The 72,089-nt window shown below is 42.8% G+C and overlaps 2 protein-coding genes across 2 annotated transcripts; one reads left to right on the plus strand and one right to left on the minus strand.

The window, feature by feature from the left end:
- Positions 1-22,927: 22,927 nt before the first annotated feature.
- Positions 22,928-34,422, plus strand: PRSS54 (serine protease 54; the record flags this gene model as incomplete). Its single annotated transcript, XM_080828520.1, has 5 exons — positions 22,928-23,003; positions 26,082-26,257; positions 29,543-29,797; positions 30,391-30,522; positions 33,850-34,422. The coding sequence occupies 5 exons, from the start codon at positions 22,928-22,930 to the stop codon at positions 34,420-34,422; spliced, it is 1,212 nt and encodes a 403-aa protein (XP_080684646.1).
- Positions 33,779-60,640, minus strand: CFAP263 (cilia and flagella associated protein 263). The gene is made up of 9 exons (XM_080829230.1): positions 60,527-60,640; positions 59,258-59,384; positions 57,940-58,101; positions 54,550-54,705; positions 53,454-53,534; positions 50,942-51,097; positions 46,459-46,566; positions 35,860-36,015; positions 33,779-34,882 (listed from the first exon to the last, which is right to left on the minus strand). Exons 1-9 carry the CDS (start codon positions 60,625-60,627, stop codon positions 34,796-34,798), a joined length of 1,134 nt encoding a protein of 377 aa, XP_080685356.1. The 5' UTR covers positions 60,628-60,640; the 3' UTR covers positions 33,779-34,795.
- Between the last annotated feature and the right edge of the window lie 11,449 nt (positions 60,641-72,089).

Below are 72,089 nucleotides of genomic sequence, written 5' to 3' on the forward strand. Positions count from 1 at the left end.
GGAGTAGGGGAGGTTCAGGAAAATTCTCCCTGAGGAAGTGACATTTAAACAAAACCTGAACGATGGCCATCCAGATTTTCTGTAAAGATGATTCAGGACAGTATTCAGGTTAGAGAAAGTGCTAATTGCTGATGTCAGAGAAGGGTAGGTGATGGGAGAAGGCTTCTTCAAACATCCCTTTTTCACCAACACTGACGTGATAATTGACATAGTCAAAGGGAGCAGGTGCAAAGGTCCTGAGGTCAGTCTTCTAAGTGGGGGCATTCCCATTAAAGATATATAAACACAAATTATTATTTTAAACAAGTGGTTCTCAAACTTTTTGATCTCAGAAACTTTTTACTCTATGAAAATTACTCAGGACTCCAAAGAGCTTTTGTTTATACAGAGTATACCTACCAAAAATAAACTACCTATTAGAAATCAAAACAAAATACAAAAACTTTTAAATTTTAATTTTTAAAAAAATAATAAACCAATTACATATTGATATAGCACAGTATTTGAAAAAAATTTTTTTCCCCAGAACAAGAAATATCTGGGAAAAAGAGTGACATTGTTGTGCATTTTTTGGTAAATATCTTTAATATCTAGCTCAGTAGAAAACTGAATTCTTATATCTGCATCTGCATTCAGTCTGTTGCACTGTTATTTTAGTTGAAGTATATGAAGAACATTTGGCTCCCACATATAGGTAGTTGGGAAAAGGATATTTTAATGGTCTTTTTTGGTAATTGTAGTTATCCTTCTTTGATACTACACTCAAACTCAGTAACTGATAATTTTTCCTTAAAGGTTAATTGCAGGATGGAACCTGAAACTATACCAAAGATTTTTTTTTTTTACTCTTTTATATTAAAATCTTTTGGTCCAACTTGCTCTTTGAATGGATCTTTTACTCATGCATGATTTTGTAACATCATGTTCGGGTCATTTAGAAAATACCGGTTCATCAAGTTGTACGGATTTTACAGATGTTTTCATTGTACAAATTTTGAAAACCATGTTTGTTAACATCACTGCCGATGTCATTTAAGTATTGGAAGGCCGTCTACCTCACAGTAATCGATACAAGTTTTCCGAATGTTAAATTCACCTGGAAGCTCAAATTTTATCATTGTTCACAAACATTTCTGTTGTTTTCCTCGACTTGACAGCCTCCCTTCATTTGTTTTCAAGAAAATGTCTGTCAAATACTCAAGTCTGAATAATCACAGTTTGTAAATCATTCTTTCCAGTGAAACTGATGCTACATAGAAATTAAAGGGGGGGAAAAAAAGAAATTAAATTAAAGGGGCTAGTTGGCTGGCAGTTCAATCAGAGTCCTTTTCTTCTACGCCACCACTGTCCCTCGGTTTGCAGAAGAAAATGTTTTATGCTTACTTCATAGTTCAGCATGCAGTCTTTAAAAATCCATGTACTCCAAGGTCAAGATTTAATAAAGTAATTTAAATGGCTTCATCAAAGATATTATTAAGTGAAAATGGTGCCCCCCCCACCCCCGCCGCTGTGAGTGTGAGACAGTGGAGAATGAGGCCAAGTTTGTGTTTAGATCTCTTTTACTGTGTTGCCTTTGAAATATATCTCCAATACCACCATTTCTCTCTTGAACCCACATTTCCCTCCCCTTTCTGAGCCTTGGCCATCCCCCTCAGGTTGCCCCAGCAGCTCCCTCGTTACAATCACATTGCCACACTGGAGGAACACTGGTGGCTAGTGCAGCCCTAGCCCCGACACCCTCCCACAACAGCCTCCTTCCCTGACTGCTCCCTCCAGAACAGCACCGAACGTGTTGCCCTGTTGTACCTGCCTCGTGTTTTCTTCCTAGCACTTACTGATGACATTCTATTTTTTTGGTATGTGGTTTTATTTATTTATTTTTTACTACCAAAAGGGGAGCTCAACAGGTAGGGACTTTATTTGGTTCATGCTTCTACGGCTATGTCCAGCAGAGAGCAGCTGCTCAATGAACATGTGTGGGATGCATGAGGAAGTGAACACTCAGAGATGCCAGTGCCCAGTTCTGCCTAACACAGTCCCCTAAAGATGTGTTCCCTCTCCTCCTCTCTCCCTCCCTGCCTTGTGTTTTAGAATCAGGCACCGTGTTCCACCTTGGGAAGAGAAATGCAAACAAGACAGTCTCTCCCTTCTGGAATCTCCAGTTTCCATGCAGAGCGCACACACCTCCACACGGGTTTCTCACGTGGCTCAGTGGATAGGAGCCCAGGACTCGGAGGGGCAGAGACCTGAGTTCAGACCCTCGGTCTTCAGCCTTCTGAGCCTGTTTCTTCAACTCTAAAATAGCAATAACCACAGGACCTGCTGTTCGGACTGGTTGTGAGAATCAAATGAGCTAATAATATAATGTCATGTCTCACATATTATTAATGTAGATGTTTTAAGTGAAGGTGGCATTTGAGTCTTAGGGACTATATATTAGAAATAGATACAGAATTCACCAGTGTGGTAGCAGAATAGGGGGGGCCTTCCTGGAGGAGGGTGGGTGGGACATTGCCTGGGGGGCACTGCTGACATGTGGTGAGGTGGGTGCCGAGTGGGGAGTGATGAGGCTAGAGAGGTTGGCAGGAGCCTAACGGCAGAGGAGTCTGTGACCATGCTGGGGGCTTCTTATCTATGGGCAGAGAAGGGAGAGCGAGGCAAAGCAGTGAGTAAGATGATTGGCAGCATGGTGCAGGACGGACAGAGAAGGGAGGGAGACCAGTGAGGGGGCAGGGCCCATGGGAGAGAGTGGAGGGGCTGGGGGCAGACTAGGAGGCTGGGGGTAAGCTGCTCTGGGGTGGACCTTGAGGGGCAAGTGTAGGACTTAGGCCACGATTATGACACTCTTCTTGCTTTTGTCCCATCTCATGCAACTGTCAGTGGAGGTGTTGGTTGTCCCAAATTTCCTGTCCCTCCTGTTTCAGTAAGGTAATGTGGATGAATCCAGGATGTCAATTTTGGCAAAGAGGCAGAATATCTTAAGAGCCAGTCTGACAGTCTTTTAAGTTGTTTTACTTTATAGTGAGGGACATTTGGAGTCCTTCCTTAATTAGTTAATTGGCTGGTTGAGATACATCCCATTTTGTTCCAAAGAAAAAAGATCTTCTTGTTCTAACTCTTATGCAGTAAGTGCTTACTGGCCGATAAATGTTAAAGATATGATGTAGTATTTGAAGTACAACAGTCTTTGTTAATTATTTATAATAGAATGTTTTTAAAATTAACTCTGCTCCCTTGAGCTCCACAGAAGGACTGGATGGACTGCAGCCTGTGTTTGGTAAATGTCCCTTACTCTCTAAAGGGAACTCGTGCTTATTCAAGAGAAAGCACATAATTAAATGAGGCCCAAAGCAAAAGATTCTTTTTTTTTTAAAGATTTTATTTATTTATTTGATAGAGATCACAAGTAGGCAGAGAGGCAGGCAGAGAGAGAGGAGGAAGCAGGCTTCCCACGGAGCAGAGAGCCCGATGCGGGGCTCGATCCCAGGACCCTGGGATCATGACCCAAGCGGAAGGCAGAGGCTTAACCCACTGAGCCCCCAGGCGCCCCAAAGCAAAAGATTCTTACCTTCTTTCCACTACCCCCAGCTTCCTAATCTGCTCCTCAGGGGTACGGCTGTGGTCCTTCAGACATTTTCTCTAATGCACTTTAAAAAAAACACCAAAACCAGAAATGAGCTCATATACTACACCTTGGTTTTAACATGACTTTCTCCTTCAACAAGAGATGGCCAGGCCTTTTAGGGTCCTGGAATTGAGTCGTACCCTCTCCTATGTACTTGCTGAAGAGTCCTGTCCATGCAGAATTTGTTGTTAAAGGCACAAGTGGCCTTGAGCACAGCCGTCTGGGTTAGAAAAAGCAGACCTCAAAGACATTCATACAATTTGCAAGGGGATCTTTGGAAAAAGGGTTTTTGCCCTCTGTAAAGCGCCAGCCTCTGGTTGGATGCCATGCGTCTCAGACTCATGGAAGTTGCAAATAGTCCCCCAGCAGCAAGAGGGCCCTGGGCGGAACTGGACCCGCCTGAAAGCAGGAGAAGGCGGGGGCAAGATAGAGATGTGCTGCTGGATCTGAGTCTTGCTGTAGGGGATCCCAACAAAGCCTGTTTGGTCACATTTTCCACTTCCTCTGGGGCTTTGGTCATTGACCATAAGAAATATGATGAGTTGATTTATTGGATGTGGAGGAAAAGTTCCTCCTAGGAAAACAAATTGTAGCATTCACTCAGCACAGTCAAGCAACCATGTTTCTTTAGTGTAATGGCTTAGTTCTATGAAACATGTAAAGGATTTTCTAATCCTTTATGCTTGCATATGGAGGCCTATATGAAAGCAGTGTCTGCTGGGTTATTTGTTAGTATTTTAAAAATTGGGCACAATTCGGGGCACCTGGGTGGCTCAGTGGGTTAAAGCCTCTGCCTTCGGCTCAGGTCATGATCCCAGGGTGCTGGGATCGAGCCCCACATCAGGCTCTCTGCTCAGCAGGAAGCCTGCTTCCCCCTCTGTCTCTCTGCCTGCCTCTCTGCCTACTTGTGATCTCTGTCTGTCAAATAAACAAATAAAATCTTTAAAAAAAAAAAATTGGGCACAATTCAAACATCCATCAGCAAGTGAATGAATAAATAAATTGAGGCATATTCATAGGCTAGAACACTTGACAGCAATTAAAATGAATGGATTATATCTTGAAATCACGTTGAGTGAAAGGCAAGCAGCAGACTGTCAGGTATGGTGTAAGACCGTTTTAAAAACACAGAATATGGCATATTGTTTACGGATGTGTGATTTGTAGTAAAAATGTAAAAAAAACACCAGAGGTCATAGTGTTCACCTTGGGGAGGAAGATACAAAAGGGATTGCCTGCCTGGACCGGATCTCATACTTTGCCTACACCTATGATATTAATTTTTTTTATTATTATAAGAAACACATAACAAAATTTACCATCTTAACCATTTCTCTGTCTCTTTTTAAATATTTTATTTATTTATTTGAAAGAGCCAGTGGGTGGGAGAGGGAGAGAGAATCTGAAGCAGACTCCACATTGAGCGCAGAGCCCGACATGGGACTTGATCCTGCTACTGTGAGAACATGACCTGAGCCAAAACCAAGGGCCAGATGCTTAACCGACTGAGCCACCCGGATGCCCCCCTTCTTAACAGTTTCTAAGCATATAGTTCAGTAGTGATAAGTATATTCACATGGTCGTGAAACAACAGATCCCCAGAACTTTTTCATTTTACAAATTTACAATTTCCCCATTGGCCAATAACTCCCCACCCCTCCCTACCCCACCCCACCCCACCCCACCTGTCACTGCCATTCTATTCACTTCCATGGATTTGACTACTCCAGGCACCTCATATACATGAACTCATGCTATAATTACCTTTTTGTGACTGGCTTATTTCGTTTAACATCTGTACCCAGGATCCATACATGTGGTAGCATGTGTCAGAATTTCTTGGCTTTTTAAGGCTGAATAATATTCCCTTGTTAATATATAGACCCCATATCCTTTATGCCTTTATCTCTTGATGGATCTGGGGCTGCTTCTACCTCTTGGCTATTACGAACAGTGCTGCTAGGAACCTGGGTGCGCAAATACGTCTTCAAGACCTTGCTTTCAATCCTTCTGGGATTACTGGGATTACTGGATCACATGGCAGTTCCATTTTTAGTTTTTTGAGGAGCACGCATACTGTTTTCCATGGCAGCTGCTCCATTTCACATTCTCAACAGTGCACAAGGCACCGTTGCTCCACAACCTCGCCCACACTTGATAGTTTCTGTTGATCATCGTTGCTATTGTTCACAGCAGCCCTCCTAAATGGGCGCGAGGTGCTAACTCAGGGTGGTTTTGATGTGCTTTTCCCTAATGCCTCCTTTAAACAGGGTCTTGGCTCCCCACCTTCCCCAGATCCTGCTGCTGTGGATCCATGTGCCCTGCCCCGCTGACAAGCGTTAGTGGCATTTTGTCGTCACACCTGTCTTGCTGTTGTCTCGGGGCAGTACGAGGAGCATGGAGTCGTTTTTGTCCCCAAGTTTCTATCAAAAATTAGGGAATGGAAGATCAGTGGACAAGGTTGTGTATTTCATAAGAAATACGAGGGCACATTTCTTTCTGGGAGTGAAGAATATTCCTTTATCTTTAATAAATAAATAAAGTGTCTCTGTACTTTAAGACTTCATTATCAAAGAGATCACAATAAGAACTATGATGAGCATCTATAAAAGATGAGTGCTGGAGAATTAATGAAAATAAAGAGGATTAAAATTTTAGGGACGCCTGGGTGGCTCAGTCAGTTAAGCCTCTGCCTTAGGCTCAGGTCGTGATCCCGGGGTCCTGGGATTGAGTCCCGCATGGGGCTCCCTTCTCAGCAGGGAGCCTGTTTCTCCCTCTCCCCCTGCCTGTACCCTCCCTCCCACTCATGCTTTTTTCTCTCTCTCTCTCTCTCTCTCAAATAAATAAATAAAATCTAAAAAAAAAAAAAGGAATAAAATTTCAGAAAGGTTTGTCTTTGAAAGTCTGTAAGTGATATTGCCACAGAACTGTGATCTAGCACCTGCCACCCCACGGATTTCTGTGGGGACAGATCACTGCTTTTCAGTGAGTACACAGTTGCTCTTATTGTTGAAGAGACCTTACTAGACAATAGTCACTCATCAGACCTGTGATGACAATTCTTGGGCATAAAAGATAAGTCTGAGACCTTGGCCAATGGAATGGTCAAGTTTTCCTGGGTCAGAAGCAACAGAAACTGCGCCTGACTCTTAGGCAGTAGAGAGCCTTGCAGGAGGCACATGAGCTAGTGGACGGAAGAGCCCAATCTCAGGGAGGACAGCACAGGAAGGAAGGGCCAGCATGATCTGCTGTTGGCCTCGCTTGGCCGCTCCAGCTGTTTTGGTTTCTCAGTCCCTTGGCTCAAGACTCAGATTCCAGGGGTGGGAGGGTCTACAGGGCCTGGCTGAGGTCACAGATCCACCCCTGGGCCCAAAGGAATAGCAGGCCTGTGCAGTGTTAATAGCTCCAATTCACAAAATGAGGGGAGAGTGAGGAGGTTCCGTGCAGTATAAAGATACTGGTTAAAAATAGGAGCATAAATGCTGTAACTCAGACAGAGAGAGGCTAGGACTCAAATATGATTGACTCGTTCTGGGATAAATGATTCTGAGTGTATGATGAGTTCAAGTAAGTAACCAAACAACAGCAACAAAACAATCCAAAGGTGAAAAAGGAAGTACAACAAATGACTACCTGGAAATTATATTTTCCTCTACTGGGAATCTATTGGTCCAATCTCTAATGTGTGGTTTGTTGTAAAGCTCGGTCCCTTTTGGCTTTGAGCTGCAGACTAGGTGGTCTGAAGAGCCTTCTTGCTGAGAGACAGGGCAGAGGACACACCCTTAGAGTTATCTTTGCTCTTAATAAACTACAGGAGAAGATTCCGAGAAGAGTGGGCTGAGGCCAGAGCGCTAAGGGCTGGGAGAGGAAGGGTGGCCTTAGGGCAGGGGCTTCAGTAGCACAGCTGTCCAAATTCTGAACTAGTGGAGAGGTTGAGAGACCTCTGGAACAACATCAAGTGTACCAGCATTCGTGTTATAGGAATCCCAGAAAGAGAAAAGAGAGAGAGAGAAAGGAACATAGGAGAACTACGCAAACGAGCGGAGAACAATTAACAAAATGGCAATAAGTACACACCTATCGGTAATTATTTTAAATGTGAATAGACTAAACACTCCAATCAAAAGACACAGGGTGACCGAATGGATTAAAAAACCAAGATCCATCTGTATGCTGCCTACAAGAAACTCACTTCACCTAAAAAGACACATATAGACGGAAAGTGAAGGGATGAAAAAACATATCCCATGCAAATGGAAGCAGAAAGAAAGCTGGAGTAACAATACTTACATCAGACAAAATAGACTTTAAAGCAAAGATTAACAGAGGAATCAATTCAATAAGAGGAATCAGTTCAATAAGAGGCTATAACAATTACAAATATATATGTGACCCAACATAGGGGCATCTAAATATATAAAGTAAATACAAATGACATAAAGGGAGAAATTGACAGTAATACGTCAACAGGAGACTTTAACGCACAACTTAACATCAATAGATAGATCATCCAGAGAGAAAATCAGCGAGAAAATGGTGGCTTGGAATGGTACATTAGACCAGATAACCCTGACGTACACAGAACATTTCATCCAAAACCAGCAAGATATATATTCTTTTCAAGTGCACATGGAACATCATCCGGGAGAAGTCACATGTTAGACCACAAAACAAGTCTCAGTAAATCTGAGAAGACTGAAATCATATCAAGCATCTTTTCTGACACCAACAGTGTGAAACTAGAAATCAATTACAAGAAAGAAAAAAAAAAAAACAGAAAAAAACAGACACATGGAGACGAAACCACATGCTCCTCAACAATGAATGGGTCAATGAAGAAATCAAAGAAGAAATAGAAAAATACCTGGGAGGGGCTGTTATAGGCAACTAGTGAATCGTTGAACACTACCTCAAAAACTAATGATGTACTATATGTTGCCTAATTGAACATAATAAAAAAAATACTTGGGACAAGTGAAATTGGAAACACAATGGTTCAAAATCTTTGGGATGCAGAAAAAATTGTTCTAAGAAGAAAGATTATAGCAATACAGGCCTACCTCAAGAAATAAGAAAAACCTCAAACAAGCAATTAACCTTATACCTAAAGAAACTAGAAAAAGAACAAACAAAACCCAAGATTAATAGAAGGAAGGAAATAATGAAGATTAGAGTGGAAATAGATGAAATAAAAACTAAAAAAGCAAAAGAAAAGATCAATGAAACTAAGAGTTGGTTCTTTGAAAAGATAAAAAAAATTGATAAATCTTTAGCCAAACTCATCAAGAAAAAAAGAAAGAAGACTCAAATAAACAAAATCAGATATGAAACAGATGTTACAACTGACATCACAGAAATACAAAAAATTATAAAAGACTACTATGAAAAATTATACACCAACAGACTGGACAGCCTGGAAGAAATGGATACATTCCTAGAAACATAAAATCTTCTAAGACTGAATCAGAAAGAAATAGAAAATGTGAACATATCAAATACAATAAAATTGACACAGTAATCAAAAACTCCCAACAAACAAGTCAAGGACCAGATGCCTTCACTGGTGAATTCTGCCAAACTTTTAAAGAAGAGTTAATACCTGGCAGGGCGCCTGGGTGGCTCAGTGGGTTAAAGCCTCTGCCTTCAGCTCAGATCATGATCCCGGGGTCCTGGGATCGAGCCCCGCATCGGGCTCTCTGCTCAGCGGGGAGCCTGCTTCCCTCCTCTCTCTCTGCCTGCCTCTCTGCCTACTTGTAGTCTCTGTCTGTCAAATAAATAAATAAATAAATCTTAAAAAAAAAAAAAAAGAGTTAATACCTGGAATGCCTGGCTGGCTCAGTTGGTTAGGCATCTAACTCTTGGTTTCAGATCAGGTCACAATCTCAGGGTCCTGAAATTAGGCCCCACATTAGACTCTGTACTGGGCATGAAGACTGCTTGAGATTCTCTCTCCCTCTCCCTCTGTCTCTCCTCCTACTTGTGCTCTCTGTCTCTCAAACAAATAAATAAAATTAAAAATAAACCAAAATAAAGAAGAGTTAATACCTATCCTTCTCAAACTATTCCAAAAAATTGAAGAGACAGGAATATTTCCAAATTCATTCTATGAGGCCAGCATTACTTTGATACCAAAAACAAACAAAAATACTACAAAAAAATTACAGGCAAATATCCCTAATGAACACAGATGCAAAAATCCTCAACAAAATATTATCAAACTGAATCCAACAATACATTGAAAGGATCACTAACCATGATGAACTGGGATTTATTCCAGGCATGCAAGAGTTCAAGATCAGCACATCAATCAATGGGTTATACCACAATAACAAAATGAAGGATAAAAATCGTATGATTATCTCAATAGACGCTGAAAAGCATTTGACAAAGTTCAAAATCCATTCATGACAAAAACTCTCAACAAAGTGAGTATAGAGGTAACATGCCTCAACACAATAAAGGTCATATATGACAAACCCACAACAAACATCATACTCAACGGTGAAAAGCTGAGAACTTTCACTCTAAAATCAGGAACAAGACAAGGATGTCCAGTCTTGCCACTTTTATTCAACATCGAACTGAAATTCCTGGCCACAGCAATCAGACAAGAAAAAATAAATAAATAAATAAAGACATCCAAATCAGTAAGGAAGAAGTAAAACCATCACTATTTGCTTATGACATGACACTACATATAGAAAACCCTAAAGACTCCAGGGTCCCCTGTGTGGCTCAGTCAGTAAAGCATCTGACTCTTGGTTTCAACTCAGGCCATGATCTCAGGGTCATGAGATTGAGCCCAGCGTCAGGCTCCATGCTCAGCGCAGAATCTGCTTAAGATTTTCTTTCTCCCTCTATCCCCCACTGTTCCTCCCCTTGCTCATGCTCTCTCTCTCATTCTAAAACAAACAAACAAACAAACAAAATCTTAAAAAAAAAAAAAAGAAAGAAAGAAAGAAAGAAAGAAAGCCCTGGGATGCCTGGGTGGTTCAGTTGGTTAAGCATGTGCCTTCAGCTCAGGTCATGATCCCAGGGTTCTGGGATCAAGTCCCATATTGGACTCCCTGCTCAGTAGGGAGCCTGCTTCTCTCTCTGCCTGCCACTCCCCATGCTTGTGCTCTCTCTCACTGACAAGTAAATAAATAAAATCTTAAAAAAAGAAAACCCTAAAGACTCCACCAAAAAACTATTAGAACTAATAAATGAACTAAGTAAAGTTGCAGGATACAAAATTAATACACAGAAATCAGTTGCATTTCTATACATGAATAACAAGCTACCATAAAGAAATGAACAAAATAACCCCATTTAAAATTACATCTAAAAGAACAAAATACCTATGAATAAGCTTAACCAAGGAGGTGAAGGATTTGTACTTTAAAAACTATAAGACATTGATGAAGGAAATTGAAGATTATATAGATAAATGGAAAGATATAATCATGGATTGGAAGAGTTAATTTTGTAAAAAGTGTCCATACTATCCAAAGTAAGCTACAGATTAAATGCAATCCCCACCAAAATACCCATAGTATTTTTCACAGAACAAGAACAAATAATCCTAAAATTTGCATGGAACTACAAAAGACTCCAAAAAACCAAAGCAATCCTGAGAAATAAGAACAAAGGTGAAGGTATTACAATCCCAGATTTCAAACTATGCTACAAAGCTATAGTAATCAAAACAGTATGGTATTTGCACAAAAATGGACACATAGATCAATGGAAGAGAATATAGAATCCAGAAACAAACCCACTTATATGGTCAATTAATCTACAACAAAGGAGGCAAAAGTATACAATGAGAAAAAGATAGTCTCTTCAATAAATGGTGGTAGGAAAACTGGAAAGCTACATGCAAAAGCATGAAACTGGACTACATTCTTTTTTTAAAAATATTTTATTTATTTATTTGACAGACAGAGATCACAAGTAGGCAGAGAGGAAGGCAGAGAGAGAAGGAAGCAGCCTCCCTGCGGAGCAGAGAGCCTGATGCGGGGCTCGATCCCAGGACCCTAGGATCATGACCTGAGCCGAAGGCAGAGGCTTTAACCCACTGAGCCACTCAGGCGCCCCTGACTACATTCTTATACCATATACAAAACTAAACTCAGAATGAACTAAAGACCTAAAATGTAAGACCTGAAATAATAAAACTCCTAGAAGAAAAGATAGGCATCAAAATCTTGGGCATTGGTCTCAGCAATATTTTTTTGGCTCTGTCTCATCTGGCAAGTGCAACAGAAGGAAAAATGTACAACTGGGACTACTTCAAACTTTTCAAGCTTTTGCAAAACAAAGGAGATCATCGGGGTACTTGGGTGGTTCAGTGGGTTGAGCCTCTGCCTTCAGTTCAGGTCATGGTCTCAGGGTCCTGGGATCGAGCCCCACATCGGGTTCTTTGCTTGGTGGGGAGCCTGCTTCCCCCTCTCTCTCTGCCTGCCTCTCAGCCTACTTGTGATCTCTCTCACTCTGTCAAATAAATAAAATCTTCAAAAAAAAAAAAAAAAGGAGATCATCAACCAAATGAAAAGACAAATGAATGGGAGATGTTTGCAAATTATATATCTGATACATGAAGAACTGATGCAATTCAACACCAAAAAACCTTGAACAATCCAATTTAAAAATGGGCAGTGGACTTGGGCATCTTTTCAAAGAAAACATACAGGTGGCCAAAAGACACATGAAAACATGCTCAACATCACTAATAATCAGGGAAATGCAAATCAAAACCACTGAGATATCACCCCACACCAGTCAGAAGGGCGAGAATCAAAAAGACAGGTGTTGGTGAGGATGTGGAGAAAAGGGAACATTCAGGCATTGTCGGTACATGGTAAAGTGGTGCAGCCACTGTGGAAAACAGTACAGAGTCTCCTCAACCAACTAAAAATAGAAATACCATACAATCCAGTAATTCCACTGGTGAGTATTTCCCTGAAGAAATTGAAAAACATTAATTTAAAAAGGTATATGCACTCCTATGTTCATTGTAGCATCATTTACAATAGTCAATATACGGAAGCAACCTAAGCCACTGGTAGATGAGTGGATAAAGAAGATATGGTATATATATAGGAATTAATTAATTAATTAATTAATTAATAATGGAATATTACTCAGCCATAAAAAAGAATGAAATCTTGCCATTTGTGACAAATGAGTGGACTTAAAGGGTTTTATGCTAAGTGAAATAAGTCAGATAAGACAAATACTATATGGTTTCACTTATATGTAGAATCTAAAAAAAAACAAAACATATGAACAACAATAACAAAAAAACCCCAAACAGACTTAAGTGAAATAGGTAAAGGGGATTAAGAGTACACTTACAATGATGAGCACTAGGTAATGCACAGAATTGTTGAATCACTATGTTGTACACTGAAACTAATATAATATTGTATGTCAACTGTAATTTAATTTATTTAAATAAATAAAGTCTATGTTCAAGTAATGAAAAAATGGAAGTGATAAAAAAATGGAAGTGATAATAAGATATGAAAGATAGAATGAGAAAGTCTAACACATCTGTTTGGAATCTCAGAGATAAAGAATAAAGAGCCCAAAGAAGCAGCAATATTTGAAAAGATAATGTCTGAGAGAGTTCCGGAATCTTTAAGAAGCTATAAATACACAAAGCCAGGGATCAACCTATCTTAAACAGAATAAATAAAAATAAATTCATACTTCAGTTCACGTTCATGAAACCATAGTACACCAGAAACAAGACGGTCTTAAAAAGGGCGAGAGAGAAAGAATCTCTTTTATAAAAAAATACAATTAGACTGAGGGTAGAGTTTTTCAAAACAACGGAATCCAGAAGACAGGGAAAGAACATCTTCAGAGAACTGAGAGGAAATGATTCCCAACCTAGAACTGTGTACCATCAAAACAACTTTTCAAGAAAAATGGTACCAAAAAAAGACATTTACAGGCTAGCGAAGACTGAGAACATTCACCATCAAGGAATCTCTACCAAAGACACTTCTAAAGGGTGTTCTTTAGGGAAGAGATATAACCATAGATACAAGCTCTAAAATACAACTGGAATAGAAAGCAAATGGCAGAGTAAATACTATTTAAAACCAAACATTGAATAAAATAATAGTAGGGAGCCTGCTTCCCTTCCTCTCTCTCTGCCTGCCTCTCTCCTTACTTGTGATCTCTGTCTGTCAAATAAATAAATTTAAAAAAATAGTATAATGTATGGGGTTTAAAAAAAAGAGCTAAAATATGGAATGAGAATAGCATGTAATAGCATGACAGGGAGAGGAGTTAAAGCATACCAAGGTTGTAGTTTTATCAAGGGGGAGTTAAGACAGTAATTGATGTTAGGGGTGATTAAATTATGTGTACGGGGTAAAATTTCAATGGTATCCTCTACAAGAATAGGAATAGAGTGTATGAATTCCAAACGTGTAGCAAGAACATTTGGAATAAGCAAAACAAAACAAAAACAAGAAAGGCAAGAAAGATGGGGGGGTACAGAAAAAGCAGAACAAATAATTTTTTAAAGGAAGATGATAAAGCAATTCCAAATATATCAATAATCTCCCTAAAATATAATCGTATATTTGCCAGTTAAAAAGGCATATTGTCAATTTAGCTTCTTTTTTAAAAATCTGTGTATTGTTTATAAGAGATTTATCTGAAGCATAAGGATACAGAAAGTTTGAAAGTAAAAAGGTAAAAGCATGGAAAAAGAAATAGCAACAAATAAAAAGCAGGCATAGTTATTTTCATATCAGATAAACTTTAAGAAAAAAGGTATTATTAAGGATAGAAATCAGGGATGCCTGTGGCTCAGTTGGACCAGCACCTGCCTTCAGTTCAGGTCATGATCCGGGGGTCCTGAGATCAAGCCCCGCATCAGGCTCCTTGCTCAGTGGGGAGCCTGCTTCTCCCTCTGCCTGCTGTTTCCCCTACTTGTGCACTTTCTCTCTCTCTGACAAATAAATAAATAAAATCTTTAAAAATAAATAAAGTAAATAAGTCTTAAAAAAGGATAGAAATCATAAATATAGTTGGTCCATATTATTCATGGATTCCATAATGCAAATTTGCGTACTCATTAAAATTTATTTTAACTCCAAAATCAATACTTGCAGAGCTTTGCAGTTATCTGTAGACAGGCACAGAGTGGCAAAAAATTTGAGTCACTCAATGCACACATTCACAGTTGAGGTTGAACAAGGTGACATTTTGCATTCTTGTGGCAGCACATCCTGCAAACAAGTGTCCTTTTTGCATCTATATGATGCCACATTTTGGGCATTTTTGTGTTTTTCATTGGTGATTTTGCAGTTCACAATGTCCCTCACGCATATTGCTGAAGAGGGGTCTAGTGATCCCATGCACAAGAAGGCTGTGAGGTGCTTTATGGAGAAAATACCTACATGCATTATATAAGCTTCATTCAGGCATGAGTTACCGTGCTGTTGGCCATGGGTTCAATGTTCATGAATCAACAACACACATTAAATGAGATGCCTTTAGGGGTGCCTGGGTGGCTCAGTTGGTTAAGCGGCTGCCTTCAGCTTGGGTCATGATCCCAGGGTCCAGGGATGGAGCCCCACGTAGGGCTCACTGCTGACAGGGAGCCTGCTTCTTCCCTGTTTGCCGTTCCCCCTGCTTGTGCATGTTCTCTGTCTCTCTACCTTGTTCTCTTTGTGTCAAATAAATAAATAAAATCTTAAAACAACAACAACAACAAATGAGATGCCTTTAGACAGAAGCATACATAAAACAAGGTTATGTATTGACTGACTGACGAAAATGTTATGACCACAGACTCATAGAAACCTAACTCTATATTTTCCCTAAAAGCAATGGTTCAGTATTTGTTAACTTTGTTTTTGTCACACTCTACAGAGTATAGTTACAGAGAATAATGAGAATCAACTGTAGTTCAATTCACAAAGATACGGCAATTCTAAATTTGTATATATAAAAAAATAACCTCAAAACATATAAAGCAAAAATTGCTATAACTATAGAAAGACATTGCTAAATTCACCATCATAACAGGAGACACCTTTCTTTTGCTATTTCTAGGTTAAGCAGACAAAAAAAAATCAAGAAAGATACAGAGGATTTGAAAAGAACATTAACAAACCTAAGGCTAATTGATGAATATGGACGTTACACATTTTCCAGAAGCAAACGTGGAACAGTTAGAAAATTTCTTATCACATCCTAGGCCACAAAGCAATTATCAGAGAATTTGAAAAATCAGTATTACACAGATATTCTCCAACTAGTTGGGTTAGAAGGGGATAGTAAAAGTTAAATAAAGCTAGCCACACATTTAGAAATTTGAAAACATACATCTAAATAGTTCAAGAGTAACACATATAATGAGATGCAAAAATACTTAGAACTAAATGATAAGGAAGGAGCAATGTATCAACACTTAAGAGATGCCAAGAAAGTGGGACTTAATAGGAATTAGATAACTTTAAAGGTTTATTTCAGAAAAGGGGAAAAATTAACGAGCTAAATGTCCAGCTTGAATTTTAGAAAAAGAACACAAGACAGACTCAAAGAAAGCTAGAAGAAACAGATAATAAATACAAAGGCAGAGAATAACAAACTGGAAAACAATGACCAAAGTAATAAAGCAGTACTGGTACTGGCAATAAAAAAGATACTACTAATACGCTACAAGATAAAGATACGGGATACAAAAAACAAGCAAAAAAACAAAACAAAGAAATGATCAACAAAGACAAAAATTTATCCTGAAAATACAAACTGGAACTCTGGAGAAAATGATAAAGAATAGATTAGAGGCATGAATGAATAATATTAGGAATGAAAAAAAGAATATTAAATTTAAAAATGGAGATTTTCAAAGATAGTACTATAATCTTGGTGCCAATACATTAGAAAACAAAATGGAAAAGTTCCTAGAAAAACAACTTACCAAATCTGTCTCAAGATAAACAGCGGATAGTCTTAGAAACACTAAAAATAAAAATCAATTAAGCAGCTGCTAGAAATTGCCCCACAAAGTAAACACCAGGCCCTGATAGTTTTCAGATGAGTTCTGCAAACATTCAGATAACAGACCATTTCCATCTCCCCAACTAATTCCACAAGGCCAGAAAACCAATAAGGAACATACAAAAAAGAAAAATGACAAGACAATCTAATTCACAAACACTGATGCCAAAAACCCTATATAAAACATTGGTGACTAGCAGTATATAAGATGATAAAACATTAATCCTTGAAATTCAAGAAGCTTAACTTGAGAAAATCTTTAAATTCATTAATCATATTAATAAAGAAGAAAAACCATATGATTATCTTAATTAATGCCAAAAAATTACTTGACAAAATTCAACCCCAGATTTTGATTAAAAAAAAAAAAAAAACCCTAGAAATAAAAGAGTAGTTCCTTAACCTAACTAAGGAGATCTATTTAGCAATCTATACCATATATTATTTTAAATGACAAAGTGTTAGAAGCCTTCCCTCTGACCAAGACAAGGATGCCCACTTTTACTGATCTTATTCAACTTTATACTGGAGGTCTTAGCCAGGGCTATAAGACAAGAAAAAGAAATGAAATGCATAACAATTGTAAATGAAGAAACAAACTGTCATTATTGGCAGGTGATATGATTCTTTACATGGAAAACCCCAAAGAATCTAACAATAAATTACTACAAATAACAACAGTTTAGTAAGAAATGGTTAAAAAGCATAGTAAAAGAAGATATCATTGAACTGCAACCAAAAAGTATAAATACCTAGGAATAAATCCTATCAAAAGATGTACAAAACCATTATGGGTCAAGTCATAAATTTTACTAAAAATCTTTATTTCAGCTAATTAGTGATCTAAATTGAGTTAATTAATGACCTAATTAAGTTGAGAGATACAGTGTGCTTATGGATAAAATGATTCAATATTATAAAGATGTTAATGTAGACACAAATTGAACTGTTGATGCAATGCAATTCTAATCCAAATCTTAGAGGGTTTTGTTGGTTGATTGGTTGGTTGGTTGGTGGCAATTGCCAAGTTGATTCTAAAACACATGAAAGTACAAATCAAAAATAGTTAAGACATTCCTCAAGAAAAAGAATTACATGGGAGCACTTGCCTTGCTGAATAGTAAGACGTTGCAAAGCTGTAATTCTTACAATCATGTAGTGAATGATCGTGCCATCACTGGGTAATCCATGTGGAAAAAGTGGGTCTACACCATGCAGAAAAAATATCCAGACAGATTGAGGACTCACGTGTGAAGAACGAAACTTTAAATATTTGAGAAGATGATACAGTAGAATAGATTGCTAATGTGGATCTAGGGAAAGATTTCTTAAACAAGACACAAAGAGACTTAACCTATAATACTAACACATTTCACTTCATTAAAACTAAAATTAAGACTTCTCTTTATTTGAAAACATAAAGAAATTAAAACAGAAATCACAGTCCAGAAATTGGTAGAAGATATAATACATATAGTGAACAATATTCAGAATGTATTAAGAATTACTACACTTCAATTAAAAAAAAAAAAGGCAAGCAACCCAATAGGAAAGAAGGACCAAAGACATAAGCATTAACTCGTACAGGCAATAAACACATGGGAAAATATCCTCAACCTTTCTAGTACTGGGGAAATGCAACTTAGCAATGAGATATCATTTTATACCCATTGGATTGACCAAAAATTAAGGCTGACAGTAGTTAAGTATTGGAGAGGACATACATGGGTCAGTAGGATCACCTTACATTGCTGTATGAATGTAAACTGGTTCAACTATCTTGGAAAACAATTTAGTATTATCTTCTAGAACGAGGCATATCCTAACACATTCTCTGACCTAGCAATCCTATTCCTAAGTATATACACCCTAGAAAACCTCTAGCAGATAGTTTAGGCATACATACCTACGGATAAACTTGTTAAAGAGCAAGAAAATGAGAGAGAGTGTGGAACACGTCAGTAGGTACAAGATAATGGTAATGGTCTAGCTCTAGTGTTGTAAGTTAGATGACATAAAGAAATACATTTCCTAAATGTTCCTTTTAAATTGAATAACTTAAAAAGGAAATTTGGGGGGGGGATTTACATTAATAGATATATTAGTACATGTGGTAGGAATGTTCTTTGTCAGCCAATCTCAAAGATTACTAATTGGGTAATTTGACTTGCAGGGGCCAGTGGCTAATGAAATGCATTTCATTTAGATAAAATCTGAAAAACTGGGGCACCCGGGTGGCTCAGTGGATTAAAGCCTCTGCCTTCGGCTCAGGTCATGATCCCAGGTTCCTGGGATCGAGCCCCGCATCGGGCTCTCTGCTTAGCAGGGAGCCTGCTTCCTCCTCTCTCTGCCTGCCTCTCTGCCTACTTGTGATCTCTGTCTGTCAAATAAATAAATAAATAAAATCTTTAAAAAAATAAAAATAAAAATAAAAACTGAAAAACTCTTGCACACAAGCTCTTTCTTTACCGGTTAAGAATATGATAAACATGACATTCCTTTTCAAAAACTTTGGGGAAAATAAAAACGTTCTATGAATGATCTATTTAACAAAAAACCTGCAAATCCAACACAGATTATCTGAAAATAAAAGTGCCAAATAACGGCAGGAAACTATTAAAGACTTTTTATCATTTTCATTCATGCACAATGACCTCTTTGGTGTATAAATTATAGACATATTTCTCCAGAATGAGGGCATTATAATGCTTTCCAAGAAACTCTTGTACTTTTTTGCTCAACGTTGAAGATATTCAAATGACAAAAACCCAATTCACACTTATACTCTTCAGCATAGACGTCATAACGCTGCTAGGAGGCTTTCAGTGAGCATTGATAGTAATGAAAAATAATTCAAAGAAAATGCAGCATGAACTATTGACAAAATTCCTGTTCAGAAGACTTTGTGGGATGTTGCATTTGTATGAAGTCATACTATGCAGTACGCAATAACTAAGACATATTTGGGCTGGCAGACAGCTTGCTTAACAGTCCAACAAACAAGGATCGGTAGCAGGCCACACTTGGAAAATGTATGATATGTAAATGAACTAGTACTTGATTTTTTTTGTTGTTGTTCTGTTAATTTCACAAGAGAAGAGGTTATGAAATGCAGTCAAGCTTATTGGCATGTTTCTCCCAAAACTGCAACAGAACAGCAAGACATATTTTCCAGACGGAAAAGCAACCAAGTGATTTAGAAATCCAACCATCGTTGTCTCCTAGGATGAAACTTGCAAACTACTCAGAAGACGTTTTCAACACCCCAGGTTTTGCGCATCATGGGCAGACCCATGAATAATTGAGGGCAATCATCAGCAGAGTGAAAAAACCTCTCTCCACGATTTTGGAGTCCCCAGTCAACCTGAATATCCAGAACTATCTGTCAGAGTTTCCAGAACTTGCTGCAACCTCAGATGTCCTTTAATTGAGAGTTAGGATTTTCTTTTCTTTTCTTTTTTTTTTTTTTTAGGATTTTCTTTTCTTTTCTTTTTTCTTTGAGAGTTAGGATTTTCTAACTTCATAAAAATAAAGAGTAAAAATAGAAAGTGACCTGTTGAGAAACTACACGTTTCATGCTGTCACGATCCTGGATATGCAGCCCATAGCATAAGATTGCAAATGAATTTCCTCTCCAAGATATAAAACTATTATTACCATGATGATTATTAATCTCAAAGAATTAAATAGTTATTTACAAAATGGTGATGGGTCCTTTAAAAGTTCACCTAAAGTTGATGTGTCTGCATTAAGTGACCCTTGGAGGCTGAAGATTTGAGGTCCTCTGTTCATACAGTCCGCTGGGCCCCTGCAAGATTCTGAGCCTTTATCATTATCAAGTTATGCTAGATAGCTCCTGTTAAGAGTGAATGTTTTTGGTGGCCTTCACATGGCTTTCTTTCATGCAGGAATTAAAGAGGAATTGGAGGGAGCCAGGGTCTTGTACACTGCTCTCAGCATCCCCACTCAAAGAGCAGCCCCTGGAGTCCATAGTCTCTCATGGTTCGTCTCCCACTCTGATTTATCCCCCTTCATTTTTCCTTTCCTTCTCTTAATGTCTTCCGTGTTATTCCTTATGTTCCACAAATAAGTGAAACTGAGGGTTTTTAGAAGGGAGGGGGTTAGGGAATGGGTGAGCCTGGTGATGGTTATTAAGGAGGGCACGGATTGCATGGAGCACTGGGTGTTCTATGCAAACAATGAATCATGGGACACTACATCAAAAACTAAAGACGTACTACATGGTGACTAACATAACATAATTTTAAAATGAGAGAGAGAGGGAGCAGCCCCTGGCTGTGCCCTAATCACCACTTCTGCCTCAGTCCCCTATCAGGCAGCACAAGATCCAGGCTGAGAAATGCAGACTCGGACACAGCTCACCATCCTGGAGTTGGAGGGATCTGGCTTGGAGTCCTGCCCCAGCCACTCTCCGGATGTGTGGTTGTAGGGAAGTGACTTTTCTGCTCTGAGCCACCATGTTCCCATGGGGAAAGCTCCTGTAATTCCTTCATCTTGGCGGGGTGATCGTTAATCGTGAACGAGAAAATACATGTGAAAGCGTTTTGACACCGTGATGAGGAACAGACTTGAAGGGTCAACTCCCGTATCTTCCACTGCCCCAAATCTTTCCCATTCTGCTCTTCTCCAGCAGAAGCCAACCACTGCTCAGTGTTAAAGGTGACAGATTATCATGAGGCACGAAGAACATCAGGGGAATCTTGAGGGGAAGGAGATAGTGACTACCTTCTGAGTCAGACTTCACTTCTGTCCAGCTGTCTTTCCTTCTATGAGCCATTCATCTACCTGTCTAACAAACATCTTTCATGCAACTGAGCTGGCAGCCCGGGATTCCGCAGAGTTACTTGTTAGCACAATGCTGTCAACACTTCTCTCAGGTTCTGGAATTTGTGCTGAAACCAAAGCTGCTCGTGAGGGCTGGAGTGCAGATCCCATTTGGCCCCGTGGTTTGGCACAGCCAGTCTGGTGGCTTAACTCAGACCTGCAAGCTGAAACACTAAGGGAAACTGAGCGCCAGAAAACCACACTGAGAGTGTCAGAATGCTCATGGGGGTCGGAAAAACCCAACCCAGCCTAGTCATGGGCTTCTTCCATCCAGTCTGACAAAGTCGTGTAGACACAGGGCGGGTGCTGAGGACGTAGACAGACCACGGCCACATGGGCAGGGCTTTGTGATCTAGCAAAAGGGATGTCTTCTTCTTCTCCAGAAGAGCCCTGCCAAGTTTAGGAAACAGGCAGGCTTTTCATCCTGGCTCCTCCTAGGTCTCCATGTCTAGACGTTTGCTTGGTGACACCATAGTAACGATGATACCACAATGGAACATTCTTCCCAAGGTGGCAGAAGGAATCCCTCTGTTGAGCTCTGCTGTGTAAGGTCAGAGTGAGTTCATTTCTCCTTTGGCAGTAGCAGTTCACAGAAGACTCTGAGAGCCATCCAGACAACAAGAAACATCAGTGTCATGAGTGGAACATGGTGACTGAGAACGGCCACTGTGCATTGTTTGAGGCAAGGGTGGGCCTGGTGGTATGGTGGATGGTGAGACACATGTGGGCTTTGAACTCAGACCCTAGTTCAAATTCCAGCTCCACCACTTGGCAGTTGTGTGACCTTGGGCCAGGCTTCTCAGTGTCCAAATGTCGGTTTCCGGATCTGTAAAATGGGGACAGTGATACTGTCTACCTCACAGCATTATTATACACATTAGCTGAGGTAAATGTTGGGCAGTTGCTATGTAAAATTACAAGCTGTCAGTGGTTAGAAGAAATCCCAGCATTATTGGAGCCCTCCGAGTGTAGGAGGATGGGCAAAACCAGGGGTGGGCTTGCCCTAAACCCTGCTTTTTCTTTCAGCAGCATTTTATGGCTACAGAGTTAAGAAAAGGGTCGAGTTCCATGAGTCAAGAAACAACTCTTTTCTGAGCCCCAACTCTCTGGGAAGCCCGGGGACCCTGGCTGGATCGAGGAGAAAACTGACAAACAAGGGCTGCCTCCTCTCCGTGGGCCACCTTTCCAATCCTAAGACTATCAGCGCTGGGCAGCTGGGCCCGGAGCTCTTCACTGCACGGAACCAAGAAATTGGGACGTGACAGGTCTGGTTTCCCACATCTTGGAAGCTTTGTCAGTGGAAAGGAAAGAGGCAGGGCATCTAACGCCGGGGGTCGGGGGTGGCAGGGAAATCGCCGCTTTGGGGAGGAGAGGAAAAGCCTGTGCCTTTGGATGTTGTGTTTTCACAGCTGCCCATGGTGTCTGCTGCAGTTTGCTTTGGGGATGGCAGAGATGCGAGGGATGCTCCTAGTTCTGCTGTACGTCTCACACTCTTCTGCCAGTGAGTACGCTCCTCACAGTGAGTACACTCCTCGCTGTGAGGACTTGAGCTGCTCATGTCACACGGCAGGGGGAATTGGCCAGGGAAAGGCCCAGGATGTCCAGAGAGGGACCCAGGGGGAAGCTGACTCACAGGGCTCTGCTTGGATATCAGGCGTGGGTGGTGGGAATTAGGCAAAGAAGGGATAGGCAACTGGCTTCCACAGTCTGATGTCAGAGCTGATCCTCTGGGGAGACTGCCGTTAGGAAAGTAAGCCTCAGGCTACCGAAAGTCCTGTTCAGAAAGCCCACCCTACTCTTCCTGGGGCTCATCCCCCAGGCACCACGAGGTAGGGATGTCCTTCCCCCTGTCTGGGTGGGGGCCTGTGGTGCAGCTGGTACCCTTGGGAACCACGCCCTCCCTGTGTTTCTACTTCAGTATCGTTGTCCCAATGAAACCTTTTCTCTTTAATCCAAAAGAGTGTATTGCCGAATGGACCCTCAATTGCAGGGCTGGACCCAGGAGCAAGGACGTACCTGGGAGCCTGCTGGGACCTCAGTCTCTCCTTGACCCCCTGGTTGTCCAGGACTAAGATTCCAGCTAGAAAGGGGCAGGTGGAGAGAGGGGGCACCTGACTCAAGCAAGCTCTGTGGCTCTGGCTGCCACCAGCTGGCTTTGTCCTAACTTCCCGGAGTTCTATGGGAGACATGACAGAGCATCCACTCTCCTCCACCCTACCCCCCACACACCCCAACATCAAGGGTGAACCCCCTACCTTCCTAGCCTACTCCACTTCCTTGCAGCCCCCAAAAGACCAAAGGATGCCCACAAAACAGAAAAGGCCTCTCCTCCCTCTTAAAAAGCCTCAGGCAAGTGACCCAGGGCAAACATTTCATTTCTGGGTCAGATTTCCTCATTATATCCAAGGGTTTTATAATGTCAAATAAACTAGCCAACTAGAGCTTTCAGAGATCAATAGTCATCACCCATCTGTACATTCTTGTTGGGCTGGGTGAGAGTCATAACCTTGTTCACTAGACACTACCAGTGTCCCGTGAATTGAATAACTGGCCGAAAACATAGCCACCAATGATCTGACCCATAGCTGGCTAGTGGTGCCCACCAGGTCACACCTGTTACCCAGGGCCACCAATTTAGAAACAAGTACTGAGTACTTGTGGTCTTGGATTCATAAATAGCAACCAGAGTAGTGGTTTACATTTAAAAAAAAAAAAAAGGAATCATCTTTTTTTGGATGCCTTGGGTTTGGCATTATCAGTCATGAGGATAGAATTTGCAAAGCACCTTCCCATATTGTCTCCTCATGTGATCTTTACAACTCCAAGAGGTGTGTCACCACACATTTCAAAAGAGGAAACTGAGGCCCAGAGAGGTGAAGTGGCTTGTCCCAGGTCTCACGGCATAGGGGCCAACTGTACCTGGGACCCTGCATCCGGGGCCCTCCCAAAACACTCCTGGCTCTCAAGCCTGAATACACATTAGAAACTACCTGGGGAGGCTGTTTGAAATGCCAGTGCACCAACCCATCCCCAGGGGCCTGGGAAGTGTTGGGCAGCGCAGGACTGCGACGTGCAGCTGAGCTGAGAATCCCTGCACTCCACCCTGCGTACCGAGGATGAGACAGACACCTCTAGGTCCAGTAAGGAGGCTGGGCTTGGGGACGCTTGGGACAGGAAGAGTGGCATGGGAGGTAGGACACAGGGCAGGGAGGGAGTCAGCAGTCCACGAGAGCAAAACACCCAACGTGTACGCCATCCCATAATGGTGCCTGGAAAGTAGGAGGCTTGGCTCACCCAGTCTGGGGCTTTGGGCTTCAAGGGTCCTTCCTGCTTTGTCACAGTTAGAATCTCCATGATTCTATGTATATGGACTTCTTTTTAAATACAGAGCAATACAGCATCGTGGGTGAAACCAGACCTGGCAGGGGGAGACTATTACTTAAACAGAAACAGAATCCAGACTCCCCAAGAGACTGCCCAGTGGGAGGCAACTCATTTGAGGGCTTGAGAAGGCAAAGGCCAAGCTTGCCTGAATGGGCCAGGTGCAGTCTCCATTGGGTGGGACCTTTTAGCCCCTTGATGACAAGACTTCAGGAAGTGCTTGATACGGCAAAATGCTCTTATTCATTCACCAGGTGATTTACTGAGCACTTACTGTGGGCCAGGTGTATCCCTCTAGGGACACACCGGCGAGCAAAACAGACATGGGGGAGCCACGCATGAGGCAGGGAACACTGAGGACAGATCTGAGGATGTGAAATGTTGGCTGGAACAGGGTGAGGGGTTGAAGGTGTTTGGAGTTGGAATTCTGGCCCTGTAGCCTACCAGCTGTGTAACTTGGACAGTGCTTACCAGCTCTAGAATCTGATGCTCTCCCCCACAATGGAGAACGACAGCACCCACCTCCATTCTGTTGGAGGAATTATATGAAGTAGTATATATCAGCAGTGTTCAAACATTTTGGTCTTGGGACCCCTTTATATTCTTAAAAATTGTTGAGGACCTCCCCCCCCCAAATTTTTGTCATGAGGCTGTATATTCCTATCTTTACCATATTAGAAATTAAAAACTGGGAAAATTGTAAAACAGGAGAACACACAGGTTCACATGTGCTATTAGCCATCACAGTGATGACATCATGTAGCCTCTGGAAAATCCCCCTGTGCACTAGTGAGAAAATGAGGGTGAGAAAAACAAATACTGTCTTAGTGTTCTTATGAAAACATTTAAATCTTAAAGACCCTGGAAAGGGTCTTGAGTCCCAGAGGTCCCAGACCATGTTGAGAATCACTGATGTATGTAAATCTTTCAGATACTATCTCGAGTGTGCTGCTAAGTGCCCAATGGATGAGAGTGATCATTGGTAGCCTATGGTCATTTCTAGATTCAAAGATGCCATCAAGCATCTTTTATGGAGAAGACGACCCACTAGGAAAAGAAACGAGGGGGCAGTGGCAGAGTTAGTGGTGACCAAGATGGAGAGCCAGGAGTGGGGAACAAGCAGGAGAGGGCGTCCTGAGGTCAGATGCAGTGATGGTGGCCACAGGCCACCGACTCCTTGCCCCAGCATTGAGGTCCCCACACACCTTCCCCACAGGTTGTGGCATCCAGAAAGCCAGCGTTATAGAAACTTCCGAGGAGGGTTTGGTCAACGACAAGGAATTCCCGTGGGTGGTGTCGCTGCAGGATTCCCAGTACACCCACCTGACTTTTGGCAGCATCCTTAGTGAGTTCTGGATCATCAGCATCGCATCCGTCTTGCAGAACAGGCCAGTACCCCTGCCTTTGGGACTTACACAGCCCCCTGGGGGTGGGGGTGGAGGGATCTTTTTCTGTTCAGCTTAGGGAGGCCTGGAGGTGGATTCCTGGTAACAGGACAACAGGGCTTCTTACTGGCTCGGCACTTGCTCGCCAGGACTCTCGGGTTCCTAAAATCACCAGCTGTCAAAGTCATGCTGTCCAATGTGTTGGCTGCCATGGGGACTGCAAGGTGAAATGAAATCCTTCCAGCCTCCAAAGGAAGGATATCCATCCCCATACTACTGCAACCCCAGGCACTGACTCCTGATACCAGAGGTCCTGACTCTAGTCTTGTTAAATGAATTGATAGGAGCCCGCACCTAAAACACTTAACCTCAAGCCTTAACAACATGTCTGCCTCAGATATATGTACACAGAGAAAAGACTTGAAGGAAATGCGCAAATGTTTTAGGAGCACTTATCTCCTAAACGTTGAGAATGCACATGATTTCCATTTTCATCTTTGAACTTCTCTATTCCTCAAATTCTGTACAGTAAATATGCATTCTTGTAAACCAGGAAAAAGAAACCTCAAATAGTATTAAAGGAATAATGTTTTTGGTAAAACATCTTACTTTTTGACCCCATGATTTCACTTTTGGGAATCAACATTAAGGAAGTAACTTCAGCCACTGGAAAAGTTTTATGCACAAAGTTCATAGGATGGTTTGTTACACATAAAACACTGGAAATGTAATGTCCAATTATGGTGGATAAATAAATTAGAGTTACTCTTTCATAGGTATAGCATATAACAAACAGTATATAAATAATATATAATTACATATCTATCTCTCTTTATACTATTTATATGCCTTATAGGTGTATATAAATGTATATACACATACAAAGTATGGGAAGAGAGATTATAATTACTATAATTGGCTAAATAAGTAATAGTGTAAACTCTTAATGGAATATTGTACAGCTGCTGAATTTTTCATATCTATAATTTATATTATTTGAAAACACATGCATTTTTTAAAAATACATGCATTCAAATGAAAATACATATACATAGTATAATGTTCAGGATGAACCAAAGGGTATACAAGGAAAAGCAGCTCCTTCTTTCCCCTGGCCTTCAGAGACTAACTCCCTCCCTTAAGCCATAGCCTTTTTCTTGAATAGCCAGTTTCTTGAATATTCTTCCTTAATTAATGTATTAATGGTTATCTATATATCTATAGGTCTATCTGTATTGATTCTTACATCTGTTGACAGAGAAAGAATTTTCCTTCCCCCTGTATTAATCTGCTGGGACTGCCATAAGAAAATGCCACACACAGGGTAGCTTAGACAAGAGAAATTTATCTCTCACCATTTTGGAGGCTGAAGTCCAAGATCAAGTCCAAGATCAGCAGGACTGGTTTCTCTTGAAGATTCTCCTAGGCTTGCATACCACTGCCTTCTCGCTGTGTCCTCACATGGCCTTTCCTCAATGCGAGTACTCCTGGTGTCTCTGTTCCCTCCTATAAGGACACTAGTCCTATCAGATTAGGGCCCCATACTTAGGAGCCCACTTGATCTTAAATACCCTCTGTCCAAATACGGTCACCTTTGGGGCCAGGACTTCACCTACAAACTTGGCAGGACAGAGTCCAGTCTATAACAACCTCCATACAGTTGGTAGCACACCAACACAGTGTTACACTCGTAGTCTTTTTCACTCTACTGGGAATGTGGAGCCAACTTTTCTTACCATTACATGGAGAGCGCAAACATTTATCAGCTGCACAATATCCCAAGACAGATCTACTATAATTGCACAGTCCTCTATGAATGGAAATTGGGGCTGCCTCCGATCTTTTACTGGTACAAAAATGGTGCAGTAGATATACTTGTACCTATGTTATTCCAAACACATGCAATGTCCTGTAGCATAAATAACCCAGGAGTGGAAAGACTCAGCCAAATAGTAGTAGCCATTGCCAACTAGCCTTCCAGAAAGGTTCTGCTTTCCATGTTGTGTTTTCATTATTGCTATTTTCTATCTGGTCTGTTTCAGTTTTGACTTTCTCTTTGCCTTAGAATTTTATTAAAGACAGAGTTTTTAAATACCCAGGTAGTGGGGTGTTTTGTCTATTTTGTTTTCTGACATTATTGAATTTTGAGGTATACTTCATGGTGAACTGATCTATTTGGGAATTTGTTGGAGTTGTCCTTGTGGTCTACTATATGTGATCCATGTGAATATTTTCCACAGTTAAAATTCAAATTTCATTCTGTCTTTGGTGTAAAATTTAATATATAAAACTGGGGGAGGTAATCTCCTTGATCTGTCCTAGGCTGCCAAAGGTAAATGAAAATCTATCACAAATAAGCTTCAGGCTTTTTCTGTTTCCTGAGTGTTCCCTTTGTGAACATTATGTCATGGGCTGCAGATGTTTATGACTATGACATCTTCACTGTAGACTGTAGACTGAATTCTTTCTCATCATTAAGAGCCTCTCTTTGTCTTAGTTCATGCTTTTCTGCTCTGAATTGACAGTCAGAATGAAACTCCTGCTTCTTGCTTTATTTTAGGTTATGTTTTCTGCTTTTGTTGCTTCTTTTCTTTTCACACTATTGCCTCTGTTTTGTTTTGTATGTCTCTTCTGACAAATTTGGGAAGTTTGAGTTTTTGTTTTGGTGTTCATTTTTAGAGTTATAATTTCATGGAAGATGACTACATCCTCAGTTTCTTTCTGGACTGTCCTCTTAGACTCTGCTATATTTCCTTGGGTGATTCCCAAGAGGAGAAAGGGAAAACACCCAGAATGAATTCCATCATTACTAAAATCGGAATTTCTCTGAAGAGTATTTACAGAGTATATAATATGAAAAGATAAGATGTTTATGTTAAAATGTTAAGTGCTAAAATCGAGTCAAGATTACATCTTGGCCGTAACAATGGCCATGTAGAAAAACAAAAAATAAAACCATGGAAAAAGCATGAAAAAAAGATAATCAGCCACAACTTAACAATTATTTTTGGGTGGTAGGACAAATGATGTTCAGGTGGAGGATTCCCAAGATGCTCTGGGCTCACAAAGGAGGACACAAGCCTAGGGGTTCAGAAAAGATTTCCTAGGGACTGGGTCCAAAGGGGTCAGTAAAAATTAGCCCAGGAAAAATGAGTTGAATGAGTATTCCAAGCAAAGCAAAAACAAAAACAAAAACAAAAACAAAAAAACCCAGTAAATATGAAAACAGGGAAGGGTGACTCTTTCATCATGCCTTGGCTTCTCAAGTTTCCCTTGCTCTCTCTCTAGGAAGGACGTCATCGTTATAGTTGGTATAGCTAAGATGGATGCCAAAGTGATTTCTCATGAAGAGTATCCAGTCAACACCATCATCATCCATGAGGATTTTGATAATGAAACCATGACGAATAACATAGCCCTCCTGAAGACAGACACGGCAATAGAGTTCAGCAGCCTGGTCCAGCCCATCTGCTTCCTCAGCAGAAAGCTGCATGTGTCCCCAGTCTTGCGGAATTGCTGGGTGGCAGGATGGAATCCCACGTCCGCAGTTAATGCCTTCCTTCTCCTAGAGGAGGCTGTGTGTGTGCTAGCGGTGGGGGTGACTTGGATGAACCATTCTGGGGCTTATCTTAATAATTCAGGCTGCTCAAGATTCTGGAGTTGGGCTGGAACCCTCATGTAATCAGTCAAGATTTGCAATGCTTGCCTTATCTGTGACCGTTCTTACATTTGGTCCTACACCAAAATTAGAAGTACGTAGGCAGGGAACGACCTGAAGTGAGTGCAAAGTTAGGGAGGAGTCAGGGAATCTTATTCTGATTATAATCTTATAATCATATAATAGAATCTTATAACTGATTATCCTCTTAGGTAAGCCATCTTTGTTTCCTTGGGACATGAACAAGGAAATGTATTCTCTGTAGATGTGGAAGAAGGGTGGAATATGTTCATTTTCAGATTCAGGTTCAAAGCAAAGGTAGTTTTCAGAAAAACTCAGACACATGTTCTGATTTCTATAAGGAAAAGGGGTTTATCAGAACATTTTCTACTCATTCCCATCTGGATATGTGAGTTGTTGTTGAATTGACATAGGCAATGTCTTCTTGTTAATAATTCCTGGCTCTCTGTTGCATGGTCCAGACAGGAAATCACATGACGATGAGTATCCTGAGGAAAATCTCCGTGAAAGACATCGACCTGTGTCCTTTACACAGAATCAAGAAAACAGGATGTGGCAATCACGTAGAGCAGGAAACCGATGCTGTCTGCTTGGTAAGAACATGATGGAGTAAAAGCTAAAGTCTGAGATTAAGCAGTGGTCATTTCAAGGGAGCCTGGGGACTCTCCCTCGTTGCATGGTGAACTCCATGGGTACTGGCAGGGACTGGCACCTGGGATTCCTAGCTGTCTCCCAGCACTTGGCAGACAGCAAATGCTCAATAAAAATCTACTGAATGGCCTAAACAGGCACCATTTTCACTGTGACATGATTAAGCATGTCTAAGTCATAGATGTTTTCTCACTGGCTAGAAGTTTGGAAGTGTGAGTTCAAACCATGTATGCAGATATACTTCGAGCATGTCCACAGGGTGGGGTCCTCGTCTTCGGCTTCTATGGACCCTAGCCTCTGATGCTTGGTGCTCATCAGTTACCAAATTTTTTTCTGTAAGAAGCCCTGCCCTCCATCAGGATGCGGGCTGTATAGATGTGCTTCTATGCCTCAGCAAAATGGGCGAAATTCACAAGCCCTTGGCCCAGGCTCCCTCATGTCCACACCCAGAGAAGGTGTGGTTTACAGAGGTCACACAGTTAATAAACGTTAGGGTAAGGATGAAAACATAGGTCCACCAGATTTCCGGGTACTTTTTCTCCTCTGTAAGTGCTGATCATCCACTTAGGATTCCCTGGTGGGGAAATTTTTTTTCCAGATGATCCAGGGAAAGTATTTTAGAGAAAGAGGGGAAAATACCTATATGCAGACAATTCTTTCTAAAAGTAATTTTATTGCAAATGTTTGAAGGACTGTCTTTCATTAGGCAGTAAGTTTGACCTTCCAAAGTTGGTTCAACATTTATTGAGGGCCTACTTCTTTTAAAGATTTTATTTACTTATTTATTTGAGGGAGAGAGAGTGAGCAAGAGAAAGAGAATACAAGCCAGGGGTGGCGGAGGGGCAGAGGGAGAAGCAAACTCCCCACTGAGCAAGGAGCCTGACTCAGGGATCAATCCCAAGACTCTGTCTGGGATCTTAACACTTAACCCACCGAGCCACCGTGGTGCCCCTGAGTGCCTACTATGTACTGGACTCTCTACCAGGTGGAAGACTAACAACTTTTTAAAGTAGATAATGTGTTAAAATACAGTAGAAAATATAGCTATTTATCAAAATCCTGCTATCAGCCATTCCATCAATCTAGCACCTTATTTCATCAAATGTAAGATTCTAAGTTGTAGAATACACCATTTTTTTCTATGGAATGTCAAGTGAGAAAATGCTGCCAGTTGAACTCTGACATCAACCAATTAAGAGACACATTTCATTCCAAAGATGCTAATTTTTCAAGAGCATCTTAGATTCAATGGAATATGGTAAGTTGCTCATACTCTAAATGATTACCTCTTTAAATCTATCTGCAAAGTTCAAATTGGTTTTTACCTATTGGTTTTTAACTGGAGCACACCTGCAGTCAGTCCTTTGTTTTTGAACTGTGCTCGCAAATTGGCTCAGACAGTGACTTGTCTACCTAGAATACTTTCCTCTCAGAAACGTGTTCTAGCATCCAGAGATCCTCAAAGTCATTCAAATATGTAGATGATGGTACAATAAACCACCTAAATCCAGTATCTGCCTAATGGGTGCCCAGAAACCCAACCCAAAGTGGAATCACTCAGAATTCACCCCCCCCCCATTTCCCCACAACCATTAGGGTTTTTGTTCACTGTCAAGGTTGAGGATCACGCAATGAAAGAGCCCCTCTGGGGCGCCTGGGTGGCTCAGTGGGTTAAAGCCTCTGCCTTCAGCTCAGGTCATGATCCCAGGGTCCTGGGATCGAGCCCCGCATCGGGCTCTCTGCTCAGCGGGGAGCCTGCTTCACCTTCTCTCTCTCTGCCTGCCTCTCTGCCTGCTTGTGATCTGTCTGTCAAATTAATAAATAAAAATCTTAAAAAAAAAAAGCAAGAGCCCCTCTAAGCTGGGGCGGCTCCCCTGGGAGATGAGGTGGGACTGCTCCAGAGGAGCCCCTGTCCTACTTCTCTCAGCTGCTCGGGCTTCAGAAGTCCGGTTCCACAGATTATGAGGAAGAGAAAAAGCGGTGTATTCTACCCCCACAAGAAACGGCAACTTGCAAAACCATGCCACAGCCAGGAAGGTCTACCCCACACTCATTCATCAAACCATTTGTCCTAAATTGCATTGTTTTTCTTCCTCAAGCTATGAAACCACAGTTTAGGTAAACTGGGGGTGGGACTGGTGACAGGAGGGGAGACCACGCTATGCTTGGCCCGAGAGCCTCTGTGCCCCAGGTAGACACGAGCAGGTGCAGACAGGAGCCAACTCGACAGTATTACCACTGCCAGCCAGAACTTGGGATGAAATCTCTGCCCTCTGCTCCCTGGCAGCACGGGTCAGCAAGAACAACGTGTGCTCGCCCTGTCCTTCTACAGAGGCAGCCACGCAGATCAAAGGGGTGGGTTGGCCTTTGAATGACAACCCCTCTGGGGCCAAGATGGACCACAGAGCTGGAATGGGGGTCAGGTGTTCCCTGAAGGGGAACCTCGGGGTGGGGCAGGTAAGGTAAATAATACCTAGAAGTTGTCCTGTTGCTGTTCCCATATTTCTCAGCTTTTCACAGAAAAGTGATGGCCTTTTCTAGACACCAGAATAATGGCAGCTGATTCTTTACTGAGTGCGGACTGTACGCCAGGCATGGCGTTAGGAGTTCTGCCTATGGTACAAACACTTTAACTCAGAAACCAGTAGGTGACTCACTGGGGTCAAGTACGTAGGGAAGCATGCTGAGCTCCACATGCTCCCTTGAAGGGAGACAAGGTCTGTGTGGCGGAGCACTTCTTGTGGGAACATGGGCAGAGCTGAAGAGCAGGGGCGCGGGCAGACAGCTGCCCTGGGTGGACAGGCTGTGAACCTCCCTGGCTAGTGCTCCTGGGGATGTGTGACTCTGACCTCAGCAGGAGTGTGGGATGGAGGGAGCAGCTTCAATGAAGGACAGAAACAAAGCAGAGAGGAGAAGAAAAAATGTAAGCATTCTAGCCAGAAAGGGGGAGGGGGGGAGTCAACATTTGAGGAATGAGAAACTAAAAGACAGTGAGGATTTAGTCAAAGGGGCATGAAAACGAAATGGGAACCAGAAAGCTAGAGCCAAACTGCAGAAACCTACAAATAATTTGCATAATAAAAGAAAAGTAATCGCGTTGGAATTTGTGGTAGTGGCCGCCTAGTTTGGAATTGGTAGCCTATAATTTACCCCATCTCCAGTGAGAACTAGCATAAAGCATTTCTAGAACAAATAGTAAATTGCAGAAGGATATATATTTTTTAAAAAATAAGTTTTTCTTCTTAGAAGCCTTCTGTCTTTTGTCACAGGGGGACCCAGGAAACCCAATGATGTGCCAGCTCCAGAAACTGAACATGTGGGTGCTGACAGGAATCTTGTCCCACGGTGGTGAGAAATGCCCCGGCCTATTTCTGTACATCAAGGTGGAAGACTATAGCGACTGGATTATGTCCAAGACTAAGAAAACCAGCCGTCCCCTCTCTTCCTTCCACCACTGGGAGGAATCGTTTCCTTTCTCCAGCTACTCATCACATATCATCATGACGCCGAAAAAACATTCCGGGCTGGGCCAGGGTGAATGGTCCCAAACATACATGCAAGGACATATAAAGGTCACCTCTCACACCTTGCCAACATTGCCAGCTTTGCCAACATTTCCAGCATTGCCAACAAACAGCTCTAGAAAGAGTCTAGACATGGGGGAGAAAGGGTTAGGGGAATTAGGCAAGTCTTCTGTTATGGCCGCACAACCCATGTACTATGACTATTACGGGGAGGCCGGGGACAATGGTGGGTCTACTTCAGGTCAGAACAGGTTACATCAGCCCCAAGAAATTATCTTGTTTTTCTCTGTGCTGGTTTTCTTTTGCAACAGTATCTAGTCTAGGAGCTAACCCTCCCAACTGGAGTAAGCTCAGGATGCTGAGTGCCCGGCAGCCACCACGCCGTTTTGGTGTCTGTCTTTTTGAGTTGGCACACCCAGGCTGCCACGGACAGGCCCACGGCGCATTCTGGGCTGGCTCTCTCCTCTGCCCCACTCCCGCATGCGGGATGGTCACTTTCCTTTGTGCTTGTGAACTAAATGTGGGCTAACAAGTGTCAAACCATTAGAGTGCCCTGTGGTTCTTTCAGTGTTAACGGCTCCAGAGTCGGGGACACCACGCAGCACAGGGAACAGTGAGAGGACCCCTTGACTGGAAAGGAGCTGATGACTTTAATGGATCCCGCTGGTCTGCAGCCGTGGCCTCCCTCAGGCTATTTCTCAGGGGGGCAAATTGCCTGCAACTGCTCATTGGTGGTTTTCATTTTATTCCACGCCTTGCGGTAGCCTTTTAAGGACATCTGCAAAAAGGAAAAGGGGGGTGGGGTGGGGAGAAGGTCATTTGGGGAAAAGCAATTGTGATTTTTCCAGAACACAACCCGCATCTAGCCCTGCAAGGCTGCAGGGGGTGTGTGTGGGCAATTCGAGTTTGCAAGACTCTTCAAGAGTTTGTTTCTGTTGGTGAAGGGAGAGGCTGCAGGTTCCTATGGGGTTGCTACTTGGCTCCAAATCTGATGGGCCCAAGTTTGGATCCTAATTCACTCCCTGCCACCAAGTGACCATGGGAAGGGCAAGAGAAAGTACTGGGAGAAAAAGAGCCTGGGTCTAGACAGGAAAAAGCCAGGCTTCCAAAGTGACCTGCCTGGGTTTCTGAGCTACTCTGCTGATGTCTCCAGTGTCCTCCATATGCAACCCAGCCTGCGACAGACCTAGTGCCTTCCCTTCCTTTTGTCTGACCCTTTGCACCTTTCTCATTTTCTCTTCCACGCTCACAAGGGGCTAGGGTGCTCTGAGCACGCTGTACCATACGGAAAGGCTGTGGGGTTACTAAGGATGAAAAACCCATGGCAACTATGTAAATGCATGGAATCAGGTTCTGATATTAAAAATCCATTATTATCTCATTTTTTAAAAAACTGGCTTCTCCATGTATAAGGTAGCAACGACTAAATCACCAATGTTGGGGGAAGTGATACAGAAACTTCCAGAATTCATTAAGAAAACAAGCAACTAAAAACACGACTACTACCGAGTCTCCTCCTGATCACTTGAAAAGACCCTGTCCCTAACACTGAAAAGGCAACTTTAAAAAAAAAAAAAAAAGAAAGGGCATCCAAGGGCATCCTTCATTTTCCTATAAGACTTGAAGGGATTGCTGAGATTTCTCATAGACATTACATGTCCGAACATTGGTATTCTTAGCTTGAAAAGCAAAACCCTAGACAAGAATGTGAAGGACATGAAAGACTGCCCATCTTGGGGGTTCTCTGGGACTTACCTCTGCAATCTCCACTTTCCTTTCCCACATCTTGATGGTCTTCTCCAGTTCCCCATTGAAGATCTTCTCCCGCACATACACCATCACCTGGGGTGAGCGGAACTCAGCCAGCTGTTTGCGGAGCTTTTTGTTCAAAGCCTCAGCCTTGGCCCGGTCCTGGGTTGGGAAGGACTGATTAAACCAGGGATCCTGGCGGTTCTGGCTTACTGGACTTACTGACCTTGACATCTCTCCCCAGTTTCAATGGAGTTCTCAAAATCATGTTGAAATTTTCAAAGAAGTGGGGAAAATCCTAAGATTCTGATGCTGATTTTTTTTTTTAACAAATGATGATGTTTTCATTCAGTTCAGAAACACAAAGTGCAGTCTAAAAGAGAATTTTTCCCTTCCATCTTTCCTTTATTGAGAAATTTGTTTTCCCTGTTGTGATTTCTTAGGTTTGGTGGTTTCTGGGGGAAAACTATGTACTTAAGCACACTTTGATTTGATCAATCTCAACTCACTTTCCTTTTTGTAAAATATATGTAACATAGAATTTCCCATTTTGACCACTTTTAAGTGTGTAGTTCTGTGGCATTCAGTACATTCACAGTATTGTACGAGCTTTACCACAATCCATCTCCACAATTTTCTTCATTTTGCAAAACTAAACCCCTATACTCATGAAACACGGACTCCCCAGGACCCCTTCCCCTAAGCCCTGGCAACCACTCATCTACTTTCTGTCTCTATCAATTTCATTCTTCAAGAATCTCATATAAGTGGAATCAGACAATACTTGTGCTTTTGTGACAGGCTTATTTCGCTCAATATAATGTCGTCAGTGTTTATCTGTGTTGTAGGATATGCAGAATTTCCTTCCTATTTAGGCTGAATTATATCCCCGTTGTACGTATATGCTACATTTTGCTTCTCCATTCAACTGCCAATGAACACTTGGGTTCTACCCCTTGGCTATCATGAATAGTGCTGCTGGGAACATGGGTGTATAAACATCTCTTCCAGTTCATGCTTTCAGTTCTCTTAGGTATGTACCTAGAAGTGGAATTGCCAGGTCAATAGTTAGTCAATTTTTTGAGGAATCTCTTTTTTAGTTTTTTTTTTTTTAAGATTTTATTTATTTATTTGACAGAGATCACAAGTAGGCAGAGAGGCAGGCAGAGAGAGAGGGGGAAGTAGGCTCCCTGCTGAGCAGAGAGCCCGATGCCGGGCTCGATCCCAGGACGCTGGGATCATGACCTGAGCCGAAGGCAGAGGCCTTAACCCACTGAGACACCCTGGCGCCCCTTTAGTTTTTTTTTTTTTTTAAGATTTTATTTATTTATTTGACAGAGAGACACAGCGAGAGAGGGAACATAAGCAGAGGGAGTGGGAGAGGGAGAAGCAGGCCTCCCACTGAGCAGAGAGCCCCACGCGGGGCTCAATTCCAGGACCCTGGGATCATGACCTGAGCCGAAGGCAGACACTTAATGATTGAGCCACCCAGACGTCCCTTAAGTTTTATTTTTAAAATTATCGTACAGTAAATTAACTAGTCTTTTCCTTTGAGTGGATTTTTTTGAACTAGCAATGTCCTTCTGCCTTTCTTTTTGGTTTAAATATTTATTTATTTATTTTTGGGAGAGAGAAAGTACCTGAACAGTAGGGGCAGAGAGACTCTCCAGCAGATTCCCCACTGAGCACAGAGCCTGTCACTGGGCATGCTCTCGAGACCCTGAGATCACAACCTGAGCTAAAACCAAGAGTGGAATGCTTAACTGACTCAGCCACCCCGGCACCCCTTATTTTTTATTTTAACAATTGTTTTGAATAGGCAATACATGCAATTTAAACGGTATAAAAGTATACAGTGACAATCTTCCATCCCACCCTGTCTCTAGCCACACAGTTCTTCCCAGAGGCATGTACTATTTTTAGGTTCTGCATATTCTTCTAGAAATCTACGCTCATATAAACCTATTATTTTACCTTTTTTGTCCAAAGAGTAGCCAATGCTATTCACTTTTACCCCTCCAACTTTTTTTTCACTCAATAAATATCAGCAGAGCTGTATCCTCACATTAAAAAACTCATTCTTTTTAACAGCTGCATCATTTTCCATTGCGTAGATGTACCCTGATTTAACAAGTCCTCACAACAGTCATTCAACTCCTCAATCCCCTGCTAGCACAATAAACAATGCTGTGATTACTAATCTTCTGGGTGGAGGTCATACTATAAATATGCAAGTACATCAGGAGGATGAACTACTGCGAGTGAAATTGCCCGCTTGAAGACACTGGTTCTCAACTGTGGGGTGAGGGAGGAGGCAGTTTTGCTCCCAGGAGACATGGCAATGTCTGGAGATGTTCTCGGCTGTCACAACTAGGGGGGTGCCACTGATACCTAGTAGGTAGAGGCCAGGGATGCCACTAAACTTCCTAGAGGGCACAGGACAGTCCCCCACAACACGAAATTAGCTGACCCAAAATGTCGGTGGTGCCTAGGCCCTGCCACGAGCATATAGGTATGTTTGGTACTGAATACTAAAAGTGCCTTCTCTGACCATAAGCCAATTCAGCCTCTGCAGCTATGCCTGAGGCTGCCTGTGTTTTTGCCCATTCTCTCAACAGTCTTACCAATTTTTTTTTTTTACCATTCCTAATCTAGGAGAGGGGGAAGTGGTCTCTTGTTACAGTTTTATTCTCTATTCCTTATTTGTGAGGTAGAATATTTTTCATAAGTTTGAGACTTTCTGGCTTTTCTATAAACTGTATAAATCATTTACCCATTTTGTCTATTTTTTGGTTAGATTTTTCTTCTTAATTTGTAAAAGATATTTGTGGCTTTTTTTTTAAAAGATTTTATTTATTTATTTGACAGACAGATCACAAGTAGGCAGAGAGGCAGGCAGAGAAAGAGAGGAGGAAGCAGGCTCCCTGCTGAGCAGAGAGCCCGATACAGGGCTCAATCCCAGGACACTGGGATCATGACCTGAGCCGAAGGCAGTGGCTTTAACCCACTGAGCCACCCAGGCGCCCCAAAGATATTTGTGTTTTAAGAAAATTCACTCCTGGGCACCTGGGTGGCTCAGTGGGTTAAGCCTCTGCCTTCGGCTCAGGTCATGATCTCAGGGTCCTGGGATCGAGTCCCGCATCGGGCTCTCTGCTCAGGAGGGAGCCTGCTTCCTCGTCTCTCTCTCTCTCTCTGCCTGCCTTTCTGCCTACTTGTGATCTCTCTGTGTCAAATAAATAAAGAAAATAAAAGAAAAGAAAAAGAAAAAGAAAATTCACTCCCGGTGGTTTTAGGCAACACATTTTCCAGTTATTTACTTTTTGGCTTTGCATATGATAGTTTTTCCTATGCACAAAAACTTCGCTTTTATAGAACTGACTTTATATATTGATTTCACGGTTTCTGGGTTTTATACTTCAAAAGTCCTCCCCAATCCAAGATTATAATAAAAATGTTCCCACTATTAAGTTTAGGACTTCAATGGTTTTTTTTTTTTTTTAGGACTTCAATGGTTTTTTATCATTTACATTTAAATCTGATACATCTGGATTAATTTCACTGTAACATATATAGCTCCAACTTTGTTTTTTCCTAAATGACCACCTAGTCATCCCAGATCATTTATTGAATAATCCGGTTGTGCCCCACTGCAATACCTTTACCATAAACTAAATGTACCCATATCAAAATTTTATCAGCTACTTGATCATATACATGACATATATGTGATCTGTATTGGGGCTTATCATAGGACTTCTATTTTTTCTCTGAACTTCCAGTCTGTTCATGAGCTTGTTTTAATACTGTAACTTCATATCATGTTTCAGTATCTGGTAGGGCTAGTTCACTCATCTACTTAAGAATTTGGGGGATATTTTTATTTATTTTTCCGAAAGAACTTTTGAGCCAATTTAAATCCTTAAAAAAACCCTCCTTGTTATTTTAATTGGAATACCATGATTTTGCACCTCAACTTAAACAGAGCTAACATTTTTATGCTGTTAAATCTTCCTAGCCTGGCACCGTCTTTCCATTCCTTGTTTCACAAAGTACAGTCTACACTACTGGCATCACTTGGAAACTGGGGAAAATGAAGACTCTTGTGCCCATCCAGTCAGAAGCTGCATATTAACAAGATCCCCAGATGTCTGGTTTGCACCTTCCAGTCTGAGAAGCACTGCTTTAATTCACTCTGGAGAAAACCAATAAAATTATTTTTAATTAACTTGTCAGAATGCAATAAAAACTTGTCAAGAAGGATTCAGTGAATATCTGCCATGTCTAGCATAGATATATTGCTGTAGGGAGATCTAAACATGAACCTGGAACCTCACATCTTGTGAGGAAAAAGATGAAAGAATACTTAAGATAAAAATAATGAAGGAACAAGAACCAAGGCATTAAAAAGAGGTTCCACAGGGACACCTGGATGGCTCAGTCGGCTAAGCCGTCTGCCTTCAGCTCAGGTCGTGATCCCAGGGTCCCAGGATTGAGCCCTGCATAGGGCTCCTCGCTCAGTGGAGAATCCGCTTCTCTCTCTCTCTCTCCCCACCCCCACCTCACTTGTGGTTTCTCTGTCTCAAATAAATAAATAAAATCTTCAAAAAAATAAGTTCTACAGCTTTGAGGGATGTGCTAATACCAGGAACTGTGATCCCTACCCAGCACCCCACTTGTAGAGTGGGGCTGTTACCACAAGACAGGCAGACCACTGTTCCCATCCTGAGATCCACTGCAACAGTACAGAAATTTTGCTCAAGGGGAGAGGCTATAAAACAGAGAGCTCTAGAATGCTGCCTGGAAGGACTGACTTTTCTTGGAACAAAGTGTGGGGAGCTCAAGCCTAAGTAGTTTGTGGAAAACAATGGAGATCTTTGGGGTGAGCAATTAAGAGGCAGCTGGAAGTTCCATGATATTAGTAGCAACAAGCAAAACAGTAGGCCAGCTAGATGTTTAACAGAACCAGAAAAAGAGACCAAAATAACAGACCAGCTAGATGTTTAATGACCAGAGAAAGAATCATTAAGAGATCATAATTCGGGCACCTGGGTGGCTCAGTGGGTTAAAGCCGCTGCCTTCAGCTCAGGTCATGGTCCCAGGGTCCTGGGATCATAATTCTACAATATCAGTAGCAACAAGCAAAACAGAGGACCAGCTAGATATTTAACAGAACCAGAGAAAGAGACCATTGGGGTTGGAGCAAACCTCAAAGACTGCCAAAAAGGTCCCTGAAAAGGGGCATGACTTTGATTAGATCAGAATGTGCCACAGTTAATGTCCCAGGGTGTTACTGAAAGCAACAGAGCAAACAGCTAGTAATTAATGAAAGCTAACAGCTGGGTATGATACCAATAGAACTAGACCAGCGCTAGAAGCTTCACAGGAAGACGAAGGAGAGTCGAAGAGAACTCAGCAGAAATGCCAATCATTCCTGGTTGTCAGGGACACTGTATCCATGACCAAGGCCACCCCCTCTAAGTAGCAACACCAGAGGCTAACAACAGCAGGAGAAAGAGACTTTACTAAATTAATCCAGCCAAATCACTAAACAAGCAAGTGGTGGGTGGAATTAGTATCCAGCATTGCTATATTATCTAAAATGTCCAGTTTTCAACAAAAATTACAAGATAGACAAAGCAACAGGAAAGTGTGACCCACACAGGAAAAAAAGGAAGCAACATAAGCTACCTCTGAGGGAGTCCAGATGGTGGACTTAGCAAAGTTCAAAGCAGTTATTATAAATATGTTCAAAGAATCAAGATAATTAAAGAATTAAAGGAGCATATGATGATAATGTTTCATCAAATAGAAATATCTAGAAAGAGAAATTATTTTAAAAAAACAAATGGAAAATGTGGAGTATTTTCAATACAATAACTGAAATGAAAAATTCACAGAAGGAGATCAGAGATTTAAGTCAGCAGAACAATTAGTAAACTTGAAGGTAGACTGATAGAGATCATGCAATACGGAAAACACAGAGGAAAAAGAAGAAAAATTCAGTCTCAGAGAAATGTGTGGAACCAACATTCATGTAATGAAAATAACAGGAGAGGAGAAAGACAAAGGAAATATATTCAAGGAAATAATTGTTGAAAACTTCCAAATCTGATGACAAATATTGTTTTGATGAAAAATATTAAACCACATATTCAAGAAGCTCAAAAAACTGAGTAGGAAACTGGAAAGAAATCCACACCCAGACACATCAGACCCAAAATGCTGAATGACAGGCAAAGAGAAAACACTGAAAGCAGTGAGAAAACAATTCGTTACATTCAAGGGAAACCAAATAAGAGTAATAGTTGACTTCTCATCAGAAACAATGGAGGCTAGAAGCAGTGGGATGGCATATTCTAAGGGTTCAATGAAAAAAAAAAAAAAAAGACCCTGTCAAACAAGAATCTTATATCCAGCAAAACTATCTTTCATAAATGAAAGCAAACAATGAGCACACTCAGATTTTGGTTTCCAATGCTATTCTCAAATAAAAGGAACCAGGACTCCTTGGAGAAATGGCTAATTCTAGGGCTGGAGCAGGAAATATAGGAAATGGGCCACAAGCATTTTCTAGTGCCAGAAAAGAAAAAGTGTTCACACACACACAAAATGGGGGTGTGCTGAAGGGACACAGAAGCCAACTGAAAGAGCTTCCAATGCCCAAGGTAAAACAATGTGAGTAAAAAAATATTAGATTATAACCCAACATATAAAATTAACATCCATGCTCACTTCAACAGCACATATACTAAAATTAATATCCATGAATTGATATTGATATAAATAAAAGATTAAAAATTAAACAAACAGAGAATAGACAAACGTCCCAGATAGAATTCCAAATAGTTTATAAGTTTCCACTTCTTAAGTGTTGGCTGCACATGGTAACATCCTTCAAAAAAGCTGAGTCTCAAAACTGGAGGAAAGAGTAACTGTACAGTGGAGAAACCCTTTTAATATTACATCAGGCAGGTGATCAAGGTTAACATCAGCAATGGGAAGTCATGTTGAGAGTATGCTCCCTTGATATAATATGAAAAATGGCACTTCACCTCTATAGCCTTCCACCTGAAAACCATTTAACCTCAGTCTAATCCCAGGAAAGACAGCAGACAAATCCTTGACAAATACTTGACCACTTCACAAAACTGTCAAGGTCATCAACAACAAAAAGTAAAGCCTATTACAGCCAAGAAAAACCTAAGGAGATGTGAAACTGAATGTAGTGTGTTATCCTGGATGGGATCCTAGTACAGAAAAGGACATCAGGTAAAACCAAGTCTATATGAATAATATTAATTATAAATTATAAATATTTTATATTTATATATTATAAATTATAAATATAATTATAAATTATAAATATTAATCATATATAAATATTAATCATAAGACATCAATATTGGTTAGTCAATTTTAATAAATATTCCACTGTAAGGTGTTAACAATGGGGGAAAATGGGTGTGAGATTTGGGGAACTCTGTACTCTCCACAATTTTCTAAAACAATTACAAAATAAACTTTATTTTTTTAAGTGAAGAATAAAGACATTACCAGATAAACACACACACACAGAATTCATTGCCAAGCAGAACTGCCTTACAGGATATACTAAAGGAAGACCTTCAGGCTGAAAACTAGTGAAAGTAGCTTAAGCTAAAGTAACTTAAAACTATGTGAAAACAAATAGCACAAGTAAAGGTAATTAGGTAAGTAATTATAAAGGACAGTAAAATTGTATATTCTCCTTCTCTTAACTGATTTAAAAAGCAATTCATAAAGCAATATGTGTATAATTCTATCGTGGACCTATGACACATAAAAACAATATATTCGACAATTACAGCAAAAAGAAGGTGAGGTAAAAACAAAGCTATATTTGAGTGAGGAAATAACATTGGATGGTAACTCAAATCCAGAGGAAGAAATGGAGAGAACCACACAATGGTAAAGACAAAGACTAATACAACAAAAACTATGAACATACTTCATCTCTGATGCACCTTGGCAGCTCAGTCATTTGAGCGTCCAACTCTTGATCTCTTGATCTCAGCTCAGGTCTTGATCTCAGGGTCATGAGTTCAAGCACTGCACTGGGCTCCACACTGAGTGTGGAGCCTCCTTAAACAAAACAAAACCCACATACTTCATTTCCTTTCTTCTCTCAGCTTCTGGATCCCTTCCTCACATTCACAAGATTAACTCAAAATGCATCATAAACCTAAACATAAAATCTGTAAAACTTGTAACCGAAGACATAGGACTGAATCTTCATGATATTAAGTAATAGTTTCTTAGATACAACAACAAAAGCTCCAGTGCAAAAGAAAAAATAGATAAACTGGGGCTCACCCCAAAGTTAGAAACTACAAATAGCATCTTAAAGAAAGTGAGAAGGAAACCCACAGAATGGGAGAAAATATTTGCAAATCATATATCCAAAAAGTATTTGAATCCAGAATACATAAAGAATTCTTACAACTCAATTATGAAAAGACAAACAGCTCAATTAAAAGCTTACTCAGGGGCTAAGGGTTTGAATAAACATAGTTTGAATAAACATTCAAACTAAGGGTTTGAATAAACATTTCTCAAAAAAAAACACACATGGCCAATAAGCAAATGAAGGGATGTTCAATGTCATTAGTCATTTGGGAAATTCAGATCAAAACCACAGTGAAGTATGTCACTTCATACCCACTAGGACAGCCATTAAAAAGCAAACAAAAAAACCCCAAAATTACAAGTGTCAGTGAAGATGTGCAGAAATCAAAACCCTCACACATTGTTGGGAATGTAGAATGTGCAGCCACTTTCAAACACAGTTCTGCAGTTTCTCTAAATGTTAACCACACCATCACCACATACGATCCACAATTCCACTTTCAGCTGTATGTCCAAGAGAAAAGAAAACACATTTACACAGAAACTTGTATGTGAATGTTCATAGCAGCTTTATTCATTAGACCCTAAAACAATCCATGGGAAACAACCCCCTCGACGGATGAATGGCTAAAATGAGGTCTACCCATACAAGGAAATACGATTCAGCCATGAAAAGAAAGAAAGTCTTGACACATACTACAGCACAGATCTTGAAAATATTGTTAAAGAAGCCAGTCATGAAAGACCACATACTATATGATCCCTTTTAAACAAAATGTCCAGAACAGGCAAATTCACGGGGACAGAAAGTGGATTAGTGGTCATGGGGCTGCAGGGTGGGAGTAAGATGAGGTGGGGAACAGACATGAATTTCTTGAAGGTACAGGGTTTCTTTCTAGGGTGACAAATATTTTGTAAAATGTTGTTCTGATGGTTACATCATTCTGGGGATATACTAGAAATCATTAAAATGTGCACTTTAAATGGGAGAATAATATGGTATATGAGTTATAACCCAACAAAGCTGTTTAAAAAAAAACTTCACAAGAAAACTAAAATATACTAACAAGTGACTGCCAGGCTTTTAAAAACTGATGTTATATTTTACTTGTAATCTAATAAGTGTCCACCCAAACAAATACCACAGAAATCCTGCATGGGGAGAGCACACAGACTTTTGCTTTACTTTTATTCCTGGCTACTCTGTACCAAGACCCACTTCTTTGCATGTATCAGTTCTCCATCGAGGACAGGACTTGGATGCCATGACAAAACTGAGTCAGATGTAGTCATCCTGTGGCTTTTCAGTTATTGTGGACAGGCCTGGGGCCACACACACTGATGGGGACACTTAGGCCCATTCAAGACAAGGCCACCAACAGCTGTACTAATGGCTTGGAAGGCTGACAAAGCATTGCTATCCTGGTCCTCACAGGTCACCACAAGGCCTGTGACACCTCTTTCACACGTACGGAAAGTGAGGCCTGTCTCATTAAAAGGCCTGTTCAAAGCCAGAACCTAGCAACAACAAAGCTTATGCTCTTGCCCTCATCTTTCTAAAAAAGTCCTCTTGAGTCACATCCTTCATGTACTTAGCTTGGTGAAATTCAAATGTATGTGCTCAGCAAAATACTGAGAGCACAAAATCACAATGGAGATGAAAGGAGCTCAGATAATGCTACCTGTCTGTCCACACAGTGACCGCAGGCCCTGGAGTGGGCTCAGGACAGAGGTCACAGGTCTGTCATCCCAGCATTCACTGTACTGAGTGAAATGTTTAAAGAAAACTCTCCCTCCTATACATAGAACACTATATTTTGGCATGTGTACTTTTTCTCATACCAGTTAGATGATTACACTCATTATAGGCCTTTTTGTGATGCTGTATACATGACACTTTGAGTATGGTACTTTATGGGTCACATAGGGTTATAAGAAGGTTATACTTGAGGGTTATTTGGGCTCTACATGATTTCTAAATAGTTTTGTCATTTCCACATGATTTCTGACTCTAGAACCCTAACCCAGCAGTAAAATTCTACTGGACTATGAGTCTCCAGGTACCACTTCCTCTCCAGTGGCCCAGACATATTTTGACTTTTATGGTCTAGGCTTTTCTAGACAAAAACCAAGATGGCTTGGGTCTTGGTGTACGTTGGCTCAAGTGCTTATAGACAGAAGGAGACAAACACCAGAAATAGCACATTTTACCCCTCCTACCTGCTCTACTTGTAGGGTTTCTCTTTCAATTTTTTCAAGTAACTCATTTCTCAGCGAGATCTCCTTATCCAGACTGATGGACATTTCCATTGCCTGGTGCAGCTTGCTCTGAAATATAACAACAAGCAAGTCTTGAGCAAAGATGATCCCTCAGAACTACAGGAAGGATAGGCAGTTCTTCATTAAGCAGGATGACAGCAAGGCCATCCAGGAACCCAAGCCTGCCCTTCTCAGAATCCTGGTGCCTACAGGGAAGTAAAGACCTGCAGAGTGGCTGGACACACCAGGACCCAAACTCTCCCCAAACATTTACTAAAAAAACACTTTGGGCCAGTCCCAGAACCTCTCTAAACTTGGGCTGGTCACCTCACAGGGCCGTGGAGAGGCTCAAGGGAGAAAATTGTGGTGAAATGCTGAGTAGAGAGCCCCTGGCACATGGAGAACACTCATGCAAGTGGCTGCCATTATGACATGAAGAGAGGAAACACTCCCCGTGAGCTCGGTGCTACTGGCATCCCACTTTACAGGTGAAAGAACTGACTCTTTGGCGAGTGAAACAATTTGCCCAGGGTCATAGGGATAAGATGTTAAGCAGGGATTGAACCCAGGCAATCTGACTCCAGGGCCCGCGGGCTCCACCACCACTGACCCTGGAGGGCTCCTCCCCGAAATGGCTCGCAGCTTCCCCTCGCGTCACTTGCCGCTGTCCTTCACTAACTCCTCCCAGGCCCCTGCTTCTCAGACTTGACCCCTTCCCTGCACCTTTGTCTCCCAGCAGGGAAGGGTCAGCCTGGGGGAGTTGGGACGTGCTCTGCTGGGCTGAAGAGCCGGTGACAGAAGCCAGTGACTCTGGGGGGATCACTCCACGGACTCTGAAACATAGTCACCCTGCCCTAGGCACTGACCAGTATGACAGCCTATGCCCTGCCAGCCAGAGGCCAGCTCACGGCCTGGACGGAGGCATCCTAAGCCATGTAAAGCCACCACTGTGCCTGGCACTAAGAATGTGAGGACAACGGTGGGGGTTTCCCTGGGAGAAGGGGTATTGGAAAGGTTGCCGAAAGGCTGCCGAATATGTCTAGTAAGAGGTGGGGGGGAGGGGGGAAGCCAAGCTAAGGAAAAGCCTGGGAGAGGGGGGTGCTACAGGGTATAAAATCCTAGACCTAGCAGAAAAGCCTGGAGCCACCTTCCTGGGGACCTCAGGGCACTGGGGGCCACTGCCTCCCATTCCTCTTCTCGCCAATCCTCCCTTCTTTAAGGCTCACTGCCTGCTCCCCATCCTGTATGACATGGCTCTGCTTAGGGAGATGCCCTGGGTTAAGAGACCAGACTGAGAGCGTGGGCTGCGGGGAAGGGGAGGCAGCACAGGACTCCACTACAAACCAGCAAGTCGGTGGGAGGAAAGGAGAGCAGAGGGACAATGCAGAGAGCAGGGGCAGGAAAGAATGGATTTGCAAGGCCTATTGCAAGGCAGCTCCTGACTCTGAAGGTGTGAGGCGAGCTATCTGTGATTCTGAGCAGAGTGTCGGCCACTTGAGGTGGCTACTTCCAAAAAGACACTTTAGCTTTCTCTTGCTGTGTAACAAATTACCACAAATTGTGCGGCATAAAGCAACACCCATTGATTATCTCAGTTTCTACTATCTCAGTTTCTACAAGTTGGAAGTCCAGGCACAGTGTGGCCGGATTCTCTGCCCAGGTAGGGTCCCCTGGGGCTGCAGTCAGGATGTTAGCCAGGCTGGCTTTCCTCTGGAGCTGGGGTCCTCTCCCAAGCTCACAGACTGTTGGCAGAAAGCATTTCCTTTAAGTTGTAAGCCTGACATCTCTGTTTCTTTCTAATTGTGAGCAGGAGGTGGCCCTCAGCTCTCTGACATCCCTTCAAGCCAGCAGTGGAGAACTTCTCGCCTAGAGAATTCCCTCTGCCCTTCAAATTCCTGACTTCCTCTTCCAGACAAAACTGTCTGTCTTCAAAGGGCTCACGTGATTAGGTCAGGCCCATCCAATAACCTCCCTATTTTAACGTCAACTATGGCATATCATATTCATAATCACAGAACAGAACAGATCCTAATAGTAGAACCCATCATACCCATAGCCTTGCAGATTGTACTGGGTATATACACCAGGGGGTGGAGAGCCCTGGGAGACATCCTGGAATTCTACCTACCACAGGGCACTAGTTCACATGGGGATCACTAGTTTACGGTCAGTTAGGAATGACACATCATGGCTGTCATCACACGCTTATATTCTACCAGATTCCACCACGCAGGGCTCGATAGCATGAAGTTGGTGATAAAGGTGCCCCTTTGGCTGAAGCTCACGCACCAAACTCACAGAGGAGACCACGTTTGTCTCCTTCATACCTACACCCTCAGCACTTAGCCCGGTGTCTGGCACTCTACACCTCCTTGTATGTTTGGTAACAGGTATTCTATATGTGCATTGCTAAAGTGAACACATTGGTAATACTTATTCTGCAAGCTTTTCCAAGGTTTGAGACGTGGGTGCTGATATTTATATGAAATTGGTCTCTCCTGCCACCCTCCCACCCCCTAAACACAACACACCTCATGCTAGTAGCTCATTTGACAATACTGGCTGAGGACTTGCTTTGGCTAGGCACTGTCCTTGGTACTAGGAACACAGCACAGACCAGCATGAGCTCTATCCTGGTGGCAAGTCAGAAAAACCTGCCACTGACCCATGGTCCCTATTGGAATCCCCACTCAAGTCCACGTGAGGCCTGACCCCAAACTCAACAGTTGTTCCACCTCTATTTCTCCCAAAAGACCTAAGAACTGACACATGGAAAAAATGAGTTTGCATCTCCCTCAAACCATCACTGAGTCCACCATAGCACTCCCGTAGGCATCTCCTCCCAAGCTCCACCATCCAATTACTATTATTTGAAACAGGCCTACAGGCATGATGACCCCTGGGATTCTGGCTGGAGAAGCTCCCATTCCACCCACTGTGGCCTGGCTTGCTGCTGCTCGGGTATCGCAATCTGTCCTCTGCATTTAGATCTGCCCTAAAGAGCTCAGGCCCTGGACCTGGCAGTTTGATGTTATAAGCTAGTAGCTCCACTCCAAAGCCCTGGCTTTTCTACATAAGACCAGACAGGCCCTGTGCTACTTAAGTCGATTGCACAGGATACGATCAAGATCCAATGCGATGTCGCCATGTACTACGCAGCTCTCCAGCCTATGAAAGCTCAAGTCACGGGGACTGGCTTTATCTTGAAGTAACAGTGATCAGATAAGCTAACTACTGATGAGTGGATGATCTGTTGCAGAGAGCAGACACATGAATTTCAAAATGCCAGCACAATGTTGTGCTTTATGCCAGAGAGAGGCAGTTGGCTTAGGTGGGACATGCACTGGACTAGGAGCCTGAGCCCTGTCACAAACTTGTTGCTGGAAGCTGGCAATTACTCTCTCTTTGGACTTCAGGTTTTTCATTTTTAAAAGCAAAGTGCTGGACAAACATAAGAGTCTAATCTAAACACTTCCAAATTTACTTTTTAAAATGATACTATGCAGGCCGAATGAAGACCACCTGTGAGTTACCTAAGCCTGCAGCCACAACTGTCCTGTAGGCAGGAGGCCAGGGGTCAGCCACCTTGCTCAATAAAAGGCCAGAGTGCCAATATTTAGGCTTTGTGGGCCAAGAGGATATTATGTAATTACTTACATTAACAAAAGAAAAAAACAAATTTCCACATGTTTTATTGATGACATTCAAAATATAATCATTAGGTACATTTTGGACTACAGATCTACTAAAGAGAAGAATGGAATTTCTGGGGCAGAAACCAATTTTGCTTAATTGGATTTCGAAGGTAGCATTCTCTATCAAATTGGTTACGAATACCCTTCTGGAAAAACCACAGCTCACAGGCCAGTGGCAGGATACACTGGCCCCAGTCAGCTGACTCCAACATTGCACAGGTCCTAGCAGGGTGGCTGGGCACTCATGGCTATGGTCCCTGCTTAGTTATTAGCAGTATCTCCCTCTCTCCCAAAAGGGTTCTGTGTGGATAAGGAATTATATACTAGTTTTCTGATTTTTAGCTAAGACAGTTTTCTTCTGGAGGGTTTTAAGCAGAGAAGTGCTTCTTACAGGCCTAAGTTAAACAGGGCCCTAATGTGGTTAGTTCTCAAAATTTGCTTAAAAATCATGAGGGCATTAAAAAAATAGAAGCATGGCCCTTACCCCCTTATTCAACTGGTCAGGGCTAGACTAGGGTGTTTGAATATTTAAAAAAAAAAGTTCTCTGGGTGGTTGCAGTGCACAGCTAGGGTTGTGGGAACATTCAGAGTATTTGAGAATGGCTTTGTCAAGAGAAATCGGGGAGCAACAGTAGACGGAAGGGCCCCAAGCCCTTGTGTAGCACCACAGTGGTGCATGGGAACTTCACTGTGGCTGGAAGGGTGGGTGTGGGAGGCCTCAGGGACCTGGGCATCAGGGCTGACCTTACTTTGTAAGTATTGAGGACTTGCAGGGTGTTTCCAGACGCCAGCTTTAGCTGGATCAGTTCTTGATTCTTCGCTTCAATTGTCTCTAAAAACTGAGCATTCTCGATCTTCAGCTGCTGAAAATCAACCTCATGGAGAGCCTCGCCCACCTCTTCCTTCTACAGCTCAGAAAGAAGAAAGAAATGACGTGAGGTTGTGACTTCGGAATCTGATTCACACCTTGCAGTTCTAGATGAGATTCTGAAAGTCAGTCATCATTCATTCATTCAACAAACACGGGCTGGGGCTCTGCTTGGTGCCAGGTGTGATACAAGGCACTGGAGTGGAGATCTGAATAAATACAATGCTCCCTGGCCTCAAGGAGCTCATATTCAACCAGGGTTCACAGGTCGCAGTGTGGTGTAGTGGGAAGGGCAAAGGACACACGGAAGCTCCTCAGCCAGGCCAGAGAAGAATGGAAGACTGGGTCAGAGAAGGCTTCCCACAAGAGGGCTATGAAAGAAGAATAAGAAGGAGACCATATAAAAGTTATTTTTACCCTGGAAAACCCAGGACCAGCAGCCCATAAATTCCCTTTCTGTGATCACGTGACATCTCTGTACTATGGTTGTATCAGTGTGTTGGGTTCCCTCCCTGGCCTGGCCCACCTTACCTGCCCCACCAGGTCTAGGCCATCTCATATGGGTGGTAGGCCAAGAGCCAAACCTGGGAACTGTTCCTCAGCCCCATGCAATACTGCCTCCAAGGAGGCTTCTTTCCTGTCCCCTAAACCAACACAACGATTTCCTTAAGCCCCAGTAATGACCCATCCGCCAACTCAAACACTCCTAAACCATCTTCTACACCAGGAGACTCCCCCGCTGTGGCTCTGTGGTCCCTGCTGCCCATTGCCTCTGGCTAACAGTTAGGGCATCCCGCTGTTTCCTACCATCCCCACTCTCCACTAGTCTGAGCTCCTGCGGGCAGGACCACCTCAGGGTCAGCTTTGTGCAGCAATGGCTTTTAGGCTAAAAGTCACTCATCTCCTCCCTCTCTCACACTCAAACCCCCTCCTCAGGAGGCCTTAGCATGCGCAAAGCCTGGAGTACCAGGAACTCTCTATCTGGAGGCAGCTCCTCTCTCCTTTCTTACACTAATCTCATAATCTCAAATCTCCTTCGATGACACAGCCCCTCAAGTTTTTGCTCCGCTGGGGACCTCCAGAGCAGCACGTTCTCTCCTCCCCACAGCTGCTGTGCACCTGGAGCCAGCAGCTGGCCCTCCTGAGTCTGCTTGGGCCCATCAATCCCAGGTCGTCTGATAGGCTCCCTGTTCCCCTTGGTCTCCAGCTCCCTCTCCTGTGTAAACCCTAGGTTCCCGATTCTTTCCAGAGAGCAGCTCTCCTGGAGACACAGTGCTCCAGGTAGGCCTACTCAGACCAAGAGGAGAAAGCCCACCCCTTTTTTGGGGGGGGGCTGTGATTCTCTGGGTGCACCCCAGGGCACAGCATCGCCTCCCACTGAGCTGACTTTATCAGGCATTCTATGGGTAAGCCACCTGGCACCTGTGCTGACATCCTGGGGCATCAAAGTGGAGGAGCTGACATCTGTCCTCAGTCACTTCATGTTATTGAAGCTGTCCCAGCCTGTCATCTTTTGGGATCCCAAGTCAGTCAGGCAATAGTTCCAAGTGTGTTAATTTGCACAACTCTGTGTCACTGGCAGTGGCCACCTCTAATGCACAAGCTGTCAGTGCCCATATTCGAGTTAATTCAAGGGACGGAGCCACGTAATCACATCGGAGAGGCCCTGTGCCCCATCTGCTACTGCCTTTCATCAGGAAGCTTTAGTCTGATGCACAGGTGACCAAAGCACCCTCAAACTATGCCATCCAGGCCAGACTCACCAAAAGGGGTCAACAAGTACGCCAAGAGTGTCTTTTAAATTCAAGCCAACTCCGTCTGAGGCTGTGCTGGTACCGTTAACAGTAGGAGCTTCCTATCACCGCTGTGGCAAATTACCACAAACTCAGTAGCTTACAACAAAAATTGATTATCTTAGAGCTCACGAGGTCCGAAGTCCAAAATGGCTCTTGGGCCTCAACTCAAGGTGTTTTCGCAGAGATGCATTCCTTCTGGAGGCCCTGGAGGAGAACCTGTTTGCTTGCCTTTCGCAGCTTCTAGAGGCTGCTTGTTCTCTCTTGTTCATGATCCCTTCCTCTACCTTAAAGGTTCATCACTCTGATTTCTGTTTCCAGTATTCCACCTCTCTCTCCTGCCTCCTTTGGGATTATATTGGGCCCACTCAGATAATCCAAAATAATCTCCCTTTGAGTCAAGGGAGATTATTTTTAAGATAATCTCAAGATCCTTGACTTAATCACCTTTGCAAAATCCTTTTGCCATGTGAAGTCACAGATTCACAGACTCCAGGGATTAGGACACGGACAGCTTTGGGAACGCATTGTTCTACCTTCCATGGTAACCTTAGGAAGGAAGAAAGAGAGGGAGAAAGAAAGGAAGAAAGAGCCACATACCTGCCTCAATTGTAAAAGCATCTTTTTCCTCTGCACTTTGAGAGAAACATTTTTCAAACGTAATTTATCCTTCATATTATCCTAAAAAATACAAGTAAATTTTAATCCACTCCTCTTCATCTTCCCTGTTGGTTTGAAAAGTTGGTAGGGCTGGGGCTATAAACCAAACCTTGAGTCCTAACATTCAGTCACTTATTTTTAGGTCTTCTTACATTTACTGGAGCTAGTATACACTTCACTCATGACAGGGGCACCTGGGTGGCTCAGTCAGTTAAGATTCTGCCTGGGCTCAGGTCATGATCCCGGGGTCCTGGGACAGAGCACCCTGTTGGGCTCCCCACTCAGCAGGGAGTCTGCTTCTCCCTCCCCCTCTGCCCCCCTCCAACTTGTGTGGGCTCTCTCTCTCAAATAAATCTTAAAAAGAAGAAAAAGAAAAAAAACTGAAAAACAAAAAACACTTCACTCATGACCAAGAAGCAGAGGTAACTTGGTTGGTTTTGTGCAAATTTTCTACTATTTTTAAATTTGAGGTTATTGGGGTGTATAATTTGGATATAGGGGCCAATCCTGACAAAACAACCTTATGATTCTCCAGTCTTTTATTCTCTTGGTAGTTTATATAATTTTTCATCACTTATACATTGTTAGGGCTAGTAACCCTACCTATGTCCAGGATCCAAAGCTCGACATGCTACAAAATCTTTGAAAGTGAAGGAACATTTTATGTCTCATTGTTATAATAATGGAATTTAAAGAGCTTGAGATTTACCTGTCCCCCTCCCTGCAGTTACCTGATCAGATAGACTTGCCTCACTTTTCTCTAGGAGACATATCAGATCTTGAAACAAATAGCAACAATAAAAAAGAAAAAAAAATCAGTCTGAAATACTATTAATATTCACCCAGCCTGATTGGTTTTAGCCTTGATAAACGTGCCTTTTAAGACACACACTTTGGGGGATGCAATAAATCTGCATGTGGGGAGAGCATTTACGGCGGACCAAATGGAGTGGGGCTGCTTCACATGGATCATTTTTATGTCTTCATCCTCTGAATCTGTTCTCCCTTTCTAAGCTCCGGCCTCCTGCCAACTCACCCTCCGGCGGTTCATGTCCTCAATGTACTTCATCACTTTCTGAGTGGCCAAAATACTCCCTTTCTTCTTGGATATGGTTTTTAGGATATCTTTTTTAAAATCATGTGCTGCTCTCTGAACTTCAGCCCATCGAATTTCAGCTTCCTCAATGATAGCCTGCAGGAGTTAGCACAAAGAAAGAACAGTTTCCAAAAAGCCTCAGGGACAGTTCCCTCTGAGGAAACCTAAATTCTCAGGCCTCTTTGTGTCTAATACATAATGTTTCTTCTTAGCCTTAGAAATATATTTATAAGATACAAATTTGACTACGGGAATGTTACCATTAAAAAGCAGGCCTCGGGTCGCCTGGGTGGCTCAGTCAGTTGAATGTCTGCTTTTGCCTCGGGTTATGATCTCCAGATCCTGGGACTGAGCCCCATGGCATTAGGCTCCCTGCTTGTTGGGGAGTCTGCTTCTCTCTCTCCCTCTGCCCCTCCCCCACTGCTGGTATACTCTCTCTCTTTCAAACAAAGAAACAAAAATTTTTAAAAGAAGCAGGCCTCAAAAAAAGGGGGGCATCCATAAGAAGGTGGTAAACAAATAAAAACGGCCTCAGGTATCTCTATCTATACACATTTCCGTATCTGAAATAATACTTATCCACTAAAAATTGTAACATTAATATATTATATAACATTATATAATATTATATGTTTTATATGTTATATAATAATACTATTATTATATATAATATATATTAATATTATATGTCATATAATATTATATATATAACACTCATAATATTATAATATATAATATAATAGGATAGGATAGGATATAAAAGATATCTGGGGGTGCCTGGGTGGCTCAGTGGGTTAAAGCCTCTGCCTTCGGCTCAGGTCATGATCCCAGAGTCCTGGGATCGAGCCCTGCATTGGGCTCTCTGCTCAGCAGGGAACCTGCTTCTCCCTCTCTCTCTGCCTGCTTTCCCTGCCTACTTGTGATCTCTCTCTCTCCCTGTCAAATAAATAAATAAAATCTTAAAAAAAAATCTAGAAAATATTACATCAAAACATTAGCCACATCCAGAGAGACAGATTACTAGGGAGACCAACAGTCTTAATATATATATACTTCAGCAATTTGAAAGTGGTATAGATGAATATATGTATTGACATGGAAAGACAATAAGTGCAAAAACAATTTACAAAATAATATAATACTTTTTATAAATAAATTCATATATGTCCAGAAAATAATCTAAACTCTAGGAGATAAACACAAGTGTCAACACTAATTATCTCTAGGCGGATTGTGGATGTTTACAAATGATCCTTTAGCTTACCTCTACATTCAAATTTTGCTACAACATAGAGATTGTCTTTAAATAAGGAAACACACACACACACACACACACACACACACATGCTATTTGAAAGAATAAAATGAAAAGCTAGCTATAGCTGCAGAGCAAATCATCTCAGTCCCAGCCTTGTCCCTGGGCACCAAGAAGCAAAAGCATCTTCCTTCACTGGCCGGCCTCTCCCCTCTCCCCGTGGTCTCCACTTGGAGGAACTTCAATCCACCGTAACTGCCACTTTCAGCATGTCACTCGCTCTCCTGCTCAGCCATCCTTATCAGGGTCCTGCTTTCTAAGGCATCAAAGATAAACTCCCCTGCATGGCTCTCAAGGTCTCAGAGCCCCAGTTTCCTCATACAGGCCTGAAAGCACACATTCATTCCCACTTCTACTTCTTGCTCATGTCATTCACCCGACCTAGAGTGCCCTTCTTTTCTTAAGCCATTACTTTATTCCTCATCATTCTTCAAGACCACGCCAAGCCCTACGTATAGCCCCACCTCTTCAAAAAAGACTTCTTTGGCCACTCTAGCCCACATTAACATGTTATAATTCAATAATGCATGTTTGGCAAGAGAGAGAAGGAGGGAGGAGGGCGCAAAGAAGGGAGAGAGGGAGGAAAGGTTAGGTTTAAGCGGTACAGGTAATTCCATCAATAAAGACATGAGTCTACTGATTTGTCCCACTGGAGGCAATGAGTGTGAGTCTGTGTGCTCATGTTTAGAAACAGAAAAATTTAGAAACAGAACAGAAATATCTGTTCCTCATACAATAATGCTCTCTAATGCAAGCCAATAACTACATCCCATGGGAAACTGAACTAACACTGATGTTTCTTCTCTGGAGGAAAACTGACCTTTATTGGTCTCTAAAAAGACATGGACCATGGTCATGCATGCTGCACACAGAGGCGATTTAAAGGATTTTTCACCCAACTCACTGACTTATGCCCCAGATTCCTTAAATTATTAGGAATTACCAAACATTTTAAAAGGCACTTGTAGTTATTATAGTTATTTTTTTCTTTTAAGAATCCATATCTTAGGGGTGCCTGGGTGGCTCAGTGGGTTAAAGCCTCTGCCTTCGGCTCAGGTCATGATCCCAGGGTCCTGGGATCGAACCCTGCATCTGGCTCTCTGCTCAGCAGGGAGCCTGCTTCCTCCTCTCTCTCTGTCTCTCTCTGCCTGCCTCTCTGCCTACTTGTGCTCTCTGTCTGTCAAATAAACAAATAAAATCTTTAAAAAAAAAAAAAAAGAATCCATATCTTAGGGACACCTGGGTGGTTCAGTCGGTTAGGCATCTGCCTTTGGCTCAGGTCATGATCCCAGGGTCCAAGAATTGAGGCTCTCTGCTCGGTGTAGAGCCTGCTTCTCCCTCTGCCCCCTCACTCACCCCCAGCCCGTGCACTCTCTCTCAAATAAATAAAATCTTTTAAAAAAAGAATCCATATCTTAGAGACATATACTAAAATATTTATAGATGGATGATATATTGGGGTGTCACTTCATAATAGCCCAGTGGCCTATCATGAGGGAGAAGTTGGGATATGGAGGAAACAAAGGTGGCCATATGTTCATGACTGCTGCATGTGGCTATTGAGTACACAGGGGTCCATTGTGCTAGCCTCTCTACATGTGTGCATTTTTGAAATTTTCCATTTAAAAAAGTTCAGGGGTGCTAGTGTGGCACGGTCGGTTAAATGTCTGACTCTTGGTTTCAGCTTAGGTCATGATCTCAGGGTCGTGAGATCGAGCCCCGTGTCAGACTCCGCACTTGGCACAGAGTCTGCTTGAGATTATCTCTCTCCCTCTCCCTCTGCCCTTCCCCACTGCTCTCCCTACCTCTCTCAAATAAATAAATAAATAAATAAAAGCTTAAAATGTGTTGTCTCCTCAAGCAGGTGGGAAGTTCCTTAAAAGCAGTCCTTAAATTTGTCTTCTCCTACTTATATTTCTTTCAAAATTACAAAAATATTAACATACTCCAGGTACTTCTCAATGAGGTGGAAGTGGGGAGTCCAGGTGGGATGGGCTATAGAGAAAACGGTATACCTCATGATGCTGCAGATCTCGTTCAGCATTTGCTCTCATGTGCCTTATTTCATCCTTCATGTCTTCCAGCTCCTTTTGTACAAGCTCACATTTTTGGTCACAACTGAGGCCTATCACACGGTCCATACCCATGCGGGACTTGGACCTACGCCTGCCTCGTAACTGCAATACAAGAAAAACCAAGTCATTGTCAAGTAGGAATTGCTGCTCAAGCTGGGTGTCAAAATGACCACTCAGACCTGCTAGAAATTACTCTGAGTGACAGCCAGGGAGAACAAACTCAAAGGATTCAGGATATGAGGCCCAAGGTGATGTTTATTTCACCAGTCAGCCTAAGTCCTGTGTTAAAGAATTCAAAGGCCTATACTGGATAATGAACTGAAAATAAATAAGGAAATGTGTCTTGAGGGTGTGGAAGGACTATGAACCTGTTAAAGACTAGCATTCAGGTCAGTGTCAGGGGAAGCCCAGAGCTCAATGCTTCCTAAACTGAAAACAGAAGAGAAATTGCATCTGGGGGCACAGTGATCAGCAAAAAAACCAGACATGATTCCCTACATATTTAAGCCAAAGGTCACCAGCAGATGGCCCTAAGGAACGTATGGGCCTGAAGAGATTGACCCTCAAAACACAGATCTACATCCAGTTTTAAATTTTCAAAAATTAATTACCCACATTTGAAAATCAGGGGATTCCACCAAATAATCTAGATTTCCAGCTTCTCTTGAAAAATCAACTGCTCAGGCAATACCAGTCCACCTGGTTGGACTTTCAGATGAGCAAGGAACTTTCCCATGCTCACAGCAGAACCACTTCACTCCTATATGTGGTTATCTGGGCCTTGTAAACATTGGAGTCCCCCAATTTAAGGGAATTATTTCAAGTAAACTCAGATATTTTGGGTGAGTCAGTCCACTAATAATTGAACCTGATTCCCTTCACACTCACTTGAAAGAGAACCTTTGGAGGAAAGGAAGAATTAAAAGTAGAACAGGGAGGGGGTGCCTGGGTGGCTCAGTGGGTTAAAGCCCCGCCTTCAGCTCAGGTCAGGATCCCAGGGTCCTGGGATCGAGCCCCGAGTCGGGCTCTCTGCTCAGCAGGGAGCCTGCTTCCTCCTCTCTCTGCCTGCCTCTCTGCCTACTTGTTATCTCTGTCTGTCAAATAAATAGATAAAATCTTAAAAAAAAAAAAAAAGTAGAACAGGGAGAAAATCTTATGCCACTCAGCCACAGAGGGTACACCAAAGGCAGATACACAAAACCACTTGCATCTAAAGGGACAAACAGAATAAAAGAATTCTTAGGTCGCCACAGTGTACCTGTGCAAATTCTGCTCCTGATATTTTAATTTCTGATAATCGTGGATGTCGCTGATCCCTGGGCTCCAGCTTATTATAATATTTCTCAAACATCTCCGTCTCAGTTTTGAGAGCAGAGTTTCCATAGCTGCAAGACAGAGGGTACCTGAGTAAGTTCTATTAATATGACTTTAAACCCCAAATAACTAGTGTTTAACACTTAATAGCTATTACATACCTTCTGCAAAACATGTAACCTCTTGGTGCCTCAATTTCCTCTTTTGTAAAATGGGAATAATAATAGTACCTATTATTCAGGGTTGTAATAAGGAATGCAAAGCCTTTAGAACAGTGCCTGGGACACAGTAAGTGCTATTTAAATATTTGATTTTTTAAAATGTCTAATGAGCCACAAAGTTGAAAGAACTAGGATTATATTGAAAATTGTTGCTGAGATGAAGCAACAAGTTCCACCTTCCAGTATCCTCTAAACCATTTGTGAAATTCCTTCTGAATTACTACATGCTTGAAGTATTACATAGCCACAATCTTCGGATGTTTCCTTTGGTTTATGTTTCTCAGCTGTTTTTTCCAGCACCCGAGAGACGAAGAATCCACAAGAAGTATATTATAAAGAGTATTATAAATGGTGGAAAAACTTGGAACAGACAGTTTTTAAACAACTAGAGGAGACAACTAGAGTTCATCCTGTATATGCTTGCCAAGATTTTGACCTTTTTAGCTTTTTCATATATATAACATACAGGTTATGCGTGTGTGTCTACTTATACATATGAACAGCTTGGATATTTTCATATGTTCCTGAGTGAATTCCTGTAGCCTGAATTTTAAGATTAATGGACACAGGTTCAATGGAAAACCTGAGAAATCAAAAAGTCTTTTAATTTATTTATTTATTTATTTATTTATTTATTTATTTATTTATTTTTACCCAGCATGTCGACACTCCCAGTGTCGGCTGTGGAGTCGCCCCTGAGTTTAAATCTTGGCACCACCACTAACTAGGAAAGTGAGTTACCCTGTGTCTTGGTTCCTTACCCACTTTCTGGGGCTCCTGTGCGATTATGGAAGGTACTACGTGCAAAATTAACTGGCACAAAACAAGCTTTCAAAAAATTGTAGCTATTAGGAATATCACGTCAGTTCTGACCTAAACTAGGTATAGACATACAGAAGCTACATCTATTCAGCTGCTAGAACGGGGGTTCGCCGTGAGCCCAAGAAGTTGTACAATGGACCTCTGGGCCTCCAGAAGCCGGCCGGCCGTACCTGAGCTCTTCCACCAGCCCACACAGCTGGATAACAGGCAGCTCGTTTTCCTCCCCGCTTTGCAACTCGCTGACAGTGGTCTCAGAGTCCTCATCAGTCATCGCTCTGCCCAAGTGGCCCTTGCCAATGCTCAGTGAGGCCAAGAGCGCGCTGTGCTAGCGGCCAAGCGTCACGCGGGCTGCGACCTAGCAGTGCGTTGCCGGAGCGACCGGACGCGTGCGTGAGGGGCGGGGCTCTCAGAGGCTCCGCCCGACGCCGCTCCGCCCACCCCCCGGTGCTCACCCGTGCGCAGACACCTACACTTACTCAACCATCATTCTTAACATGCTAATACTAGCAGCTACTGCTTGCGCGGCACTTACTACGCCCTTGGCACCGTGTTAAGCGTAGTTTATGCAAATCCTTGCGACAACCTTGTAATATTATCTACTATTCTGTGTATTCTCCAAATAGAGGAAACAAATCCGGGAAGTTAATTCCATTTGTTGCGGTGTCTTCCCCTACCCCATTGTGAGGCCTACTCTGTTCTCCCTCTGGTGCTTCGCACATTCTAAGTGCAGTTTCTCTCATCAGATACCGATGTCCCGCATCCCTGGAAGGAAAAAACCTGGCTCATTATTAAATGGTATAAATTCAAGAGACATCCCTATATGGGGATTATATCCTGGGGGAATATAGGGAACAGACAATTCCAGCTCTTGCTTCCAGTTAAATGAGGAAAAGAGCCCCTAAACCCGCTGTTGCAAGTGGAGTGAGGATGGCAGCACTGTCACGCCTCACACTTTTTCATAGTCATCATCTCATTTAATCCCCCAAACGGTCTTATGAAATTGGTATTACAGTCTTCATTTCACAGATCACGAACTGAGCAATAGAGCAGCTTAGGTGAGTGGTCCGTTGTCACACAGGAAAGGAATCAAGCTCTAGCAGCCACCAAAATCCATGCCGTTAACTTACACAGTGATGTGCATCATGGCAAGGATAGGCAAGGCGGCAGGGCAGCTTTCTGTCTGCTCCCACCGGGATGGGAGAGAGCAAAGGGCAGAAGGGGCAATCTTCTCTGAGGTGGAGGGGGGCGCTGGATGTGGCTTGAAACCAAGATATGATAAACCACTTGGAGTGGAGGTCAGCCACCTTCTCCCACCAAGGGACATACCTTAGTGTCAACATATAGTCACTAAACTCCAAAGAAAAACTTCTGGTTTTTTGCATAGGGTGCACAAATTTGAGGCCAGAGTGGAATTACTGGAGATGACAGCAGAGAGGCTGAGTCGTGCCATCACCTTCTCTCTACTGATAGGTCTCTCCAGAAGCAATACACATTTAGAAATACTTAATATGCTTGTATACCAGGTGATACAAATAGATGCCATCCCCAAGAGGGCCTGGGGCAAAAAAGGACTCTGCCACAGGTCGAGGCTATGGCGCAAATAGCCCTGTCAATTGTGCTATATGATAGAGCAGACCCTACAGTGTTGGAGGTATCTGGGGAGAGGAAAGAGGCAGTGTGAAGCTTAAAGCAAAATCCAGTGGAGAGACCACAATGCAGGACCTGGAATTTTGGAAACAGATCATGCCGGATCATGCCGTCCACAGGAAGAAATTTCATGCCTTTTGAAAAAGAGCTCCTGGCCTGTTTCTAGACTCTGGTAGAGATGGAATGCTCAAACATGCATCCAGCCCCGCTCATCGGGACCGGGGTTCTGCTGGACTCACCAAGGCATAAAGTTGGACAGGCACAACTTCAGTCCGTTGTAAAATGGAAATGTTCTACCCAGGGTTGAGTCCCAGCAGGCCCGGAGAGCTTGAGTAAGCTGCATGAGCGGGAAGTCCAGACCAACTTGTCCTCCACCACACTCGCTCCGGCTTACACTCAGGACCACATTTAGGGAGGGAACAGGGTCACGACCAGCTAAAAAGGAGGGAAAAGCCTGAGCTTGGTTTAGACATGGGCTGGTTTAGAATGCAGGTACAAGCCAAACATGGAGGGTGGCTGCATCACAACCACATTTGTGGGAGGCCCTGAAAGACAGGAGAGCAGGAAAATCTTTTCAAGGGGCAAAGCTGTGAGTGGTGCATCGGGTCACCTATTTTGTATGGAAGAAGTGATCTCAGGTGAGAAGTGGTTACAGGGACTAATCTAATGGGCAACTTTGGCTTAGGGACTCCCCATCGGCCTGGCTGAAATGCTGTTAGATGCTGTCGTCTGAGAAATTTCCTCTCCAATCCTCCCTCTTTTCTTTCCCAACCGTGTGACCTGTACCGTGGTCTGAACACTCTCACAGGCTACTTCAGCTTCATTTCCTTTGCCCACCACAGGCATTTCCCCCATCAGATAAATCTCTTCGTGTCTAATTTCATCTTAGCTTAGAGGACCTGAACTAATACAAATCATAAATTTCAATTGCAAAGATATTATTCGAATTGAGCTAACAACATAGTACATGTACAAGCTGAAGTCTGCAGTTACCAAACAAAAATACCTTGCTGTTTGCACTGTTTCATAGCATTACACTCTTTAAGTTGTGGTAAAAAACATATAACATAGGGTGCCTTGATGGCTCAGGTCGTGAACCTGGGGTCCTGGGATCGAGCCCCGCATCGGGCTCCCTGCTGGGCAGGAAGCCTGCTCGTCCCTCTCCCACTCCCCCTGCTTGTGTTCCCTCTCTTGCTATGTCTTTCTCTGTCAAATACATTAAAAAAAATCTTTAAAAAACCCAAACATAACATAAAATTTAACATCTTAACCATCTCTAAGTGCACAGTTCAGTAGCGTTTAGTATCTTTGCACTGTTGTGCAACAATTGCCAGATATTTTTTAATGCTGCAAAGCTGAAACTCTGTATCCATTAAACAATAACTCTCCATTCCCCCTTTCCACCATTCCACTTTCTGTCTCCAAGCCCTTTGTGACTGCTTTAAATTCCTCATATAAACTCAATCAGAAAGTATCTGTCTTTTTGCAACTGGCTTTTTCACTTAGCGTCATATTCTCAAGGTTCATTCATACATAGCACGTGTGAGAGTTTCCTTCCTATTAAAGGCTGAATAATATTCCATTATATGTACCTGCCACATTTTGCTTCTTCACCCATCTGTCAATGGACATTTGGGTTGTATTCATCAGTGCTTTAAATTTTAAACACAAATAACCACAAAATTCCAAAACTGAATTAGTAGTATGCTGTTCAATATTTAAATATGTGCTGTGTATTATATGTCAATTATACCTTAGTAAAGCCGTAAAGCAAGCAAGCAAGCAAACACGCTCTCTTCTCTATCCCAGCCTCATACATCAAACCATCTACCCAGCAGCTGCACTGAGATGTGTAGTGGGCGAGTCAAACTTGACATATGGCCACTAAAGGCATCATTTTTTTTCTCCCTCCAAACCTGCTTTTCACCCATTCGTCTCCATCTCAGTAACTGGCAACTCCATCCTCCCAGGGACTCAGGCCAGAAAATGGGGAGTAATCCCTGACTAACCCTTTTTTTCTCGCCCCTACATCAGATCCGTGAGCAGATCCCACTGGCTGTGCATTCAAATAAATCTAGAACTCTGCTCATTACTATGATCACCCTAGTCCAACCTACTGTCGTCTTTTGTCTGAATTATTGTAGATGACCCCTCACTGTGCAATTTGTTACATGTCAGTTATTCCCCCCAATAAAACCTAGGGTGAGGAGGAGAAAACACTGCCTATTTGCCAAATTTTCACCCCTTTTGTACTTCACCTCCTTTGGGTCTTTGCTTAAATTAGTAGCTTTGCAATGAGACTTTCTTCATCACCCTAGGAAAAATGAAGCCCCCTTCCTATCTGCTTCTCCACCCCAAGTTTGGTATTCTCTACCCTTAATTTTTCCCGTAAGTCTTACCATAAATAAATTATTTTATTTATTCATTTTTTAAAAGACATTATTTATTTATTTTGAAAGAGAGAGAGAGAGCATGCGAGCTGGGGGAAGGGCAGAGGGAGCGAGAGAATCTGAAGCAGACTCCCTACTGAGCAAGGAGCCCGACTCAGGGCTCAATCCCACAACACTGAGATCATGACCTGAACTGAAATCAAGAGTCCAACGCTTAAATAACTGACCCACCCAGGCGTCACTTACCTATTTTTTTTAAGACTTTATTATTTATTTATTTATTTGAGAGAGAGAGAGAGAGCATGAGCATAACTGAGGGTGGGGGAAAGGGAGAGGAAGAGGAAAGGAACCCCAAGCAGACTCTATGCTGAGCGTGGAGCCCAATGCAGCTCACAACGAGATCATGACATGACCCAAAACCAAGAGTCAGACCACTCCACTGACTGCCATGCAATGCAAGTGCCCCACTTATTCATTTGTTTATCTGTCTTTCCTCCCCAGTCCCACCCTACCCCTAGCAACTAAAATATAAGCTCCATGAGGGCAAGGAATTCTGTTTGTTTCACACACAGCTTTTTTTTTTTTAAGATTTTATTTATTTGACAGACAGAGATCACAAGTAGGTAGAGAGGCAGGCAGAGAGAGAGGGGGAAGCAGGCTCCCCGCTGAGCAGAGAGTCCGATGTGGGGCCTGATCCCAGGACCCTGAGATCATGACCTGAGCGAAGGCAGAGGCTTAACCCACTGAACCACCCAGGTGCCCCTTGCACACAGCTTTATCCCCAGTACCTAAAACAGCATCTGGCATATAGTAGATGCCCCATAGATATTTGTTAAATAAATACAAGAATGTGAAGGCAGGACTGTGAGGGGTTTAAGAGCTCAGGTTCTGGGATCAAACAGACTCAGGCTGGACTCTGGGCACCGTCACTCTTTTGTTGTATGAGTCACTCTGGACAAGTCCTTCATCACCTCTGTCCCAAGGTCTCTTCCTTCAGAGAAAGATGAATAAATGGGTTAAATACCTAGCTCATGGGCAGCCAGGAAGGTTCACTAAGGCAAAGGGGAGGTATAGAATAGAGGTGACAGGAGATGTCATTCTTGGTCTAGTTCTAACACTACATTGCCATTGTCTTCACTCCCACCTGGGAGGGGACAGGAAACCTTAGAGGCCAGCAAGGAGGCCATTGAGCTAGCACCAAGCTGAGAATTTCCAGATACTAGGGAGGAAAGCTAAGTCAACTGGGCAGGCCTCCCTCTTCTGGGCTTAAATCGGATGTTGTATCCTCCCCTGAGGTAAGCTGGTAAGGAAGGAAAGGTACAGACTGTTCTAAAGACAAACTTCCATACACTGCCCCTTCTGCCTCCATTTGTAATCCAGAATCCAGCCTTGTCTGGTAGATGACAGTAGGTTCCTCTCCCCAGAATGTGTGGGTGTCGCTGGTCTCAGAACGCATTTGCTTCTTCACAAGAGCACAGCCAGACTTAGCCATCTGACTGCTAGCTTCACTGACTCTCCCTGCACACCCACACCCACACCCCCAACATCTTATGCCCTTCAAAAAGCCAATTTAAGGCACAGAATCTCTGCTCTCCTCACACCCTTGTGAGCACCAGTTAGCTGGACAGCTTGCTTTCAGAGGACATAAATTACTAGATTCAATTATCTTTCAAGGATATCTCCTTCGTTGTACCCCCTAGAGAGTCCAGGCAACTTAGCAGGCAAAATTAGGTGGTTTTTGAAATAAGCATTTAGGATACAAAAGGCAGAGTCAATACGTTCAGGCTTCCTGAGCATGGCCAGAGTTCACATGGATGTAGCCCACTCACATCAATTCCTCGCCTGTGCTGCTTGCAGATTCTACCTCTGCCCCCCTCACATCACCACCCCTCCATCTTTGTGCTGCTGTATCTCCTACTCCTGCAACCCTCTCCTTCCGTCCTCTATGCCCTGGGGGACTAGTTCCTGTGGACTCCATTTCCCAACCTCCCTTGCTGGCTGACTTCCTGGTGGCTTCAGCCAATGAGAGGCACCCACAGAGGACAGGCGGTTGGAAAGAGAGAGCATCTGGAGGATTTCTTCCCTGCTGCTTCCCTGCTTGGTCACCACAGTCCTAGTGGGGCATATAACCCAACCCCCGGAACTACACCTTCTGTCTGGTGTCCCCTCACTCACAGTACCAGCCACAGAAAGACAATGGTTTCACCATTCCTCCCCGTCCCTTCATACTTAGAATGTTGCTGGTTTCTGGATACCTCACCATCCTCGTTGGTTCCTTAGCTCTGCCCATGTGAGTGTAAAGAGTCTGTTCACGGGACGCCTGGGTGGCTCAGTTGGTTAAGCGGCTGCTTTTGGCTCAGGTCATGATCCTGGGGTCCTGGGATCGAGTCTCACGTCGGGCTCCTTGCCTGGTGGGGAGACTGCTTCTCTCTCTCCCTCTGCCTGTTGTGTTCTCTCTCTGTCTCTGTCAAATAAAATCTTTAAAAAAAAAATCATCCATTCACTAAGATCTATTCAACTGAACTGAGTGGAATTCTGTTTCCCACAGGACCCTGACTCTTAAATATAACTGGACTCCACCTATCTGAAGAGTTCATCTCAGCTCCGAAAACTATCTGCCCAGTAGCCACAGATGTTTGCTGAGCAGAGCAGATACCAATAGGAGAGACAACCGTTAAATATGAAGACACTCAAAACTGTAGGCCATCAGTACCTTTCCTAAGAGTCAAGCTTTGTTAGGGAGGAAGGATTTGATATCTAAAAAAGTGGGAAAGGTAGTCACTTAGAGGTGGAGGAGGCAGGAACAGAGTGGTTTAGTGGTCTAGGGTTCTGGGCTGGCTTGGCTGCTGGTCACTGAACTTGGGCAAGTCACTCAGTGTTTTTGTCCCTCAATTTCCACCTCTGTAAAATGAGGGTGACCTATTTTAAGTGACTACCCTATGCATCTTACAAGTTTATTTTCAGGCTGAAATGAGATGGAGGAAGAAAAGGTAGTAGTTTGGAAAGTACAACACTAAGATGGGAACCCAGTACCTCCTCCCTCTGGAAGGAACCACCACCCCAGTTTGACAACCATCTGTAATAAATTAAGTGAAAAATTGACTCAGCTTGCAGGCCTCGAATAATAGTGATGATAGTTGCCATTATGATTTCTTAAGATATTTATTATCAATTAGGTAATATTATTATTGCTTAATGAAAACACAACAATTATTGTTCCTGTGGCTACTTATTAACTGCCAGCTCTGTGTCGAACGTCGGGCTAAGCACGTTCTACACATTCTGTCATTGCATCAGTGTGATGGTTCTGCAAGATACGGGTACCTTCTGAACTCCCATTTTGCCTGTGAGGAGACTCATGTTCAGAGAAGTTAAGCAACTTTCCCCAAATTACGTGGCTGTCCTGGGGCTGAAATTCAAACGCAGGTTCATCCTACTATGTTCTGTTCTCTCATGATATCCACTTGGAAGAGTGGTGGTTCTCAGGGTGGGGGGAAGGGAATGGCACCCCCCCCAAGGGACATTTGGCAAAGTCTGGAGATACTTTTGTTTGTTTTAACTGAGGGGGGTTGCTGTTGGCATCTAGAGGACAGAAGGCCGTGGTGAGGCTTGCATCCGTTCCCCCCGGGGAGCTGTAACAAATTATCAAGCCCAGGCAGCTTATGACAACAAAAATTTATTGTCTTGTGGTTCTGGAGGCTAGAAGTCCAAAATCAAGAAGAGGTCACACTCCTTCTGAAGGCTCTAGGGAGGAATCCTTCTTAGGTCCTAGTGGCTCCCAGCAATCCTTGGTCTTCCTTGGCTTATAGCTCTAGGGTGCCCCTCTCTGCCTCCATCTTCGCACGACCTTCCTCCTTGTGTCTTACTGCATCCTCTCCTTTTCTTATGAGAACAACAGTCGGGAGATTCGTGGCCAACCCAGAATCGACGATGATTTCATCTCACCATCCTTAACTAATTACATCTGCAAAGATCCTTACTTCAAACAAGGTCACACTCTGAAATTCTATGTGGACATGAATCTGGGGGGGGGGGGTGGAACACTATTCGATCATTAACCCTTCAAAGCACAGGACAGCCCCCCCCCAACAAAGAATTATCTGGTTCAAGATGTCAATAGTGCTGAGGTTAAGAAACCCGCTTTAGAGGGAGGTATTTCTTCTCTGGGAAGCAAGGAGAATGTGGCTCTGTTAATCCACACAGCTACAAATGGACAAGGTCTCAGAGTGCCTTAAAGTCCAGAGGTTACCTTCTCTTTCCACTTTTCAGGGACCACAGTCTCTTCTGATAGCCTTGAGTCTCGATGCTGCCTCCTGCCTGGCATTTTTACAGCACTTTGTATTTTTAACTTGAGAATGATATGGTCAGGGGGCTGGGTGGCTCAGTGGGTTAAAGCCTCTGCCTTCGGCTCAGGTCATGATCCTGGGGTCCTGAGATCGAGTCCTGCATCAGGTTCTCTGCTCAGCTGGGAGCCTGCTTCCCTGTCTCTCTCACCCTGCCTCTCTACCTGCTTGTGATCTCTGTCTGTCAAATAAATAAATAAAATCTTTAAAAAAAAAAAAAAGAATGATATGGTCAGGGGTGCCTGGGTGGCTCTGTTCATTAAGCATCTGCCTTTGGCTTAGGTCATGATCCCAGGGTCCTGGGATCGAGCCCCACATTGTGCTCCCAGTTCAGTGGGGAGCCTGCCTCTCCCTCTCTCTCTTCTGCTCCCCCTGCTTTTTCTCTCGTTGTCAAATAAATTAATAAAATTTAAAATTAAAAAAAGAAAGATTCGGTCAGATCCATCCAAAGGATTAAGTGTCCAACATAAATAAGAAATGTCTGGCTTCTTTCCCAAAAGGGAGATACTAAAAAACCAAGGAAAGCTTGTCCACAAGCTGGAGCTTGTGGACAAGTGACTATTTGCGGGTTACAGGAGAGGGACCAGCCCTGCCAGGTGGACCATCATTAGATGGCTAACAGGGCACTTTCCTCCATTCATTCAACAAATATATGTTGAGCACCTACTATGTGCTTAGCCCTGGGGATGCAGTAGCGAGCAGCAAGGCTGTTGTGCTTGCTCACATAACCTTCCAGTCTGACATAAACACTTACAATCCAGTGTGGTAAATGCTTTAGGAGGGAACTCCAAGATGCTCAGATTTCAAGGGGTCATAAAGGGTTTTCTGGAGCAAGTGAGCTCTAAAGTGAGATTTGAAAACTGGGTAAGATTCAAATGCAGGTGGGTCAGGCTCATTAGTCCAAAGTCAACCACAGCTTTGGCCCCCAAGCAAAGACTAAGGGAAGAGTAGGATTGGGAGAAGAGAGAGAGCTTGTGAAAAGGCCCAGAGGGGAGAGCAAGCACATTTGGGGGAACTGAAGGAAGGTCAGGCTAGGCTTCACCGCCACAGAAGAAGAGAGCAGAGAAGGTCATTGCTAAGGTGCACATTCTGTTTTCCTCTTTGTTCTCCAGGAACTCCCTTTGACCTCCCTTTCCAATTTGAGCTGCTACTAGATGCTCTCTCTTGCTGTCCATGTCGAACTCAACTCCCTTCTCAGTTTCAGGGACCCCCCCCCCATCTAAGTCTGATCTCCAGGTCAGGACAAAGGCCTTTGACCTCACCCAGAAGCAGATGGGAACATCAGGCATGACCAGATATCTCTGGTGTCTTATAAAATATGTAGAAACTGCTTTGTCCCAGCCAGACTAAGGCAGAGGCGGAAAGTCCTGGGTAAGCATCAGAGCTGGGGCTAGTTCACTCACGAAGTAGCCTCGACTTTGAAAATCAGATAAGGACCAGGACCCACAGTCAACATCACTGTGTCTCCTGCTTTCTCTGGATCATGGAGGAACAAAGATGTTAAGAGCCTGGGTTCTGCAGCCAATGACCTGAGTTCAAATCCAGCCCCAGATCATGCCTAGTTGCGGGACTTGAAACAAGTCACCTCATTCTCATTATCGTAGTGCTGCCCCCTAGAGGAACATGTGTGTATCCAATTGAGGGATTCACAAAACCACTCCAGTAAGAGACCAGGTGTTCACTTTTTAAAACAGTCTATGACACGGGGCTCTATGCCCTCCTTCCCCACAATCAATCATTTCTTCACACACATCTCTGAAGCCTGGATCTGTGTGCCAGGCACTGAAAGGGCTCTGAGAAGGCCACAGGGGAAGTGCCATGGGTTAGTCTGGCCCTGTGTGCCCTGAGATCTTTCTCCTCCTCATCCCCCTCTCTTTTCTTCTTTCCCTTGAACATGTATGTGAGGGCAGGGAAGGGGTAGCCCAGAGAGCCCTTCAAGCAGCATGTCCCAGACTCCTGGGTCAGCCAGTGGGCACTGGCTATTGCTCAGCAGACAGGAGAAAGGAGAAGGCTGGGGTAAGGGGTTTCCTCCCTCTCTCAGCCTGGGGCAATGTTTCTGGTCGTGGCTACACATCTTCCATGGCTCCAGCTCCCAAAGACAGGCTTGTTATGGTTCTGGCCTCCTCAGGTGACCCTGACCCTTGGGCTCCAGCGACCTTTCCCTTGCCCCTCTGGCTGATGGGGAGCAATGGCTTTTTACACTTGGTGGCTCTTAGGCTTCTCCCCTCTTCCATCACCTGCATATCCAATCAATTCCCTGTCAATTACCCTCTTTAGTTAGAATGATTTCTCTTTTCCAGGTTGGAAAAGTAACTGATAATTCAATCACAGTTTGTTGACGACAATAGCATCATTAATGAGTGTAGCAGAGTACTTAAAAATGCTGGCCTTGGAATTCCAAAGACAATGGTTTGGGGAACCCCTGGGTGGTTCATTCGGTTAAGCGTTCAGCCTTGGGTTGCAGCTCAGGTCATGATCTAAAAGTCATGAAATCAAGCCCCCGCGTGAGGCTCTGTGCTCAATGGGGAGTCTGCTTGGGATTCTCTGTCTCTCCCTCTCTCTCTGCTCCTTTCCCCACTCATGCATGAGCGTGCTCTCTCTCTCATTCTCTCTCAAATAAATAAATAAATAAAATCTTTTAAAAAAATAAACTAAAGGGGTGCCTGGGTGGCTCAGTCATTAAACATCTGCCTTTGGCTCTGGTCATGATCCCAAGGTCCTGGGATCAAGCCCTGCGTCAGGCTCCCTGCTCAGTGGGGAGCCTGCTTCTCCCTCTCCCACTCCCCCTGCTTGTGCTGTCTCTGTCTCTCTCAAATGAATAAATGAAATCTTTTTAAAAAATAAATTAATTAAATAAATTTTAATAAATAAATAAATAAATAAATTTCAAAAGATGATGCTTTGAATCTGGATCCTGCCCCTTACTTATGGATGGTTTTCCTCAGTTTCTTTTCTGTAAAATAAGGTTAATGACGTCCACCTCCCCTGATTCCTGAGCAGATTAAGTAATGGGTGAGCATCAATGGTAGTAGAGCTTGCAAAATTTAAACATGTATGTTTATATATACATATAATATATAGTGCAAAATTACTCTTTACTGCGTATATGTTATAAGTCAGAGTTTTGCAATCATATACTTATGGCCTGAAAATAACTTATGACCTTCAGATTTAACAAGTCATTAATTAACTTATTTTATCTGATAAAATAATATATAGAATGAATTTGTCTATGTTATCCCAAACACTAGCCTCAGATTATAAATTACCCCTTTGGGGTTTACTTTAATAATTCCAATCCAAGAGGTGTATTTTTAATACTGCACTATAATTTTAGTTGAAAAATATAATAA

The sequence above is a fragment of the Martes martes genome (assembly GCF_963455335.1).
Source record: "Martes martes genome assembly, chromosome: 17".
Taxonomy (NCBI): Eukaryota; Metazoa; Chordata; class Mammalia; order Carnivora; family Mustelidae; genus Martes; species Martes martes.

Bases quoted from the DNA above. Each gene is read 5' to 3' on its own strand.
- CFAP263 (XM_080829230.1), bottom strand. From the start codon at position 60,627: ATGACTGATGAGGACTCTGAGACCACTGTCAGCGAGTTGCAAAGCGGG. The intron at 46,567-50,941 runs GTAAGGTCAGCC...GTTATATTTCAG, and splicing joins AAGTCCTCAATACTTACAAA to AGCAAGCTGCACCAGGCAAT. The intron at 36,016-46,458 runs GTAGGAGGGGTA...TTCCCAACCCAG, and splicing joins AAACCCTACAAGTAGAGCAG to GACCGGGCCAAGGCTGAGGC.